The 58,077-nt window shown below is 39.2% G+C and overlaps 3 protein-coding genes, 1 long non-coding RNA gene and 2 pseudogenes across 9 annotated transcripts; 4 read left to right on the top strand and 2 right to left on the bottom strand.

The window, feature by feature from the left end:
* Positions 1-5,339: 5,339 nt before the first annotated feature.
* Positions 5,340-8,934, top strand: LOC6505091 (annotated as a pseudogene).
* Positions 8,935-9,032: 98 nt separating this feature from the next.
* Positions 9,033-9,914, bottom strand: LOC6505145 (annotated as a pseudogene).
* A 10,152-nt stretch (positions 9,915-20,066) lies between these two features.
* On the top strand, positions 20,067-23,794 carry LOC6505102 (facilitated trehalose transporter Tret1). Its single transcript, XM_001964758.3, has 7 exons — positions 20,067-20,160; positions 20,221-20,450; positions 20,509-20,639; positions 20,695-21,026; positions 21,082-21,470; positions 23,490-23,513; positions 23,573-23,794. Exons 1-7 carry the CDS (start codon positions 20,091-20,093, stop codon positions 23,771-23,773), a joined length of 1,377 nt encoding a protein of 458 aa, XP_001964794.2. The 5' UTR covers positions 20,067-20,090; the 3' UTR covers positions 23,774-23,794.
* An 11,033-nt stretch (positions 23,795-34,827) lies between these two features.
* Positions 34,828-40,456, top strand: LOC6505113 (proton channel OtopLc). 3 transcript variants are annotated; one of them, XM_001964757.4, is made up of 6 exons: positions 36,001-36,247; positions 37,023-37,463; positions 38,281-38,433; positions 38,490-38,707; positions 38,763-39,728; positions 39,786-40,456. In XM_001964757.4, exons 1-6 carry the CDS (start codon positions 36,138-36,140, stop codon positions 40,301-40,303), a joined length of 2,406 nt encoding a protein of 801 aa, XP_001964793.2. In that variant the 5' UTR covers positions 36,001-36,137; the 3' UTR covers positions 40,304-40,456. The 3 variants fall into 3 exon arrangements, with proteins under 3 accessions (XP_014760471.1, XP_001964793.2, XP_044572062.1); XM_014904985.3 differs by lacking the exons at positions 36,001-36,247; positions 37,023-37,463 and adding an exon at positions 34,828-35,040; XM_044716127.1 differs by lacking the exon at positions 37,023-37,463 and having other exon boundaries at positions 36,002-36,247.
* A 2,072-nt stretch (positions 40,457-42,528) lies between these two features.
* LOC123257330 lies at positions 42,529-43,502 on the top strand. The gene is made up of 3 exons (XR_006507372.1): positions 42,529-42,756; positions 42,857-43,304; positions 43,370-43,502. It is a non-coding gene; the product is annotated as an uncharacterized LOC123257330 (long non-coding RNA).
* A 3,268-nt stretch (positions 43,503-46,770) lies between these two features.
* On the bottom strand, positions 46,771-49,049 carry LOC6505135 (death-inducer obliterator 1). 4 transcript variants are annotated; one of them, XM_044716272.1, is made up of 4 exons: positions 48,837-48,965; positions 48,683-48,783; positions 47,976-48,636; positions 46,771-47,908 (listed from the first exon to the last, which is right to left on the bottom strand). In XM_044716272.1, exons 1-4 carry the CDS (start codon positions 48,888-48,890, stop codon positions 47,066-47,068), a joined length of 1,659 nt encoding a protein of 552 aa, XP_044572207.1. In that variant the 5' UTR covers positions 48,891-48,965; the 3' UTR covers positions 46,771-47,065. The 4 variants fall into 4 exon arrangements, with proteins under 4 accessions (XP_044572207.1, XP_032309207.2, XP_044572209.1 ...); XM_032453316.2 differs by having other exon boundaries at positions 46,773-47,908; positions 48,683-48,768; positions 48,837-49,049; XM_044716274.1 differs by having other exon boundaries at positions 46,776-47,908; positions 47,976-48,612; positions 48,837-48,963.
* Positions 49,050-58,077: the final 9,028 nt, after the last annotated feature.

Here is a 58,077-nt window from a genome sequence, read left to right as displayed (position 1 = left end):
AAAGAATTTAAATATCTAGGAGTCACTTATGACGAACAATTGAAATCGACTCAATAATTATTGAGTCGCCCCACCTCAAAAAAGAAAATCCAAAAAATGTTCACAATTTCAGCAAAATAATTCTTCAATATATAAATCCAATCCAACCGACATACAAATCACTAACAAATGCGATAAAAAACAATCAAATCACCCCCAGCTATTCGAAATATAACATGGGAAGGAGCAACTCACCTTAAATTTACCAATGCACATACAATTTTTTAATTTATTTAAAACAAAAACGAGCAACTGTTTTTTAAAAAATTTTTAATATAATTACTTACTATTCGACAAATTGCGTCTATTTTTAACCATTGCAATGGTGATGCAATGCATTGCATCGAAATCTCCTACTTCCCAAATGCATGGAAACGCGCAAAAATTATACCGATACTTAAGCCCAAGACCGACCAAACCTCCTTAAAAAGTTACAGGCGCGTGCTATACGCGCTATACACAATAGAAGACACAATAGCCTGCTCATTAGATTTTGAAAAAGCATTTGACACAGTTTGGACTTAAGGACTTAAGAATATAAAATACGCACAACCTTTAACTTTAACCCCCACATCTCTCGACTAATTATGAACTACTTAACATCCCGAACATTCCATGTATGTTCTCCTGACGAATCTTAGACATCAATTACACAGTGCAACAGTGATTCTGAACTTTTAAATAGTAGGAACATAGTAGGAATATATAAAAATTGTTGAAGTTATAACGCTTTTCCCAAAAAAAGTCAATTCAACCTTGCGAACACTATAAGAATAAGAGCATATTCCTTTCTTATCGGTTTAAAAAAACACGTTCAGGAATTTTTAAGCCCAAAAAAGTTCTAAAAACCGGTTTTTTTAACAATAAATCAAGATTTTTAGGGTGTTGCAAATATTTCATACAAGATTTTACATACAATACAATATTTCATACAAGCTACTATCTTTAGGGGTTGCATGGGTTTCCTGGGGCAAAAAACGACAATTTTTCAATAATTTTTTTGCACATAAAAAATTAAATATTTTAATGAAACTTTTTATTAATCTAGAGATACATATTTTATAAACATTTTGTGAATTTTGAAACAAAAAAAAAAAATAGCGGGCTATTACGACGCCATTTACGGCAGCCCCTCCGAGTTGTCAGCTGAACTTTTTTCATGATCATCAGAAATAAAAATAAAAAATACATGGTTTAGTAAAAACAATAAACAAGCTAAGAAACGAGGGAAAAAATGAAAATTGAATTTTTTTGCAGACGTTTTTATAAAAAAATTTACCGACTAGACAGTCGGTAAATAGTAAATTTTTTAATGATTTTTTGCAGTTATTGCTACGTCAATTTTAACAGTTACTGGCGAGAAGCTTTTGCATCGGTGAATATCGGGTGAGATATGAGGTGCATACGATTGCCGGTGGCTGGGTTCCCTTAATACTCTCTTCTGCCCCCAAAGCCCAAGCATATCCACCGTAGAATTAAAAATTAATCGAATGCTTGCCCAGCCTTTCGAAAGGCACGCCTAACCATTTTTCCTTGACTGCCCACATCGGCATTCTGGGAACGGAAGCCACTTGCTATTGCGGCGGCGAATTAAAGCGATATAAAAGCAAGCTTCATGTAGGCCATTCAGCCTTTCCTAACATCAGCTTAATACCCGATCCACCCTGTTGCTAAGCTGCCAACTCATGTTGCTTTTTCATATCGATATTTTTGCGGCGTTGCCACACTATCTCCACATTCGCATGCCTCTTCTACAAAATATCGAAAATATCACATTTAAGAAACTTGAACGTCTCCGATTGTGGAATTGCGAGAAAAGGGGATGAACGAGGAAAGGGCATTATCTAGCAATGAGACGAACGATATTGTTTTGTCCAAAATGACGTAGTTGGGTTTTATGGGCCGGCATTGGGTTGTTAGTTTAATTCCACGAATCACAGTGGACGCATATTAATTTTATAAAAAATACACACAAATTCGAAATGACTACACATAAATATACATTGAATATCTTGATATTCAATTTCTATTATTCGCTTAAGTTTGTTTAAGCAACAAATTTGTATTTTCGCGCAAAATTGTAACCGAAATATTCTGGTGCGAACTTCTTCATATAATCAGCTTATTGCAAACTGTTTAATGCTCAAATAAACCGTTAGAGCTTTTAAGTTTTGGTTTTTTTAGTTTGGTTGTGATCTAAAGATTCTGAACTTAAAAAAAAGAAAATTCATAACGTTACCAAAAAAATTAAAACCGTTATTAAGCCAGAAACTTGAGCTGCCACATCTTTGAGAAACGGATTTATTCACTTTTTTTTCGTTGCCACGTTGACAATTCCCTTTCCAGGTTTAAAATTTTTTTTACGTTGTTTTATGGCCGATAGGTTCATTTACCCTCAAATTCAATTGTGTTTGTTTCTGGCTTTTCTCGCAACTTAGGAAAAGTGGTTGATTTTATGAAAAATAAAAGGCTAACAGCGCCATCTATGCGCCGCAATATTTTTTTTAATACTTTTTCCGTGTGACCAGGTTTTTGAAGTCCCACTTGAGAAAATGAGACCATAAAATGTCGTTGCGCCCCCTGGTGGCGGGACAAGGCACGACATTGTTTTTACGTTCAATTACGGTCATACTAACAGATGTTTTGTCTTACACAGTCCAGAAAATCGTAACGAGAATTTTACGTGCTGCCATGTAGACATAATTTCCCATGTAGGACCGTGCAGAAAAGAAATGAAAAAAAAAATGGAAATTTAAAATTGAAATTATAAAGTAATTCAAACGATTTTCTGGCATATTTTAGGGAAAAATATTTTCCCTAAAAAAAATTACCAAAATAGTTTGAAAATCAAATAGTTTTCTGGATATTTATGTGAAAAACTACACTTGAATTAAAAAAAAAAGTTTTTTTGCAATTATAATAATGTATTTAATTCACATTTTGCTCTTACTAATTTAATAACAACATTTAAAATTACATTTTTGCTTGAAACATGATGTTGGGCTAAGCAGCCATCAGATAGGCTAATTAGAACTAATTGAAACAATACCTTTCGATTAATATATCATTCATTTAGATCGGTTGCCTACAGAAAATTTTTAATTCTTCGGCTATATATAGAGTTTCCTCGCGCACGCCTAGGCATGCAGGTCGTCACCTCGTGGACTTCCGTCCACAGTGATATTACTAATTTGTTTATCTGCAGCGGCATTAAATCTTCTCTTTTGTCTCCCAGATTCGCATGCACTTTGTGGTCATTTTGTAGCGCATGCGCTTTTGGGAGCTTTGGAAGAGCTTCTGCGCCAAAGCGGTTCTTCTTCTTGTTGTATTTTGGGAGTTGTTATTGACGGGCCGCTTTTTGTTTTATTGTGCGGAATTAGGTCAATAAATTGAATATAAACAATTAAATCTCGTCTTTAATTCGGTCGCTATCAAAACGCTGATCGCTCAACACATGAATTAGAATATTAGTTATTCCGGCCGACAGTTGTCATTGACGGCCGTCGCGGTTGCGAAAAGCGCAGCTTCTTCAAAGGATGGGCGAAACAAACTTCATTTATTAATTGGTGCCATTGGCTCATAGCTCAGTTTCCAGAGCAGATGTTGAACCCCACTCCGCCAGGGAACGGAATCCAGCTATGTGATTTTCACCCTAGAAAGAAAAGTTGGATTCATGCTCCAATCACATCCGAGAAGTAAGTCTGCCAGATGTCAAAGGGATTGTCCTTGGGATGGGTTTCGTTAGACCAAATTCCCTCAAAAACAAACTGAAATTAAAAAAGGTCAAACGAATTGTGGGGAATCGTCCCAGAAATCGTTTAAGTACTCCGGTTTCCAGTGAGAATGAAGGGTGTTCCATCGACTACGCCACTGAGGATGCTGCATGTTGCAGCTGGATCGCTGGTACTGGGACTGGGGCTGGACTGGCCAAAGCACGGCGCGTCGGCCTGACCCGTTTCGATGTTTCACACGGACACCTCGTTATTGGACTGCGAGGCGGATATGAGATACGATGCCACTTTACGGATCCAGGAGTCTGCCGGGTGTTTCATCTCGGCAATGGGTAGCCGGAAGCGTAGATTCCAGCAAATGTGCTTTCCAACGCTTGTTCCTGTGCCCAGCCACGAGCCAGTGGGGTCGGCACAGATGGTTGTGATCACGCCGCGCCTTACTTCATTCTGTAGCCGCCAGTCCCTGTGCTGAATTCGCATTTCGCAGGCCACAATTCCACCATATAGAGTGTCGTAGGGCGTTGACACTTTGAGTGGCCTGGTCGTAGGCCAGCATGTCCACCGGCCACCATCTTAGTGTACGCTAAAATTATAGTTTTTTTAAAGTTTTTGATTCAAATGATTGGATAATAACTTACTTCTGATCGAGAGCCCTCTGCAGGGTCATCTTGGTGTAGTTTCTGTCAATCCGCATCATCTGCATACTTCCATCCTTCCCTCCCACCGCTACAGAACATCCCATAGATACACATCATTTTACAAATAGCATTTTAAATTTTAATTAATAATAGTGTTTTAAAAAATTTACATTGCTCTCAAGAATCAAGAATTTTTACATTATATTTTAAATCTGTTTTTTTAAGTTATCACATTACATTAACTTATTACATCACTAAAAGCTTATTTATCATTGGGGTAATCTGTTGAGAAAAAATTTCATATTAATATAAATTTAATTATTTATATGTGTTGGGACTTGTGCCAGCATCAAAAATCATAATTATTTCTATTTCTATTCTCTCAGTGTAACTAGCCGCAGCGGTCCACTAATTGCCCGTTATCAGCTGCTCCATATTCTTTGTTTCTCCCAGATTCGCATGCGCTTTGTTGTTCTTTTGTAGCGCATGCAGTTTGGGAGCTTTGGTGGAGCTTCTGCGCAAGCTCTTAGGTTTTATGACTTGTAATTCGGCATTGTTTTGGATCGGCCGCTGCGGTTGTTTTTGGGGTTAAATAGACCCAATAAAAATATTGAAATCGAATTGTGGATCGTGTATTAATTCGGTTGCTATCAAAAATCTGATAGCTCAACAATATGTTTTTCTAACTTATCTAAGAAATATAGTCGAGGATCTGCTCCGAAACTTGAGAGCAATCTGTTGTATCCTCCGCATTTTCTCTTTCCTCCTTGGTAGCTTCCCTTCGTGGATTTTTTAGTTGGCTATAACGCTGCCGTAGCTCCAGCATCTCTCCTGCTGGCTCGTATAGAACACCAGTCATCCCCTTGCACTTAAATTTTCGGTGTTGTCCAAAATTTGGAAGCATTTTCGTGAAGGGACAATTGGGACAACTATGGGTTTTAGGAGTCTCTACACACTTGGCGAAGTGTGCAGAATACTGCCGTTGCGACACGCGTGACAAAAGCTGAGTGGGCACTGTAATGCCTCGTTTACCCACTTCTTGCCGTTTGCATCGAAGTGGGTAACCTCCATCCATTTATGCTCGTATTGTAAGCGGTAAGCGCGTTTGGCTATTTTTGAAGGTGGCTCCGGCGCTGCCACCACCGGCCGCCTTTGAGGTGCGGCCACAAATCGCCGCCTTTGAGGGGCTGCGCGCTTGAATATTGTTTTTTTTATTATTAATCATTTTTACTTTAGAATTAGAACTTTAGAATTTAGTATTTAAACGAGAATGATGGTACTTTCGACGGAGTCCATTTTGGGCGATTTTCCGAATTTCATAAGGATCGGTCGACTATATCTTATAGCTGAACGATCGATAATGGCACAACATGCTATTTTTAAAGATATATTGGCTGTGTCCAATAATTTTATTCGAATTTTATTTTATGGTAAAATTCTAATAAGGATGGGACATCTATGTATATACGACCCGATATATATAATAATAATAACTTTCTACTTACACAATTTGTTATTTTTCCATAAAATTTCACCGTTTTGGACAATTGGAAACTTCGAAACAATTGGACTTCTTCGTCAGAAACGTCACAGTTGCACTGCTCAGAGAAGGATACGATCGAATCCGAAGCAGGACCCTCGAAAAGAGCCAAAAAGGATTAGTCTTTATTTATAGTCTAACTTTATTAAGTTTTTAAGAGGGCAGGATGGTTTCAGAGGCTGAAAAAAAGCAGATTTTTGCGATTTTTTTTTTTATGTCTGATTCACTCAATATCAATTCAATATCAATTCAATTTTTTTACACGATTAATGGCTATATTTGGAGAGTATCTAGGAATTTTTATTTTTAAGAAATAATTATTATTTATCCCGTGACGGGCAGTCGGCCGGAGTCGCTTCCAAAAATTGGTCTCTTGCGGTGCGTAAAGTCTGGCCTTACAGTGTTATCGAAAATAAAAAAATTGAATTGATTTACTTAAAATATTAGTTTCTTGTGCGGATGAACGAAATCATTCTGAAAAATATACGTTGTAAAGTCGGAGGTACCATTTTTTCATAAAAATCAACCCATTATTGCCCGTAAAAATGGTAAAAAAAAAAAATTAAAAAAAGAAAAACGTTGGTTCATCCGCAAGTATTTGTTGTATTAAAGATGTGTGCAAAATTTTATTTAGATCCGAGCATTACTTTTTGAGTTAAGTTACGCACCGACATGAAAAAGTTGTTTTGAGAAAAACGCGTCTAAAGTTTTAAAAGCAATTGAAAGTATATGGAGAGAAAGTAACTAGAAAATCGGTATCTCAGCGAGCTTTAGTCCGATCGACATGAAACTTTCACAGGATGTTCCTTAGATAATGTTCTATTATATAAAAAATTTTTTGAAGTCTTAAACCATCCTGCCCCCTTAAGCGCCACAAAAAAAAAGTAAAAAATATTGTATTCCAGCCATTACAGTTTTAGAGCCACAGCCCATAAGAAAATAAATGCGTATTTAACGATGCCGTCGCAAACCTACTCCATTTTGCGTCGCGAATTCCACGCAATTCCACGTATTCGTTTACTTAGAAATGGCTTTAAGCTTCAAAGTTTAGAGCATTAAAATTCGATTTATAATGGCATGCACCTATACAATTATAAATATACATATAACTAAACCAGTTGCTAATTTTTCCACCCAACCCCCTTTGTGATTCACCTTTGAGATTAAAATAAAACCAATTGATAACCAAACTTCATGACTCACAAATGTTTATCTATTTTCTTTTGGGCTTCCCTTTTCAGATACCGATAATGATGAAATTGAGATTGACAACCAGAATGACTACGACATTTTCCTGGCCAAGTGCGAGCAGAGTATGCATGTTCAGGTAGCTCCCCTCACTCCCACGGTGATGGAAACTGATGCCATCAAGAAGGAAGCTTCCGCCGCCGGTGCTTCAGTTCCCTCGGCCGATGATCCAAGCAATTTCACCATCCACGATCATGTTGAGTGTGACGGCTGTGGTCTGTCGCCGATTGTTGGGTTCCGGTACAAGTGCGTCCAGTGCAGCTATTTCGATCTCTGCCAGAAATGTGAAGCGGTCCACAAGCATCCGGAGCATTTGATGATTCGCATGCCCACCAATGATGGGCCCAGCTTGATAGAGACCTATATTACAGGATCGAATCCACATGGCCGCCGTTGCAACCGTCGTTCCAGGGGCCACTGCCCGTTTGCAGAGGCTGCCCAGGCCTCTTTGCCTCTAACGAGCCAATAGTGTCTTCAACTGCTGCTACAGCAACTGATCAACCGAAGCCCCAGGCAACGGCTGCACCGGCCGAGTCTGCAACAGCTCCAGCTGCAGAGCCGGTTCCTTTGAAGCCAGAGGACAATGCGAACGCTCAAAAGGAGGCCAAACCATCTGAGGAGAAGAAGAACTCCACGGCTTCAACTGAAGGGCCTACCATGAACAAGGAACCAGAGGCTACCCCGGCTCAGGACACACCAACTCAAGGCAGTAATCCCACAACTCCAGTCATAAATCTTGAGAATCTCTCCCAAATGGTACCACCCGAGTATATGCGTGCTGGTATTGAAATCTTAAACAATTTCAGTGAGATGTTTGCCGAGATGATTGATCCCGCTGAGTCTGCTGCTTCGGGCAGCTTTGCTCCATCGACGACCTCTGGATCCGAGGTCCCCAAGCCTACCCCAAATGCACAGTCCGCTGCTTCTTCAGTGAATCCATCTGGCCCAACCTCTATTTCAAGCTCCTTTGCTGAGGCTCCCCTTGATACAGAGCCATTGCTGCCAATGGAAACAGCGTCACCTTAGGCCACCAACGAGCAGGAGCCGGAGAGGCGCCGTTCGGAGAGTTTGGACCATGACTGGCAAATGATCGACGGTAATGTCTCGGCTTCAAGTTCCAAAATGGCCAGCACTGATGCCTTGATTAGCATTGATTCTACCGGTCCCCCGGCTGCTCCTCAGCAGCAGGTGCGTGACTTTGGACAACTGGGCGAAATGCTCCGCCAACATATTAATGAGGAGGCCCGAATTGAACATGCCACAGCTAATACCCAGACCTCCCAAGTGGACACTGTGAGCACATCGACTTCAACCACATCTGTTTCGACCAACAGCGTCGGTACATCACCAGCAGCCCCATAGGAGAAGCGCAGTGTTCCCGTCTACCACACCAGAAAGTCCCTGACAAACTTAACCGACACCCTGAAAACGCATTGCTCATATTTATTCTATTATATTCGCAGATGAGGGCATTAATTCGGCCATTCACGCTATGATGGCCATGGGATTCAGCAACGTGGGGGCCTGGCTCACCCAACTGCTCGAGTCGGTGAATGGAAACATACCAGCTACTTTGGATGTCATGCATCACTCGCAAAATCGCAACTAAATCGGCGTTCTTAGTTTATATAAGCAATAAGCCCAATGAAATTATGGTATTTTTTTTATCAGTTTACTATGTACTAGTAGGTGCTTTTTCGCTTGGTGATTGATAAATCGCGCTACCAAAAAACAAAAAGTGAAATGTTTTTTATGTTTCAAATAATCGAAAATATGTTATCAATGTATTCAATATATAAATAAATGCATTAAAACTAAAAGAATGTCAATATGCTTCATGTTTTAAGTACGTTCGGAAAAGAAAGTTACTTTCTACCCAAGATAATAATAAAATTGACGTGGATTTCATTGAAAAGCGTTTGTGGACTAGATAAGACTGTGTTTTCTTGTTGAGTGCCTTCACCTATTCGTAAGCGACAAGTTTTTATTTGGTAATTGATAAACCTACAATACTTATTTGTGGAATATTAACATCCAATATTGAATATCGTTCTGATATTTTCCCAGAGTAACTTTACTCAATCAAAGAGTTTCTTTTACAGATCATCTCTTGTGATGACCGTCTCTGATCCAATCACATGGTTGGTTGCCACACCAATTAAATCTCTGGCGAATCGACGGAACTCGTAGTTGACCGTCAACACAGTGGCAATAAAGGTGAAGAACTTGAAAAGTTTCTGGTGCTGAGGCTTCCATTGCCCTCGCCCAAATCCAGCTTATAGCAAAACATTTGCGAAACCATCAGGGCGAGAAATCCGGCCAAACCGAAGAACCGATGGATCAGCTTTAAGGTGAAACCCGCATTGATGAAATACAACGGCAGCCCAGTGACTACGCTGCCCAGCAAAAGTCCGCAGCCGATTATTCCTGTTGGGGAAATTCGTAGGATTAAATTATTCTCTTATTACTAATAAGTTATTATAGAAAGGTATTATAGATAGACTCGTGGTTACTCCGGAAGTGCCTAACCGTAGCGTTTGGGTCTTCACGTTTACGTTCCAGCTTCTGCAGGGTCTTGATGACAATCCCTCCGACGCCGACGAAAAAGGCCAGCAGCCCGAAATCGGCGTGCAGGCGATTCAGATTTAGTGCCCCTAGCCACGATTCCAGATACTTGATGTTCCGGACCAAAAGAGCCTCTCCCATGAAGAACACAAACTTTGGATGAGAATTGGTATTAGGAAATAAGAGATTAGAAGAAAAGATAATTTCTGTTTATTGATTGATGAAAATTAAGAATTTGGAAACATTTTTTTTGGGGGGATCTCATCGCAGGACAATATGGCCCCCAGCGTTGTCCACATCTTGGTCAATTTTCATCTTATTCTTGAGCGGAATACCTTAATCGATATGTGTCTCGTCACCTCTTGGACTGCCGCTTGGATTTTAAATTTTCAGTTCTCAATTTTGTGGCAAATAAAGTTCCAAAAGTTATCAACCCTGAGTAATATTTGGCAGTCATATTCTGGCCTTAAAACGGCGTTACGCGCAGTCTGAGAAACAGGCATACATACACATACAAGTTGGAATTTTAGCTGACTTCCTGTCTCTGTGTCCTTTCTGCATCTTCGACACTTTAGGGCTTTGCTCCGAAATACATTGGCAAGCTTTTAGTGCCGCCTAAGAATCCGCTTATGGAGGCTGGGGAGGAGGCGGAAATTCCATTATTTTACCCGCAGTCATGTTGCAAATAGATAGAAAATGCGTTTATGAGCATTTTCCTCTGAGCTTTGAGCTCGGATTTGCGTTCCGAGTGTGCGGTAGAATCAATTACCGTTCTTTGCGTTGCCAAAGACTGAAATAAAATTATTTCATTATTTTTTTAAATTAATTTAATTATTGAATGAGTAACAACCTTTAACAGGATCCTTCATCTGCAGCCTGTATACCAGAATACTAGTTAAATTCGTTCATTCGTCAATTGGGAAGACCCTGCAGTGGCTTGAAAGCATATGTAGATCCGCAGCATCTGGTAAAATGTAAAATCCACTCACAAACTTTGATTTTATCCCCAATAACCATAATTGACAGAGAACTGCTTTTGGGTTAACGATTTAATAGTGTGGTTGGAAAATATTAGATATGGATACAAAAAGATTTCAGGTTAAACAGAACCAAAGGCTCTTTCTGTCCTGATGGTTGGAGTTCAGTTTGAGAGCTCTACGAATGATATCGCCCGACAACAAAGAAATACGGACATCATATAATTTTGCTGTGATTAAGCAACTGGAAATCGTGAAAAACAAATGCTTAAGCGCAGACAAACAAATTGGTTTATGTAACTTTATAAATGGTTTTACAAACTTGCCATGTTTTCAAATAAATCAAAACCAACACACATATCCAAGAAAAGTGCACGATACTTTACCGGGCAACACTTTTGCTTTAATGTTATTTATTTGTGGCTGCCTCAAGACGTTGCACGCCACGCCTCTGGCCACTGCTATTGCTGCCGCCCTTGCCACTGCAACCTTGGCAATTTATGTGCTGCACTTGTTACACATACGACATGTGGGACGTGTGCAGCAGCTAAGACAAATCGATGGCTGTTGCCGTTGCAGCAGCCACTTCTTTTGTGGCACAAAAAATAGAAAGGGTAAAATTTATTGAACACTTTGTTGCACTCGCCGTCACTTTTAAACTCCGACCTCTAGAGACCTTGAATTAAATATTTGCTTGAGCACCTTCGAGTTTTTGCGGTAATTAGTTTTAAAAAAAATTATTTGGGAACAATTTTTTGGGGTGTCAGACGGTTCTTTTAGTTTCTGAATCATCATTATGATAGATATTTTCCATTTTTCTGGGTAGCGCAGTTTCGTAATTTTATTATCATAGTTGGTTCTATTAGATTTGCACCCGGGGGGTTTAAATTTGGGTGGGCATGCCCCTGAGGAAATCTGAAGCTGGTCAGTAATAGCTTTTCAATGTATTTGCGCTATGTATTATCGGTGAGGTTGAATAGCTTCTGTCAAAATCTTGAAAGTAAATTGATCTCCGTCCCAGGCGGTCTAAGTCCCAGTGTGAGCGTAGTGGGTCAACACAAACAACATATAAATATATCGACGCCAAAGTATGTAAAATAAGAGAAAACAAAGAACGGAAAGCTAACTTCGGGCGGATCCAAAGTTGATATACCCTTGCAGTTGACTACCAGCTTATAATATTAGATATATATCGGAACGTATATAGTCCTTATAGTCCGATCCTTATGAGAATTTTACTATCAAATCAATTCTATAATTCTCTCAATTCTATTTTGGAAACTGTCCCAAGGTTGTGTTGTTTCCGATCGTTATGAAATTTCGCAGATCGTATTAGTTTGTCAAAAATAAAATCTCTATAAAGTCCCATCTTCTAGCCTAAAAAACAACGAAGTTATGCTAATTTCGATCAATCAATCAAATGACAGCTATAGGATATCGTCGGCCCATCCTTATAAAATTTTTTAGATCTAATTAGTTTTAAATATGGAATCCGTGAAAGTCAATTTTTTTTCTAATTTAAAAAATACTTAAGTTATGGCACTTCCGATCGATCAGTTATATGATAGCTAGACCTCGGAATTTGCATATTTTTAACGGTTTAAGTTATTTGAATTCTGAAAACACCAAAATTCATGTCAATGAATAGATAGTTAGAAACGATCGGCATATTTTTTTTTTGTGCATATTTGCATAAAATGCATATGCAAAAAATATACACAATATATGCAGAATATGCAAAATATATGAAAAATAAGCAAAATATGCTAAATACAAGCAAAGGATATAATGATAAAAAATGATTTGATTATTAAAATCAAAATATTTAATAAAAGCTATTTGTGGAGACGTAATAGATTAAAATTTGATTGATTATTATTAATAGTTATTTTTATTTATGGTAATTTGTGTTACAGTAGAAAATCATAATTTTTTCAAGGAAGCTACTTGTAAAGCCTTGGCGATTATCACCGCAATTCAATTGCTCTTGACAATGGAAGGCCCCTCGCTTCCAAGGAAGTTAATATTTCGGTAATTCTATTAAAATTCGATTTTATAAATTTAAAATCCCGATGTTTTTGAGGATTTCTCATCTGGTATTTGTTGCCCTGTGTATTTTTTTAAAAAATTGGATGAATGGATATTTGATGCTTTTGACCTGTTATGAAAAGCAGTAGCAATGTGCTGCTGCAATTATAAAAAATTAGAATGATACAAAACTTTAAAACTAAATATCACCTTTTTTCACAAATTTTACAAAATACACCATTTCCAATTACTTCGATACTATTCTCGGGAAGGCTGTTAAACCATTTTCCCATTCAATTTTTTTTGGGAAAATTTATTTTTGGCATGGTTTGTTACGTTACATAAATATCAGCTTGAACTCGTTTTTTAAAACCACAAGTTAACACGTAAATCACTTGGACCACAAAGATTGAAAATTTTATATATTTACGTTACGTGACCCACATGTTTTATTCCTGTTTAATTTATATTTAAAAAGTAGATCTAGTACCTTTTTTTACGAAACCTAATTGCATATTTTTTGAATAATTTGTGCATATTTATTGCATATATTTAGCATATTTTTAATATGTATTTAAAATTCTAATATTTGAAAAATGTAATGTCTAAATACAAAATTTGGCATCAAATGGATAAAAAATAAGAAAACATGCACATTCCGAGGTCTAATGATAGCTATAGGATATAGTCGTCAAATCCCGGCTGTTTCTGCCTGCGAATAAATGAAAGATGTGTGCAAAGCTTGAATTCGCTAGCTTTAAAACTGAGAGGCTAGTTTGCATAGAAACAGATGGTATATAGCATATTGCAGAGGGTATAATAATTTTAGAGTTTAATTTTAATTTTGGATCAGTGAAGGAGACATCTCCGATCCTATAAAGTATATATATTCCTGATCAGGATCACCTCCTGAGTCGATATGAGAATGTCCGTCTGTCTGTCTGTTTCTACATCTCTCAGTTTTAAAGCTATCGAGTTGAAACTTTGCACATATTCTTCTTTTGTTTAGGGAAGTGAGCTCTTCCGGTGCTCCGGCCCAACCGCACACAGCCAAACATCGCACTTCCGGATATGGATGTTTGGCTCGCTATTCAGTCGGATTGCTTGTGGCTTCCATTGCTTGTCCGGTGGCAGGTCTGTGATCTAAAACTGCACCTTGTTGCCTCCCAAAAACCGAATTCACATTCGAATCGTTTATTTATAATTAACGCGTCTAGTGCGCAACAGTTTTTAACGTTGACGTGAAAATCCCAGGTATTGAAAATAATTTTGAGCTTAACTTCCAACCGGTTTTTGGCAGCAACTGGACATTAAACATAATTCTATTTCGGTATTATGCTGGTTTATTTATATTTCTTTTTAAACAACTTTTCCAATGGTTGTCCCTTCTAGCAGAGATTCCCTAGTAAATATGGAAATCCTCAATCAGAGCACAGAAATATTTTGGTCCGCCTCTTGTTTACTCTGGACCATTGCGGCTGCCAAAAATTTCTATTTTGGTTAGACTTGCGGTATTCTAGGTTGACTGGCACATAAATATGCATGAAGGCGGCTGTCCCTAGGCGGATGCGCCTATCTTATTAGCATAATGGATATTTAATTGATTTGGGTCTGACACGAATCATTTGACGATCTAAAAGTACATAATGTAAAGAGTGGAAAAAGAGGTTAGAGCTGAGGTACCTTCTACTATGAGCATCGTTCCTTTGGGCATTTTCCTCCAAAATGGTCCAAAAATAAGTCTAATTTGATATAACTACATCTCAGAGCTGCATACTTAGTTTAGATTACTTTCTCTAAAAAGGGCAAAAAGGCCATAAACCTCTTTATGCCCGTTTTATGCCAGCCCAAGCTGCGAAATATCGCACAGCTGGACTCATAGGAGGCTGCTCTTTGGCTTTTTTGGCATTCACTTTTAATATGCGACTGGTTCAAGGTCTTTGAGGGATTTGGTCATGAGACAGTGGGCTGTGGGCTGGCGGTAGGGAGTGAGAATAAAACAGTTCTGTCCAAATGGCTGCAACCAAAAGAAAAATGCTTTGTAAAACTTTTGGCTAAAACTAAAGATGCATAAGAGAGTGGTTATCCTCCAAACGGCAAAGTTTTCCCAGCGGCTCTGGAAGCAGTCTGAATGTCTCCCAGCTTGTTTTTAAGCCATTTATAAATTCTTGAGTGTTTATATTTTCAATTGCATTGTTTCCTTGTTGTTGTTTTCTGGCGAACACCCTGGCAATTTTCCGTTTCAGGGAGCAGATGCTTTCGGTGCACTTCCAACCGCAGAACCCATCATTTAAATTAGAAAATTTCAACGACTCCCACATCAATCAACGGCCGCCCATCTGAAGTCTTAGACATTGGCAATGACCGACTAAACTTTTATAATTAGCTGACAGAGCAAGTGGAGAAAATTGTGAGTAAAAGACAATCTAATTAAAACCGGGGAGGTATTGGCCCGAATACATCTTCTAATGAAGCATATAAATTGGGGCTTTGCCCGCGCTTACCCGAGCTGTGTATCGCATTCAAAAACTCCTCTGGCTCTGCTGCTAAACTTTCCCCTGAAAGTGCTCAAAACTTCTCCAGGCTCCGGTCTGAGTCACAATTAGCTTTTCCTATGCTAATCAAGTCTTTGAAGTGGCTTTCTAAATGCCTTCAGCCATAAGAATGAGACCCTCATATGCCTCATGCATATTGAAATAAGTGGTTGGGTCGGGATCAAATTGTGTCCTGACCTACGAGTACGAGTATGTGATTACGAATTCAGTTCGAACCGTCGATGCTCATCATACATCCTTTTAGCGGACCAGAAACAGGAAATGCTTCCTTGACCAACGGCAATTAATTTTGTATTTTCGCTGCCATTCTCCCAGCCATCCAGGAAATTGCTCAACATTATTTCTATTAGTTGCGGCGACTCTTCTGTTCGCGGGTTTGGACTTAAGCAAATGATTATTCCTGGTTTTTAGTAAACGTACGTTCCGCAACAGCGAAAGTTAATTTCTTTTTAAGCCATAATTAAATGAAAATATATTCACAAAGCTTGAAAAGTGTTTGATAGACCAGATGCATGGAATTTCCCGCTTTCCTGCAAATATTTTCTGTTTTAATTTGGAACTGCTGAAACGAGAATATAAATCGCTATTATGTTGTGGCGTTGCAAAATTGCATTACGCAAAGTTTGGTGTTCTGGTTGGTATTAGGAAAACATGATTTGGTTGAGAAAAAGTAGAAACAAGAAAGGAAAGCTAACTTCGGGCGGAGCCGAAGTTGATATACCCTTGCAGAAAAGGTTGTTCCATTTCCGATCGTTCAGTTATATGGCGGCTATTGGATATAGTTGGCCGATCTCTATCAGATATTTGGCAAATCAGATAATTTTTCCCAAAATAGAATCTGTACCAAGTCCCATCTTTCTAACTTAAAAAACAACAAAGTTATGCCAATTCCGATGGTTCTATGACTGCTATAGGATATAGTCAGCCGATCCTTATGAAATTTTGTACACAAGATATTTTGGTCAAATATAACATGTATGGAAAGTCCCAACCTAACTTAAAAAAACACAAAAGTTATGGCATTTCCGATCAATCAGTTATATGGTAGCTATAGGATATAGTCGACCGATCCCGGCCGTTCCGACTTATGTACTACCTGCAAGAAAAAGAAGGATGTGTGCAAAGTTTCAACTCGATAGCTCTAAAACTGAGAGGCTAGTTTGCGTAGAAACCGACAGACAGACGGACAGACGGACATGCTTATATCGACTCAGGAAGTGATTCTGATCTAGAATATATATACTTTATAGGACCGGAGATGTCTCCTTCACTGCGTTGCACACTTTTGACCAAAATTATAATACCCTCTGCAAGGGTATAAAAATCGAGATTTTGCAAGGTGGTTCAAACTTTTACTCCAAAGTTGCATATTTTCGTCTTTAAATTAAATTTGTAAATCCATATTGGTCAGAAATGAAAATTAAATTGTCTCTGATGGTTAGACAACTTCCAAAACAACTTATTAGTGGACTGTATATGATTTCTGGTGAGTATTGATTGATGGTTAAGGAATAACTGAATAAATCTAAATGCGACGCAGCGCAAAGTTTCCCAAATGCATTCCGTTCCTCAACACATATTTATTTTTAAATTTATATCACTCTCCAATTTAGTGAACTCATAAACTGCTTATCTTTACATTACGATTTCCAAATTGTTGTGAGATCCAGAACACTTCATTGTATGTAAACAGCTCAAATGTCGTCAGTCGAACAAGTTTACTTTTATACAATAAAGGTCAAGCTTTTAATACCCTCGAAATGCCTAAAAGTAGGCAACTATACTTTACCCTGTTGAACTTTTTATATACTTACATCATATACCTTTTTATACCCTTGCAGAATGTATTATAACTTTGGTCAAAAGTGTGCAACGCTGTGAAGGAGGCATCTCCGTCCCTATAAAGTATATACATTCTTGTACAGGATCACCTCCGGAGTCGATATGAGCAGCTGTCTGTCTCTACGCAAACTAGTCTCTGAGTTTTAAAGCTATATATAAGTGGGAATGGCCGGGATCGGTCGACTACATCCTATAGATGCCATATAACTTTTGGTGTTTTTTAAGTAAGAGGGTTGGGACTTTCTACACATGTTATACATACATATGTGGCCAAAAGCTGTCATAGAACGATCGGAATTGGTATAACTTTGGGGGTTTTACAGCTAGAAAGATGGGACTTTCTACGGATTTCATTTTGGGCAACATAATCCAATCTGCCAAATTTCATAAGGATCGGCCGACTATATCATAAAGCTGTCATGTAACTGAACGATATAGCTGAAATGGCACAACCTTGCCATTTTTAAAGATGCTTAGATGCTGCTTCCAACATTTTCATTAGAAAATTGATTTGATTGTGAAATTCTCATAAGAGTCGGCCACTATATACGATCCGATATATATATAATATAAGCTACTACTTAAGCAAGGGTATATCATTTAGGATATATCGAAGTTAGCTTTCTTTTCTTGTTTTTTATTTGCAACTTTACAACTTTTTACATTTTGCACTTTATATTTACATGTTAGTTTTTAAAATCTTAAATTTTTTGACCGGATGCTAGTAGGAAGATACGCTGGATGCCACCTATTAAGTCCGGAGATGCTTAGCAGGTCCATTAGGGACCATTATTAATTATCGCTTACCTCGAATATTATTTGATAACGTGTTATTCATTTGATTTGTTCTTCATGTTCCTCATTTACCAATGCCTAACTCCCTGACACCTAACTAAAAATATTATTCCTAATGTCTCTGCAATATTAGGTGACCTTCTGTAAAACTGGGTTGTTTGGCTCTTGTGTTGATAATTATGTCATTGCCCTCGACATTTATTTTAACATTGCGGCAGTCAGCTTAGATGGAAATTATCAGTGCGAATTTTCAGGACTTTTTAATACTTAATGTACAAATATATAATTTTTTGTAATTTGTGATAACAGGCCAGATAACAGCATCATTCCCAAAGCTTGTCCAAACAAAAAAAAATGGTCTAGGTAGCTCTGACGCCCGCAAGTATTTCACAAGCAAAGCACTTTATTGAGAATGATATCACGTCGGCTAATCATAAAAAGGTTTCCTTACTGTCTAGCCTGTATAGAAGATACGAGCAATTAACTAAATTAAAGAGATAAGTTATAAGAATGAATAAAAAACTGTTGGTGATGGCGCTAAATCGCCCTAAAAATTTATTTATATAAAATTTCTTTAACTATTACATTTCTTATAAATATTTTAACTCTTCGAGAATAGAATTTTCTTCAGTTTTCAAGTAAACAAAAGTGACTAAACTAATTATGGTCGAGAACCACATGGTGGCGGAAATGGAAATAGCTTCAGAGTAACAAAGACAAGGATACTCATCCAAGCAACCGAAATAGATGTAGCTGCGGATCGAATCTAAAATATTTAGAAGAAAATATATTTATTTTTCATCAATGAATTACCTTTGCTGGATGAACTTCAACAATCATAAGAAAGAAGAGACCAATTAGACCCACATTAGCCACATAAATAATGAAACTCCTCAGCAATTTGTGCTAATAAAAATTGTGAAGATGGTAGAGTTCCCCGAAATATTTAAAGCATCCAAAGGCAATGCATCCAAATCCCACTCCCAGAGTGGAAATCAGCAACTTTCTTCCTACAAATATGTCGACAAATATGGTCGACAAGACAAGACCAATAATTATGGTACTGGTGTTGACCGATACCGATTTTTTAAGAACCAAGGAACCGACATACAGGAAGTACACCCAATAAAAAGACCAATAGCCAAATTGCCACACAAACTTTCTAGTCCCAGCATCGATCCCAGCCAGGATATTTCATTGATATTTACCTCAAAGACCAGCGGAGAGTTCGGTGTTTGGATTTTAGTCAAGGTCGGCGAAAGCCACCCTAATAATCCGATTCCATGAGCAAACGTAATGATATTCACTAAATGAAATGATCCTGTAATTGTTAAAAAGAAATGGATGAAGTTGTTTTTGTTCGCACCAATAATTGTGCCCAGAAACTGATATCGAGTTTCCCACTTCAGAAAGCGACTTTTTAAAAATTGTGAAAAAAAAAACAATTTTGATTCACTAAATTTAAGATTAATATCAATTTTGGTGTCAAAAAATGAAATATAGGTGTACAACATAGAACATTGAAAATATTCTCATCCGGCACGTGTAAGAAAAACATAAAAAACAAGAAAGGAAAACTAACTTCGGGCGGAGCCGAAGTTGATATACCCTTGCAGTTAAGGTTGTTCCATTTCCGATCGTTCAGTTATATGGCGGCTATTGGATATAGTTGGCCGATCCCTATGAAATTTGACAAATCAGATTATTTTGTCCAAAATAGAATCTACCTGCCTATATACCTATACCTATATACTACCTTCAAGAAAATGAAGGACGTGTGCAAAGTTTCAACTCGATTGCTTTAGAACTGAGAGACTAGTTTACGTAGAAACCGACCAAAATTATAATACCCTCTGCAAGGGTATAAAAACACAGACACCAGATATTATTTTATGTTTGTTTCTGTAAAGTAGCTACTTTAAAAAAAGCTTAGTAGTTCCCTTAACCTATTCCCCTTTAGTTCGATAAAAAAGATTCGTTATTAAATACACAAAGATTGAACCCTGAGAGAGCAAAATGAGATATTTGCTTTCTCCGTGAGCTTTTAAGATATCTTCACGTTATATATAAGGGGGTTGTGGTTGTGAGAAGTAGCTTTAACTTTTGTAATCTCCTTTGATTAACTACAAAAAATGCGACAATTTTTAAAAAGCCGCTTTCTTAAGCGGGAAACTCGTTATCAGTTTCTTGGCACAATTATTGGTGAGAACAAAAACAACTTCATCCATTTCATTTTAACAATTACAGGATCTTTTCATTTAGTGAATATCATTACGTTTGCTCATGGAATCGGATTAGGGTGGCTTTCGCCGACCTTGACTAAAATCCAAACACCGAACTCTCCGCTCGACTTTAAGGTAAATATCGATGAAATATCCTGGCTGGGATCGATGCTGGGACTAGGAAGTTTGTGTGGCAATTTGGCTATTGGTTTTTTACTGGAGCGCGCTGGTAGAAAGTTTTTTCTATATCTGTTAGCTGCACCATATGCGGTGAGTGATACTTCATCAATTACAAAAGCAAAAAGATGTAATATATTCGTCCCCAAAGTGCCTTTGGATTCTGATTTACTGTGCATCCAATGTGTACTTCCTGTATGCCGCTCGGTTCTTAAGTGGATTTATTGGAGGTGTGGCCTACGTAGTCTTACCCATTTTCATCAGTGAAATAGCCGATACAAGGTGAGTTCTTGCACTAAAACCAACAACCAGAAACGACTGATCAATTTTATCAAAGCATTCGAGGATCCCTGACGTCAATACTTATGCTATCGGTGAATCTTGGAGTATTAATTGGCTATATTGCTAGCTCCTACCTCGACTATCACGTTGTGCCCTTGGTGGCCATATTCCTGACAATTATCTACTTTCTAGCTAACCTAATGTTGCCCGAATCAGCCCCATATCTTTTAAAGAAAAACAAGCTCACTGCAGCTGAGAAGTCCTTCAGGTATTACAAAAATCAAAGAGGGGAGAATCAGGCTACAATGGAAATTTTTGAGGAATTGAAATTAGCAGTCCTCTTCCAGAAAATGAACGGCACTTCGGAAATCACATTTAAGGATTTAAGTAAGACTAAACAAAATGTTATAACTCAGAATCTGTTAATAATTTGGTATTTTAGTAACAAAACCAGCTCTTAAGGGCTTCGGAGCTGCTTTTGTCCTTTCTACTGGATTCGAATTCAGTAATGTGTTTAGCTTCATCAACTATATGTCGGACATATTAGCTAAATCCGGATCGTTTCTGGATGTCAACACCAGTACCATAATTATTGGTCTTGTCCAGGTAATTGGAGTTTACACTTCAACAATATTTGTCGACATTGTAGGAAGAAAGCTGCTGTTGCTGATTTCCACTCTGGGAGTGGGATTTGGATGCATTGCCTTTGGATGCTTTACATATTTCGTGGAACTCTACGACCTTCACGATTTTAGTTGGCTTCCATTTGTGCTGATGATTTTCATTATTTATGTGGCTAATGTGGGTCTAATTGGTCTCTTCTTTCTTGTGATTGTTGTGACGTCGGCGATAGTTCGAACGGGTTGGCAGCCTGGGGGGGTGCTGTGTTTCAGCCTTTCTGGCAGCCCGATCGCGTAATAGGACCCTATTCAGCGTTTCGTGGAGGATCTGATCGATCTGGTAACGCGCTCAAAGCTAAGGTTAGGAAACCGCGTGGGAGCGGCGTTCTTTTAGAATTTAACCACGAAACAAGCAAGTTCGTGCAAGCAAGGAGAGGCATCCGGAAATTTTCGAGCAACTGCAGCGTAGTTTTACCCGCTGAGGAACCATCGTGCTGGTGCAGGACCAGCAGGCATACAGAAAGAGGGCCACAAGCGGCAATTTGGCGGTGTACGTACTGCTCAGTCAAGGCAGGGCGCGATCGTAGAAGCTAGGTGAGTTGTAAGACTGGTCATGGTTATGCGAGCCTGACGTAGGTGTTTTCGTTTACCTAGATCAGGGGTACCAGCGTGCGAGCTAGACCCCTGGTGGCAGAGAGGCGTAGTGCGAGCAACGCTTGGCCAGAAGAAGAAGAGGAGAGCGGGTCACAGTTGCGGCGCGAAACTCTCAGTCAGGCCGCCCACGAGGCGGGGCTGAGGGGAGTCATCAAAACCAAGTAGGGGCTGGAAAATACAGTGAGCTCGACCTGAAGTGAAGCAATCGGAGCGTTCGCGACGCTTTAAGGGGCGCTCCGCCGGGGATTCGGATAGGGTTCGGCCCTAACCTCACAGGAGTCGCCGTAGAGTAGGCGCCATCCTGGAGCAGTGACGAAGGACGGAGTGCTGGCGGCGCTTTAAGCAGCACCCCGTCGATCACAGGAGCCGTCGTGTAGTAGGCGCCATCCTGGAGTAGTGAAGGAAGACAGAGTGCTGGCGGCGCTTTAAGCAGCTCCCCGCCGATCGCAGGAGCCGCCGTGCAGTAGGCGTCCTCCTGGAGGAGTAAAGACAAGGACGGAGTGCTGGCGGCGCTTTTAGGGAGCACGCCGTCGAACGGAGGAGTCGCCGCAAGATAGGCGAACTCCTATAGGAGCAGTAGCGGGAGCGGAGCGCTGGCTGCGCTTTAAAGGAGCGTTCCGTTATTCGGAGGAGCAGGCGTGGACTAACCTTCAAGCATAGGATAGGAAGCAGGGACAGGGCGCTTGCGGCGCTTTCAAGAAGCGCTTTGTCGATCAGGAGAGCGGAGAGACTCGACCGGCTGATGGCCTAACGGTGCCGGAAGCGGAGAAGAAGAAGTAGTGGGCGGAGATTTCGCGCCAAAGCTCTGCCCCTGGCTGTATGTTTTGTTGTTGGCATTGTTGACGGGTTAGGCAAAGGCCCTCCCGAATTGCATATTATCTTTTCCAGCCTCGAGTAGTGGAAGCGCTTCAACAACTCGTCGCGGATGTATTGAGTGAGTAATCCTAAATCTATGCCAAGCCAGCAGAAGTGATACGGAATTCTCCGATCAATATCTTTCCTCGTTTTCCGAGTTCCAGCCCAAGAGGCTTCACCGGTTATACAGTCAACCCCACGCGTGGCCTTTGTAGTAGCGCTCTCTTGGTAACTAAAATCCGATGTCATGATGTTGACCGCGAGTCCGCAAATCCTGTCAAATCAAATATACATTTAAGTTCACAAATCTTTAGCAATAAGATACTATTAAGCGTTGTCAGAGAGATCATATATTGAAGTATTGGAATAGTCAGGAAGCTAGGATAGGGATGTCATCTAGAATTTTAAGGTCTTTTGTTAAGGAATAAAATAATGAAGTTTATAATGGAGTAAGAAAACATATTTCGCCTCGTTTGGGTCGCCACCGCCCTGCCACCAACCTATGCCATGTGCCTTCTTGGGGGATCTCCGAAGGATCCTAATATACTCTGGTCTGAGGAGCTCAGGTTTGACCCACGCTGTTCGTGGGGTCGCGCACGCATCATCATGCGTGCGGGTGTTCCAGAACCCACCCACTAGCCGGCGAGATCTGGCCGGACACAGCGTGCAACTCCCTCCTCTCGTCCGATATATCCTGAGATGCCACCTCACTGTTCGTTACATTGTTGAAGTTCATCCAGCAAAGGTAATTCATTGACGAGTGGTTCAGATAACATTTAATAAATTTTCTTTTAAATATTTTAGATCCGATCCGTTGCTACATCTATTTCGGTTGCTTGGATGAGTATCCTTGTCTTTGTTACTCTGAAGCTATTTCCATTATTACTCCACTTTTGGGGCATTTCCGCCACCATGTGGTTTTCGGCCATGTTTAGTTTAGTCACTTTTGTTTATTTTATATTTTTCCTGCCCGAAACCAAAGAAAAGTCTATGGTCGAAGATTAAAAATGTTTTTAAGAAATGTAATAGTTGTAGAAATTTTATATGATAAAATGTTGAGGTTTACGCCCGAAGCAGTATTCAGATAAGTGTTCGTATCTTCTACATAAGTAGACTAGACAGTAAGGAACCCTTTTTATGATAAGCCGACAAGATGATATTATTCTCAATAAAGTGTTTTGCTTGTGAAATACTTGCAGGCGTCAGTGCTACCTAAACCATATATTTTTGTTTGTCACAAATTACAAAAAATTATACATTTGTACATGAAGTATTAAAAAGACTGAAAATAAGTCCTTAAAATTCGCAATGATAATTTCCATCTAAGCTGACTGCCTCAATGTTATAATAAACGTCGACGGTAATGACATAATTATCTACACAAGAGCCACACAATCTAGATTTACAGAACCCTCCAGAAGGTCACCTAATGTGACAGAGGCATTAAGAATAATATTTTTAGTTAGGCGTTAGGGCGTTCGTTCAAAAAATGTAAGAGTTTAAAAACGAACATGTATGTAAATATACTGGGCAGAATGTAAAAAGTTTTAAAATGTAAGTATGTCACACTAACCTAATAATTGTGTAAATTTTTCTTGTGGAAGAAAAATTTTATATTATTGTAATTTCGAATAATTATCTCAAGTAATCCTGCTGAGGCCTTATTATCGCTCGTGTGTACACCTTGCACACGAAGTCTACTTTTGGTCGCTGCAGGGCAGTGGCTACTTTTGGTCGCTGCAGGGCAGTGGCTATTTTCGTCGAGTAATTCAACAGCGATAAGTAAGACAATAAGAGTGTTGGTCTTACCCCTCGCTCTACACATTGCGTAAGCGGGAGGTCGTTTACAAATTATTCTGAAGACTTTTGGTTCTAAACTGAAAACTATTGATTTAATGGAAGAGTCATCTGCTCGCCCTCAGTCTAGCAGCAGGAGCGATAAATTTGATAAGATGAGACAAATAACTGGTGCAGACCCTGGAGAAATAAGATCCCAAATCCGCGACCGGCGCTCAGAGCTATCTGCCTACCTTACAGGTATGCCGGAACAAACACGGACCTCCAACTCAATGGTGACAATTAGCAGTAACACTACTACCAGTGTAACCTGCACTATTTCAAACGCCAATACATGTTTGGGCAATACTTCTACGTACACAGTGGCTGCAACTACATCCGGAAGCATTTGTTCAACTACGTCTCCGCTTGCAAATGTATTACCTTCGTTGGTGAATAAACCAAGCAATTCAAAATGTCTGTTTCAAGCTCCTGGACGAACTGGCAGCCGAAAACGCAAAGACGTGACTCAGTCCTCTTTACCTGCTCTCGCTCCACCCCCGATCCGCAAAGCTAAACTGCAGACCTCAACCCCGCTCAACAAGACGGCTGATTCTTTCTTTGCAAAGGCATTGGGTAACAATCGGTTCGCGATTCTGGCTGCTGAAGCAGATCAAATGGAACAGGATCTGGAGGATGTTGATTCTATCAATGGGGATACTGGTGCCCTTGGAGGAGATGATCATTCTGCAAAACCTAGCAAAACCCTGCTATCTGCGTTCCGAATGTAAGCGATCCGGTCTTATTGGAAAATGCTCTTGATCATAGCATTGGCTCCTCAAACTACTACATTCGTACTTCCAAATTTGGTGTTTCCAGAATATATGCAGCCAACTCTAACGCATTTCGAGCAGCTGTTAATGAACTGAAGTCGCTTAACTGCCAATTTTGGCACCATCAGCTAAAAGAAGACAAGCCATACAGAGTTGTGCTCAAAGGAATCCATTCTAACGTTCCAAAATCACAAATTGAACAGGGATTTACTGACAAGGGCTTTGAGGTCCTTAACATATACTGCCCCAAAAAGTCTGATTGGAAGAACATTCCGGTTAACGAAGACGATAACGAAGCTACAATAAATTTTAAAACTAGGCAAAGTTTATTTTTTGTCAATTTAAAGCAGAGTGCTAATGTAGCGGAGTCCCTAAAAATAACTCAACTTGGTAGATACAGAGTCACTGTTGAGCGTGCTTCTCGTAGAAAGGATCTACTTCAATGCCAAAGATGCCAAATTTTTGGGCACTCTAAAAACTATTGTGTCCTGGACCCTATTTGTGGTAAATGTAGTGGCCCTCATGCTACTGGATCTTTACTCTGTGTAAGCGATACATACTTGTGTATAAACTGTGGCGGTAACCATGTCTCAACAAATAATAGTTGCCCAGTCAGAATAGATAAAATTAAAAAACTAAAACCGAGGCCTAGACTCCCGATAACCAATCCACGACAAGTCTCTCGTGGATTCATCCCTGGTGAAGCCCTAAGAACGAATATATCGTATGCTGATATAGCTCGACCCAAGGATATGCAACCAAGGACTAGCTCAACCTTGCAGAGTGACGCAAGCTCTTCTTCTGACCCTAGGCTCAGCCATAAATTCTCAGTAATAGATAATGCCATCCGCGACATCAATTCCAAACTGGACACTCTATTTAAGCTGATGCAGGAAAATGCAGAGTCCAACAAATCTTTTAGAGAGCTGGTCCAGGTTCTCATTGCGCGTTTGCCGAAATGACTCAATTAACTATAAATATCGGATTGTGGAACGCTCGTGGATTAGTCAGAGTTTCTGAAGAGCTTCGATTATTCCTCAGCACTCATAACATAGATATATTGCTTGCCACAGAAACTCACATGCGTGCTGGTCAGCGCATCTACTTGCCAGGCTATCTCATCTACCATGCTTATCACCCCAGTGGCAACAATAGGGGTGGATCTGCAGTCATTATGAAGGATTCCCTAAGTCACTATCCCCTGCCCCCCACCTCTAGCAATGACAGACAGATAGCGAGAGTACAATTACAGACTTCGGATGGGAATGTCACAGTAGCGGCGATATACCTACCTCCAACGGAAACATGGATACAATCAGAATTTGAATCTTTGCTGACTGATTTTGGTGGCAAGTTCATTGCTGGCGGTGATTATAACGCCAAGCATGCATGGTGGGGAAACTCACGAGCCTGTAGAAGGGGTAAGCAGTTGCAAGAAGCCATTGCAAATGGACGTTACCAAGTACTTGCCACGGGTGAACCCACTTTTTACTCATATAACCCTCTTTTAACCCCGTCAGCGCTTGATTTCTTCATAATTAATGGATACTCTATGGACAGGCTACAAGTGTGAACACTCCATGAGCTCTCCTCGGACCACACTCCTATTCTAGCCACACTCCATTCTACGCCTGTGAAAAATCCGCAGCGCCCACGACTCCTTGCCAGAGGTGCTAACATAAACTCTTTCAAAAACCACCTAGAACAGCTGGGCGAGATTAACATTCAAATCCAGGAACCTTCTGACATTGACAATGCCATCAGTACTTTCATGCGCATTATAAACCAGGCTGCTGAGATAGCTGCACCCAGCAATCATCGAAGTACAGATACCTCTAGACATCCCCACCTACCACCAAGAATTGCTGCGCTCCTTAACCTAAAGAGAAGAGTCAGAAGAGAATTTACAAGAACGGGAGACATCCGAATCCATCAGATATATCATCGGCTGGCTAACTGTCTTAGCAAGGACACAGACGCTAGTTCTAACTATTCACTGTGGCGTATCACAAAACGGTACAAAACTCAGCCAACTCTAAAATCAGCCATTAGAAACCCACCAGGTGATTGGTGCCGTACGAGCCTAGAAAAGGCTGAAGTGTTGGCTAACAACCTAGAACAACGATTCAAGCCATTTGATTATTCGCCTGAAAGCATACGTCAACAAGTTGAGGAGTTTCTGGAATCTCCGTTTCAAATGAGCCTGCCTGCGAACCCTGTCTCACTGACAGAGATGAAAGATCTTGTTCGTAAACTTTCGCCAAAGAAAACCCCCGGTGAAGACCTTTTGGACAACAGGACGATTCGACTTTTACCGGATCAAGCCTTGCAATTTCTGGTGACGTTGTTCAACAGCGTACTTACTATTGGATATTTCCCGAAAGTTTGGAAATCGGCGAATATTCACATGATCCCAAAACCTGGAAAGTCGCTAACTGACGTTGACTCATACAGGCCCATTAGCCTGCTGCCATCTCTGGGAAAAATCATGGAAAGATTGATCCTGAATAGACTACTTTCTGACGAGAATGTCACCAGTGTGATTCCGGAATTCCAGTTCGGCTTTCGCCTTCAGCATGGAACTCCTGAGCAACTACACAGAGTTGTCAACTTTGGTTTAGAAGCATTAGAGAGGAAGGAGTACGCAGTTGCTGCCTTTCTGGATATTCAACAGGCTTTTGACAGAGTGTGGCACCCTGGGCTTCTGTATAAAGCCAAAAGTATATTTACACCGCAAATGTTCCAGCTTGTAAAAAGCTTTCTGGAAGATAGAACATTCCATGTATCTGTGGATGGATATATGTCGTCCATTAAACCGATTTCTGCTGGAGTTCCCCAAGGTAGCGTCCTTGGCCCTACTTTATACTCCATTTATACTTCGGATATGCCTACCCAAACTCCAATTACGGAAGTGAACGAAAATGATGTTTTACTTGCGACATATGCTGATGACACTGCTGTCCTAACTAAAAGTACCAGTATCTTGGCGGCTACTTTTGCTTTGCAAGAATATCTAGATGCGTTTCACCAATGGGCTATGAACTGGAACATCCGAATAAATGCGGACAAATGTGCTAATGTTACATTTACTAATCGAGGAAGTACCTACCCTGGAGTCAACCTTAACGGAAGTCCAATAAGAGCTTTTCCTGCATATAAATACCTTGGTGTCACCCTGGATAAAAAACTTACTTTTGGCAGACATATAACATGTATTCAAAATTCTTTTAAAAACAAAGTTGCTCGGATGGCTTGGTTACTTGCACCACGCAATAAGTTTACGCTAGGATGCAAGGTTCAAATTTACAAATCAATTTTAGCGCCAAGCCTTTTCTACGGGCTACAGGTTTATGGTATCGCTGCCAAAACCCATCTAAATAAAATCCGGGTTTTGCAAGCAAAAACCCTTAGAAGGATCTCTGGAGCTCCGTGGTTCATCCGAACAAGAGACATTGAACGCGATCTCAACGTGCCCAAAATCGGAGACAAGCTGCAAAAGCTTTCTCACAAATATATGCAACGATTGAATGATCACCCCAACAGCCTTGCCAATAGACTTGGCACCGCAGCTATTAACAATGCCGATCCACGAACTAGAGTCAGGAGAAGATTAAAAAGATTTCACCCTCAAGACCTACCAGACCGGATCTTGACATAAAATTTTCACCAAACACATTTTATTTCTTTCCTGTAATCATATCTTGCCCTAAGCACCGCTTAGACATAGTTTTGTTATTAATTTTGATAAGACGATTAGATTAAGCTGCCATTTGGGTAGCAGTGCGCTAATCATGAGAATAAAATTTCTACATATATAAAAGTAAAAAAAAATGTAAGTATATAGAAAATTCAACCAGGTACAGTGTAGTTGCATACTTTTAGGCATTTTGACGACCTTTCGTAGTAATACACGTTACATGTTTAAAAAACGGCATTTGAGCTTTTAACATAAAATGAAGAGTTCTGGCTCTCACAACAAATTTGAAAATCGGTTTGTAAGACAAGCAGTTACATTCTGGGTTATTGTTGAATTATATGGGTGCTACCAAAATACAAAATACCAAACTTGCATTATTTTTTTATGCATAACTGCGACAGATATTTTCATTTCTCGAAGAATAATTTTTACTTGTTCTAGTTTTAAAATAATTTTGTTTGCAATGTGCCATCATTTCGAAATTTTATTTTTGTTGGGTCTCGTTGTAAAGATTTATGACATACATGAAGGCGTCCTCGAGCAAACAAGGAGCATCATCAATTTTAATAAAATCTTCTTTTGTTTTTCGTCCATGTGTGCTTTTAAGTTTGAGAGTAAACTGGAAGAGCGGAAGAGTTTTTTTCTGCCATTTTGAATTTTACTTTATTGTGCCTAAATGTCACCTTGTCTAGAGGATTTTTGCCGTATTTCTAATTGTCTTTAAATTCGGCCAACAATAGTCGCCAATAATAACTGTATAGCTTTTGTATTTGATGGCCATCAAATGCAAGGGAATTTAGGAAAACTGAAACAAAGGCAATGACAGCTCCGAAACAATTGCGCAACTAATCAATGATGGGCATCAATGGCCACCGCGGAGGGAGTGCAATGTGCAGAGTGGAAAAAGAGTAACGAAAATACATTGGGGAAACAATTAAACTAATTGACGGCAATTTATACGCAGCAAAGACACAGACACTGGACGAAATTAGTCCAAGTAGGGAAGACCAAAAGGACGAGAGCAAGAAACAGGGAAACTTACACAAAAAACTAAAAGTTTTATGGGAGAAAATTGGAGCTAAAAAGTTTTTCCACACGGCATCGAAAAGTAAACCGCTGAAAACGAAGGCAACCGCCGAGCAGAGAGGCCCTGCCGGGAGACTCCATTAACTTGGCCGCTAATGAAACCACATTGAAAGAGTAACCGCCACGACCAACGGCATCCACCAACTAATTGACAAAGTCGGGTACAAAATAAGATATAGTCTATCGTGCACATTCTGATTATATCGCTCGTACGATCTGTGTGCTAGACTCATCCCGTTAATTTAAAAATGAAATGGTCAAGCTTTTACGGTCTACCTCAAAACAGGACTCTCATTATGTTTAAATTTTCTCATTTTTATACGGCGGCGGTAGTCTCGGTAGAGTCTATAAGCATTTCTAAACCAATTTCTGAGTCTGTCGAGTCTCTCAATTTTTCAATTAAAGTTATGGTATTCAAAAAAATTAATAAATCAAAACTTTCAGAGAAAATTTATTTTATTTATAACTAATATTTAATATGTTACAACAGATCCGGCACTCTTTATGCCATTTTTATACCCTTGCAGAGGATATTATATTTTTGGTCAAAAGTGTGCAACGCAGTGAAGGATTCTTGATTAATCGACCTCCTGAGTCTATATAAGCATGTCCATCTGTCCGTCTGTCTGCCCTATATCTGATTAATCGGAAATGCCATAACTTTGTTGTTTTTTAAGTTAGAAATATGACTATATCCTATAGCTTCCATATAACTGAACGATTGGAAATGGCACAACCTTTCTATTTTTAAAGATGCTAGGTGCTGTTTCCAACATTTTTATTATAAGGTTGGCCAACCAAAATTATGCGCTCTTTAAAATGTGGGACCAGATTTTAGGCATAACCAGAACAAACCTGGGGGATAAGATGCTATCATTGAGGAAAAATGAAAGCCAAGTGTCTTATCCGCTTAACCTGATATAGAATATCTTGGCATCTGGGGCGATTTATCCACTTAGAGCCGGTACCTTCATTTCCCGGCCTTCGGGGCGTATGTGGACTCTCAGCCCTCCTGCTGTTTGCTTTATGGCCCCTAACCCAAAGTCGCACACGTCCATACGTCTATTAGCATATTTCCAGCCTCTCCCCCGTCGCCTAATGATGCAGAAATGTAAAACAACTGCGTGTCTCCGCCAATCCCTTGAAGATGGAAAGACGCGTTCCAACCCATTTCTCCAGCTCCTCCATTTGGATTGTGGATTGTCATTGGCATTTTCGCTGCGGCATACTGATTTTGTTATTCTGCGAACTGGCTCGGCATGACGTATGCGCTTTTATTTCTCAAACGTGAATGGAAACAAAATCAAAAAATAAGCATGTAAAAAAAACTATTACCGCAGAACGGAGTATCAGTGACATAAAGTTAAGTCCATGGTTGGAAGTCTTTAACTTACGATGTTGTACTCACAAGTACAAGTACTCACCATTCTATATTATCACATACATATGTAAATTCAAATGAACTTATTAAATGGCATGAAATAGAAAATGTACAGTATTTAAAACAAAATATTCATTATTTTTTAGGGAAATAATTAAAGTCAGGAATACTACTTTTCTACGGAGGAACGTACCGTACCGTAATTTCTATTCACTGCATTAATTTGTATCTGGATACTTGGACTAACGGTATACATATGCAATCAAATATCCAGAAAAGTTACAAATAGCATTCTTGAATTAAGTGATATTTCTGAGCGAAACATTTATCTTAAAAACCATTTCACAAACTATTTTATTGATCACTGAAGGTAGCTAAGAATTCCTCCAGTTAACTCAAAGCATTTAAGATTGGTTTTTGAAATTTGCCTAAGTTGTTTTTGCACCTCGTGGCGGATGCATACGTTGCTCGTCTTGAAACTTCTGTTTTCGTCCGCTGTCAAAACCCAAAGAGCCCTGCCAGGACTTATTCCAACGAGGAAGGCCTTAGCTTGAGAATGCAGCTGAGTGCCAAAACTTTTGGCTCTTTCGACGGACGGCGAAGTGGCGAAACTTCTTTGCGAAGAAAACAGCAGGAAGCCTTGGGTCTGGCGTTAAATTGTTTGACAAGACGATGCTAAAGTATTTTTCAGGCCAATAAATACCTGTTCAAATGAGTCTAGGGCCAAGCGGAAATTTAAACTTTGTTACCGAATAGGTAAAATGTAATTCATCAGAAATATCTTTTCAATACACTAAATATTCCGATTTCCCTTTCAAATTCCCCGATGGCTATTAAAGCTCGAAATGCAGCTTTGTTGAGTGGAAATACAAGCATTAACTTTCTCACCTGCTGGGAAAATATAATTATGTTTCTGAAATAGGCTTATTTTGGCAAACATATTCAGAAGGTAAATTAAATTTTCCGAAAATTTATTTACCAAAAAGTACAAAGAGCTGAGGAGGCCAATATGTCAACTAAAAGAAGCTAACGGGGCAGAGATAAATGTAATGTGATTATACTACAAAGCCGATTGTTGCAAGGCTGGTGTGGGCCTTCTCATTGGAAGTACGAATTTCATGAATTAAAGGACTGTCATATTTGCCTCTTTTGTAACCTTTGCAGGGTTAAAAAAACGAGGCAAAATAAATCAATTTTTTTGCATAGAATTTCCCGCCACTTTAGTCGCTGTCTTATTAGTTTCAGCTGTAAGCCTACTCCCGAAACGCATGAATGCCCGCTAAGTGGAATCGAAATAGATTTTGGTTGAATTGTGGATTTTGGAGTGAAAGGTAAACGCTTGAACAGTTGGCTGATTTAATAAGTGGCTGTAACGTTCATCGAAAGGGCCAGAGCTTGAATTAATAAGACCTTTTTAGGCCAACGTTAATATGAGTCCGAAAAGAAAATACAAAATAAAAATTTCTTACTTAAGGTTTCCTCCAAATATTACATAATCACGTTTTTGACCCCCTCCCCCAAATTTAATTAATATTTAAAGAAACAAAATGTATTGATACGAAACAAATAAATTCCCCAACCCAGCCCCAGTACCTCCTGGGTGATAAAGTAATTTTTGTACACCCCCTAATAAGGCTTCCTGTGCCATACGTTTTGTGATCACTTCGCACATCTTATAATGCTCATACACAGTGTTGGCTGACAAGTAGGGCGAATTTTCCTCATACCACCATGTGGCACATGGATGACACCTTCATTAGCGAGCTTGCACCAATTTCATCTGGAATTCAACGTCGCCAGACACCGAAGCACGTTCGGAAAGTTTACCCCACTTTACAGAATATGTCATACCGCGTAATTTTCCAAGCAATGAAAGACAAATAAAATCTTAATTAACTGAATGCAAATCCATTTAGTTTCTCACCGCCATCATTACCATTTCTGAATCTTCTGGCCCCGGTTTAATGATGAAAGCCATCTAAAGTTTGTCAGGGAAAAAAACCCTCATGGTTGGACTGCCAGATATATCTGTCTCCACGCTCTCCATATCCAAGCAAGCACAAGCATAAGTTAAAAACTTTCCAGCAACAGTTCCATGCCAGACCATTCATTAGCATGCAAATTTGAAAATTTATCAGCTGATGGAGTTGGTACTTGCACTCGAAAAAAAGTTCTAAAAAAACGTTTGTGAAATTAATGGACGAGAGCTAAACTGAGCTAATATATAAAGTTTCTTACATTTACAATAATTTGTCTTTGTCCTTAAAAATATATCAAAATATGTTTAAGCTTTTTTTTTTTGCCAAGTTTTTTTTTGCGCCTGCAGAGCTGGCTCATGGTTTTCATCCTGGTCCTGCTCCAATGAGCAGAACTTTGTCGCACTTCTGGCCCTTTTTTGGCGCGAGGACCGCAGATGGCTCGGTGGAAGCTCCACTAACTGCATCAGCTCGCATGACAAACTTTGGAGCACAAATTATACATGGAAGAGTACAGTAGTTGAGGCCGGTTGGTGGAAAGTAGAGTCGCCGGACGTTTTGAAACAATATGGTATGGCGTGGTCGGTTGGTTTACCAATGCTGTAGCGTATGCTCCGGGATGTGAGTATTTATCGACATGACCTCGGTTGAATTTCGGGTAGAATGTTGATATTGTCTTTTGTGCGAAAAATGTGGAAAGTTCAAAGGGGCCTATGGCACATCATGCTAAGTGATTTTGTATTTTTTGGATTGATGGAAAAAGTAATACTAAAGTATGAACAACAATCTTCAATGAAAAGCATTTATATTTTAGGCAACGTTACGCACTATAAACTCACCATTATATGACCAAAGCACTTTTTTTAATATTAAAATTGTTGCTTTTTCTTATCGTACTGGAAAATATTAGTTAGGATCGATAAAACAAGAATGCGTATGTATATGGACAAATATTGACACAAGTAATTGATTACAAACGTAAACAAAAGCGGCGTCTGATATTTTTAAACAGATTTTAAAGAACTGATAGTGATTTATAATTTGCTAGAGTCCATACCATATTAAAGGCAAGGTTTTTCTTTGGTTGGGTGGCAAGCAAGCAGGGTCGGAATTGCGACCCCCAAAAAGATAGGCCCAGTCTATGTATTTGCCTTTGGTCCGCTACTGAGTTCCTCTGCGTAACGGAACCCTTCGTAATATCTTGGAATTAACTAATAACGATTTTAGGTTTGCCATATCATTCCTGTATATGTTGGCATTTAAAACTGGCGGATGACTCGGAAGATAAGAATCGAGTTTTAGTTTGTCGTTCAGTATTCGGGGAACTGCGTTACCATCTGCATCAAAAAGGAATAGAGAGTGATTTAACATTACAATATATTTCAATATTTTCGGAAACATGGAAAATTAAAAAAAATATAAAAAAGAGTGATAATCGTTTTTGGCTTTAAATTAGTACAGTAACCCATGGTGGAACGAAATAGTGAAGTTCAATACGAAAGAATGCCGTCGGTTACTTTCAGGTAAAGTGTCTTGTTTAAAATATTCAAATTTTGGGAAATAATATTAAGTACTTAAGTTACTCAATTATAAAAAAATTTTAATCAAAAATCGTAAACAAAAATTAGAATAATGTGAGTTGTTTAAATTTTTATTGAAATATTTTTTATTTTTAATGAAAATTTATTATTGCTTGTCGAAAACCTAATATTATTTGTTTTTCACACTTTAATCTATCAATGGGACTCGATAATTTAACACTGAAGAACAAGTAGTTGTCAGTCACCTCGTGTTTCATAATTATTTGGAAAATAATTGACACATTGCCCACGTAACTTTCACTGCAGAAATCAGTTTCTTCAGCTTATGAGTCAGCGGATTACTCTGAGGTTTTTCTATTATTTTCGAAAAACTGAAACATATATATAACAAAGTAAATACACCGATGACGTCACATCGCGAGCGTTTATTTTTACAATTAGCGTGGGTCTTTAAATTTATTTTGGATATCGTATAACTTGAGTCATGTGTAAATGTTGTAAATATTGGATATTCTTGAGATCGGCAAACATTGTTGACCCAGTAAACAAGCCAAGAACACTGAAATCTAGACTGGAATAATAGCAGAGATAAGGCGGAATACCGTTTGGGAAGTCAGAGGCGTTTACAGCAATTCGTTCACCATAATCAACAACATTGACAAGTCGTTTAGTGATGACGCGCCTCACTCATGGAATCTTGGAGATCTCAATACATAGACTCTATATACAGGGAATCGCAGGCGCTATGTGTACTAATAGCATTCATAATGAAGTGCAAATAGCCTAATAAATTAAGGCAATAGTAGGACTGCAATAGATTTATTTACCCACACGGATCACACTCTCATACCCGCACTGCAAAAATAGCAGGCTAATAACAACGCTAATCAGTTAGTCAAATATCGTCTGGCCGATAGCTCCGGCAATTGGAGTAACTGGTTCAAAAACACCTCAGTCTTCCCACTGACACGGGTCTGTAAGGGCCGGAAAGCTTGCGAATTAAGTCTACTCGGTTATCTCGCACTGGACGCAGGTCCAGATCGGATCAGGTTTTCTCAAAACTGCGCATTGCCCTGACAATGTCCCTAGCCAACCTGAAATCGAGTGACCTGTACGATGAGCCCATAAATCTGTGGAAAACCAAACAGCGGGTCCATTACCACCACGATGTGGTATCCAGAGAAAATAAGTGTGTGTTCGGTCTAACATTTTCAAGACAGTGGCACAGCATGTGAAAATTTTTAATTGGGTATCTGCAGACAAATAAAAAGAATAAAACTAAAGTTATATATCATATAAAGAGTAGCTCGAAACAAAAAAAATTGTATATGTGTCTTATAAATTATTTGAAATATTCAGTCAGTATTATTGATTAATATGCATATATTTTTATATTTTTCTTTTATTTGTTAAAGAATTCTATCTAATCGGACGATTAACTCAATATTATAAAAATACAATAACAATAGCTAAAAATGATTTTTTTTGTAAATTTTTGACTGTTTTTTCCTCCATTTTTTTAACATAACAAAGCCCCAGCTCAAATTCCAGACACCGATTGAGGGGCACAAAAGAAAACGTGATCACTTAATGTTAATGCAAACAGTAGAAACCGGGCACCCAGTTATCTGTCCATTGATTGATGAGACAACCGCTCGACTTTTATCAACTCACTTATACACAAATTAAAAGTATTTCCTTCAGAACACGCGCTGTGATTTTACTGATATTATCACGGTGATGGGCAGAAATCGATCAAAAAGCGATCAAAGCTGCTGAATTCTGCAAAAGTGTGCGATTCCTCCAGGGTCAACGTAGGAAATCACCTTTTGTTCGCTATCGGGTGCGGTTTATAAAGTCAGTTGATCGGAAAACATTGGACCCGTCGAACTATATGCGTGCCACTGCCATAAAACCGGGTAGTCCTTCGAGATAGTCTAATATTAGTTCTGATCCCTCAACAGTAACCGAGCATCCTCTGATGGCTGTGAATATATCACCCTAAGTGTGCCAAAGAAAGCCTCGTTTTCGCGCTCCCCCCCGAACTCGCTGCCTCCGTCTATTCCGGGGACCCCTCCTCACCTAGGGGGTGCCACTTCCAGTCAGGTGGTCCGTTACGCCAGGACTTCGTGCGATCACTGCGGACACCATCAAATCCCTGTCATGTCGCCGCACCCCATTTCCCCACTGGCGAAGTCCCAGACGAATCTAGACCTCGTGGAGCACTCCAGTCAGCGCCAGGCCCTGCTCCCTCTGCCTACGATCGGAGTCCATCGGGAGGACTCCGCCTGCACCCTCCAGGTGTCCCGGAGACCATCGCTACTCCTCCAGGAGATCCTTACACAGCGACCGCCAATCTACGGCCGGAAGGATGCCTTTCTCTCACCACGGCCAGCTAGAAATGGGTATTTTCCATGAAAAATGTTCTAAACTATACCAGCAATTTTAACTTTGGCGAGAACAGTGCAACGCAGTAAAAGCGGGATCTCCGTCTCTATTAAAAGTATATATTCGTGATCAGGACCACCTACCGAGTCGAGACTCTTAGTTTGAAAGAAACTTAAATGATACTTTAATGTATCTTATTGGGGCCTCATAAGTTATTTATATGTATGCCTTATAACGAACCTAACATTTTCGAGCGTATATTTGGAATGGCTGAGTAAACTATCTTCTATAGGTTTATCTTAAAAAGTTGGTTAGGATACCTTCCTATAATTATGTCAAACATGCTTTCAAATTATTGGTTTAGAAGAAAATAAAAATACATAAGCTCTAAATCCTCGTAGGAATTATTAAGTAGGGGAACTCGAAATGTTAGCGGGAGTTTCCAAAAAACCATTAATGGAAGGTTTTGCTTAGTATAGGTTTTTTAAGCTCACATTGCTTAAATTCCTTCTAGCTTTACCATATTTAGAAACTATTTATGGTTTTGTGTTTTCAGAAAAGCTAAAAAAAGAATAAAAGTGTTTAAAAAATAAACAGACCCCTAATTTTCATTTTAAAACTTTAAAATTAATTAAGTTACTTTACGATCCGAAAAGTCATCACATTCGTGACTTTACAGCATATTATAATAAAATGGTTAGATACTGAAATTCTCCTTGTCTGAGCGAACTAGTCCCACAGTTTTAATACAACCGACTCCAAACTACGGGCAAGCCCTTCTTTCCTTTAATGAATATATGACTACAAGTTTAAAAGTGATTTATATTTTCTCAGAAATCTGCAAGGAACCGCCAGTGGCAGTACCGCGACCATTAACTTACAAAGTGGAACGGCGAGTGCCAGAAATGGATCCACGGCCTTCTTTGACAATGGAGCCAAGAGCTTTCAGGCTAAGCAACAAAAAGAAAAGAACCGGCGAACCGGCAAGTGAGTCAAGTCAAAATATCCCAAAACTAATTGATAATTATCTCTAACTTAATCAGCGACGCTATAAGCTCGGCTTTATCGGCCACCTATTGCAAACTTTTGGTTCTGCTCGGCGTGTGTCTGCCAATCACGGAAGTGATATCGGATCAGATACCGACCTACGTTTACCAGGGATTCTACGTGTACCTCTACTGCGGCAGCATACTGTTTGTGGTGTTTCTCTATATTAGTGCTTTTCGCCATAGATCTCTCTTCAATGCCCTAAAAGAGTATCGTAAGAACCACTAATTCTATCTACAAAGTACAATATTAACGTTTCAAAATTTTAGATGAGAAGAACAGCAATGTGCATTTGAAGCACAAAGTGACCCACTTCGGTAGCTTCTACTTAAGAGTTGGAGCCATAGCCTTTGCCATTGGCACAATGGTATATTCCGGCCTAGAGTTCGGTCAGTTCTTTGAATTGAACGGCCATCCTGGATGCCGAGACGTCTTCGTGGCCATCACGCCCATTTGCCGCATGGTTCTGTGCATCGCCCAGGTACAGTTCATCTTTCTGAACACAACGTACATGGACATGGCTCGGCACAAGGTCACCTCGCGGTTTGGATTGATGCACATGGTGGCTACTAACTTGTGCGAATGGCTGTACGTTCTGGTGGAGGAAACCAAGCATGAGATTTTCCACATCGGCCAGCACGAAGTGGATCCGGCCCACGATCTTGTAGCCCACAATCACAATAGAACCGACTGGGCGGCGGTCAATGAGTCTTTACACTTGCACCACCACAGCCACTCCCACTTGACGGTCAAGGATCCGCTGAACAACACCGTCCTGGCCACTAATGTCAGCTCTATTATAGCGAATATGACTATCACAGCCTCCCCCACAGCAGCCACTGTCTTCAATGGCTGTTCCCGCACCACGATTATGGGCTCCTTGGTCCAGCAGCTCTCCCCCTTCCTATTTCCCTGCACCATCGAGTACTCGCTAATATGCGCCGTTATTCTCTTCGAAATGTGGAAAACTGTGAAGTCAATTCCAGACATCGACAAGTCCCGCAAGAACTCCGTTAAGCCGGTTACCCAGAAGCCGGCGCATCACTTCTCGGTGGACTGTTCGCAGTCGCACAAGGGCCTCTTCTTCGGTATCCTGATCATTGTGATGACCATCATATCTATGATCATGTACTTTGTCCTCTACACTCAGCCTGGCTACGAGCTTATTGCCACCCAAGAGGTCACTCTTTGGGAAACCTTCATGTACTTCATGTGTGCCTCGGCTGTGATAACGGGTGAGTGAATCCCTACAGACTTGGATTTAAAACACTTTATGTAAAATCTTAACCTAGGCATGATCCTGATGCGGGACCTGCGCTACATCAAGGATACCAGCGACGAGCATCACTCGATGGACCTTGATAACCTTCTCTTGATTGTGGCCCAGACTGGGGTGTACCTGTATGGCATGTTCAGCATTCTGGGCAGCTACTTTGCCAAGTGGGACACTGTCCCCGACCGGGTGGAAGGTATTATAGCCGAGGTGTTCGGTGTGGTACAGACATCTCTGCAGACGATGTTCATCCTCCACTCGAGCCACCGTCGGTGCAAGGGCGCCAAGCAGGTGCGGAAAAAGCCGGGCAGGGAGATTATCACCTTCCTACTGGTGGCCAACATTGCCATATGGTTTGTAAACACGCTCATCAAGGGACGGGCTGTGTTCCGGGAGAGCCACCTAGAATTCTTCGGTGTATGGGGGTGGACGATCATCACCCACATTTCCATGCCTCTGGCGATATTCTATCGATTCCATTCCACGATCTGCCTGTTCGAAGTCTGGAAGATCACCTACAAGGCCAAGGCTCATTAGCTACCGAAAAAGCTTGTCACTAAGTTTTCTCTAACTTTTTTGCCTCACTTTTACGCAAATTTTCGAAAAAATAGTCAATATATTAATAAGAGCGAAACGGTTGAAATTTCTGAAATGTAAAATAAAAACTAATTTATTAACTTAAAAGAAAAATTAGTTTTTTTAATTTGCACTCAGTGGAAGTAATAAAAGCTAAGGTTAATGGAAATTTAATAAAAAGATACACCCTATTAGTTGATACCCCAAAATGGCTTTACATTTAATTATATCCGGCACTAAACTTGTAATTCAGCAATGTAGAACTTGTTTGAAAATACTTCCGGTTATCACATAATCGGAAAACTCAACTATACCTGTTTTTTTAATTAGCCAATTAAATTAATTAAAGTATACTGAAACAGAATTTCAATTTAAAGATTAAAGTATATTTTAAAGTTAAATGTACATTACATACATACAACTTAAGGTTTGATCGAAAAATGATATTGTGAAATTTGTTAATATGAGCAGCAAATCTGATCTATTTGAAATGTTTTTTATACCTTTGCAGAGAGTATTATAATTTAAGTCACAAGTGTGCAACGCAGTGAAGGAACATCTCCGACCCTATAAAGTATATATATTCTTGATCACCTCCTAAGTTGATATGAGCATGTCCGACTGTCTGTCAGTTTCTACACAAACTAGACTCTCAGTTTTGAAGCTATCAAGTTGAAACTTTGCTCACATCCTTCTTTTAGTTGCAGGCAGAATATAAGTCGGAACGGCCAGGATCGGCCGACTATATCCTATAGCTGCCATATAACTGATTGATCGGAAATGCCATGACTTTGGTGTTTTTTAAGTGAGATTTTATGTGTGTATATACACAGATATTAAGTTAATAGTGTGTAAAACTTTAAATAAAACGGATATGGCCCTTATATTACTCGAATTGTCAGGCTGAGGGTTGGGACTTTCCTCACATGTTATAGTTGGCCTAAACATCTTATCTACAAAATTTCATAAGGATCGGCCGACTATATCCTATAGCTGTCATAGACCGATCGGAACTGGTATAACTTATAATAAAAGTTTTTTAAGTTAGTGAGATAGGACTTTGAACAGATTCCGTTCTGGGCAAAGTTATACGATTTGCCAATTTTCATAAGAAACGGCCGACTATATCCTATACCTGCCATATAACTCAACGAAATGGCACAACCTTGCTATTTTTAACGATGCTTGGGACTGTTTGCTATATACGACTATATACGATCCGATATATATAATAATATAATTTGCTACCTAACTGGTATCAACTTCGGCTCCGCCGGAAGTTAGCTTTCCTTTCTTGTTAATTGTCTTTTCTGTTAGCGACTGAAGTGCCAATTGATTATACAACTATTTTGATTACCTCATTACCTCATTTTGATTTACCTCACTTGAAACATTACATTGGCAACAATTTTCGAATGCTTTTAAAGTTTTAGCCACGTGGTTTTTGGGACAGAATCAGTTTAAGAACTCGCTTCACCTGGTTTTATATCTGTTTACAAATTGCCTAGATCCGTAAACAGGCCATAAAAATAGCTTACCCCAAAAGCCAAATCAGGTATTTGGATATCAAATTTATCGTGGCAGACATAAATCTTGAGCCGACAGAGGCTGAGGCGAACAACTGACAAATCGTCGTTTCCAGTTCCTGTTGCGTGTCTCGATGAGAAATGACAATTTGCGGAGGCGGAGAGCGGATTGACATCGAAAGGATGTTATTGAAGGGATGGACGGGCACCTGGGAGCCATAGAGGCGTACATTTGATATTCCCGAAATATGGGATGTTCTCTGGTAGGTAAGGAGCTGGCAGGTCCTAACAGAAACATCAAGGTAAATAAAAAGGCATTGAACCATGAGGTTGATGAATCGGCGCATTTAAATTATTTATTTATGGGAAGGAGCCCCAAGGACTAGGTCATTGGTATGCAGGTGGCGTACATTACTTTAATAAACGGGCAATTTGGGGTTAACAATTCGACTGATGTATGGTTTATCATATCCATCCGATAAGTGCGTGCAGGGAATGCACAATGCTGTTTAACTCTTGCTTGTAATGATACTTTTGCTTGAAAGTTGCAATTGAAATTATCAAATCGAATTCTGTTCACGTTCCGCGAAAATAAACTCCATCTTTCATTCATTGCATACATTATGTGAATAAAAATTGTGTTTTTCGAAGAATTATTTTTTTAAAACAACATTTAAGTTGGTTGTGTAGGGAATGTCAGATTCATGTAAACTATAAATACAAGCTAAGTCGACTATTTTTTGTGGACATTTTCATAGTTGCGACTGCATAAATTGAATAATAATAATTGAAGTGTCAGTTCTTTTTAAAAATGTGTACATAGGCAAGCCAAAAAATTATATCATGAGACATACGAAGCCATTATTGATGTGAAAACTTATTAGAAATGTAAGCAAACCATTTAACACTTCGCCTTCCTCGACATTGTAATGAATTCTTGGAATGGATTGCCAACAAACTGTCTCTATTGTCTACATTAATAAATCAGTTGGGAAAAAAAGTGCAGTCGATTGCGTTTTTTATGATGCCATCAGGCCACCGCGCCGAGTTGGCCAGATGTCAACTTTAGCCCGCAGCCGGAAAATAGAATCAGAAAATGGGGGAAATGGAACAGGAAAAGAGAAGCGTGGAGCAGATGTACTCTTAGATGGAAATGACGCGGAAGCGCCAAGGACAATGACGGACGTCGGCGATGACGGTGACGATGACGAGTTTTGAGGTTCAGGATGAAGTTGACGGAGTGATGTTTGCTTTGGTCTTTTAGGCGCCTTTCCGCCAAGAAAATGACATCGTCATTGAGGGGTGACACAGGCCACCGACTAACGGAATCTGCCAAGGGAAGCGGAAATTTAAAGACCGGGAAAATGGCGAGCAAAACGGGCCAACAACTTATGAATGCTAATCAAAGCAGGAAATGGCCAAAGGACAGTGGACTGGTAAGGTTGGGGCAGGAAACAATATCTTTGGTTCTAAATTAACTTTACTTCATTTTGATTAAAAGTAGGACTTCTCGCGCCACAATTGTACATACATCCTTTTACATATATATTACAGCCAAGGCCTATATGTACCACACCGGGTAGTGAGATGTGCGAATTTTTTTTTACCAAAATAGAACAGTTGAAAAAGTTTTTTTTGACATAATGAAATAAGTTTTTTAATTATTTTAAAATAATAAATCATATTACAACAAAATTATTATACATCATTAAAGGGTAAGAGTATTTTGACAAAACAGAATTTTTTTTGAAAAAGGAAAATTAATACAAATTGCCCAACCTTTAAAAAGAACATAAAGGAAAAAAATTGATTGGTTATATCGACATTGCTCGGAACCAAATCACCGATCCCGTTACAGCAAACACTCCCCCAAAATAAAACACTGCCGTCACCATATGGGATACGTTCAGATATGGGTGTAGTTATACCCTTGTAGAGGGTATCATAATTTTGGTCAAAAGAGGGCAACGCAGTGGGGGAGACATCTCCAATCCTATAAAATGTATACATTCTTGAGGAAGTATGATTCACATTCCGAGTCCAACAATTTTTTAGACGTGTTTATATTGTTTTATGTTATTGTCCCACGTGCTAAATAAGAATAGTTTTTATGTGTAATAGCATTTTTTCGTCACCAAAATTGATATAAGATACTTTGGGCGTGCAAGAAGTTTTTTATTGGGTATACCATCATAAAGAGTCGTTTGATTACATAAAAATCATTATCACATGCAACTTAATCAGCTTATGAGTGATTAATTGCATTAATATTAGAAGCTGCGAATTGCGTGACAATTTTTTTTTCGGAGTGCGGTGGCGGACAGTGGCGAAGCGCCACCACAAGTGAAAATAAGAAACTAAAAATTGTTTTCTGAGTACATTTTTCGATTGCGGTCGCGGCCAGTGGCCAGTTCTTAACAAACAACATCTTAGTTAAATAAAATAAATTAAATTAATTTGTTCGCAAACTGCAAAAAGGTAATCCGCAACCGAATAAGTTTATGTAATTTCTCTTCAGTGTATTTTTTTTTTCTTACGATTTAGATATTTTATCTTGAAGAAAGTGAAAAAGATCTAGCAGGTGCATTGGTTGTAAAGTCACGCGTTTTTTAAACTTAAGAGTAATCTTAATTTTTTAAGGCAACATCAAGTAATTTAAAAAATCGTAGATCAAACGTTTAGTTACAAACGTTCTCAAATTTTTTCAACATTTGAAAAGCAAAAATAAGGCGGACGGTACTTTTTTCAGAGAAAAACTTGACAAACTTTTTTATTTGGAAAATTCTTTAAAAATCGTTTTTCCTGAACAAATTTTGAAAGAAATGTCAAATCGTGTTAAGAGGAGCCCCTTAAATAATGGTGTTACTCCAACTTCCGTTTCAAACGGAAACTGTTTTTATTTCATTACACTTCTCTTACAAGAAAGATACATGAAAACCTTAAATCTATTTAAAACTACTTATCAACGGACTGCACGCTGACATGCTATTTTATCCTTTCTCAAGTGCTTCAAGTACACCACATACATATTTGTTGCGGTACACATATTTTATCATAAATTTAAATGCATCTTAAAAAGTGGCAAGTGACTTTCGCGGAAATCGGTCACAGAAAATTACAGATTTTTCAAAAGCTCTAATGTGCTTAAAGATTCGACAAGTCACATATTTTTAGTCAAGCCACGACCTGATATGCAAAAAATCTTTGTCAAGATATTATTTCATTTATAAAAGTTTTTAAAACAAAGCACAATTGTATCAATATGAAATCCAACTTTGTTGGAGCTGAAAGACAATAATGTGTTGCAGTAAACATCTTGCTCTAAAAGCATTTTGCCCTGCAACGTCAAGTAAATGGAAATAAAGCCATTTAATCCCCATTAGTTGAAACCGAAGAGGGATGAGTATCACGTAGATCGAAAGCATTTTTCCTTTCTTGAGAAGAGAAACTGAAACAAAACGTGTTTCTGGTGGCAAATCCTTTTGGAGACCCCCTCTGCCTCCGTTTAGGACCAGGGTCTAGGGTCCTGTCTGCCTTGGCATCCCAAACACGTAAGTCACGCACATAGATGGCTAAAGACATTAGAATGACACAATTAACCTTTTTAAAGAGGGACGTCAAAAGTTGGTGGTGGCTTGTGGGTTTTAGCTGAAAGGAAAATCAAAAAAATTCGCTTCAGTTTTCTCTAAAATGTAGGTGTAAAATAAAATGAAGCATACAAAGTGTGGTAGTAAAATAATAAAATTTACATAAGAAAGTTAAACAATAATAAAAAAACTTTCATTGCTCAGCTTGCGAAATACAAAAAAATATTTGTAACAAACAAAAATTTGTTTTATTCACTGCTTGACAACACAAATTGGTTTTTTTATACCACATTTTTTGATACATATGAAAATTTTATTTTAAAACACAAGACCGAGTAATTTTAATTTTTTTTCAAAAGCGAGCTCTTCCATATTTTCAATGCAGAAGGCAAGAAAAGTGTTTTGTCAAAAAGAAACAAGTTCTTAGGGGAAAAGTAGTATTTTCTGTAGAGGCGAGATCACCTTGGTAACGAGATATTGCAAAGCATAAGCGTTAGTATGCTACTCAATTTTACCAATCGGCTTAAAAGTTAGGGAAACGAAAAGAGATTCATAAAGCTTTTATATAGTGGAGCGTAGTCATCAAGGATTAATGAACAGAGCAAACGTTTCTGTAATTGGGAATAAAACTGGCCCAGAATCGTGTGTTCTGTTCGTAAGGACTGCAGTGGCAATTTGTAGTTGTCGACATTGAACTACAGTATAAGCTTTAGGGGCAATATCTAGTTATTGCCGTGATTTTTATATCTATATTTTACGACACTTTTGATGGAAACCGGTTCCATCTCCTGGGAGTCTTAAAAAATATTCAATTGCGGATGGTGGAGTGCGCAAAACTGTCAATCATTGTCACGACTCTTTGTTTTATTATTTTTTTTATCCGTTGGCCGTAACACATGGCGGATGAGTGATTGGCGGATCCGGCAAGCTAGGTATATTTTATAATGAAACTAAATCAAATTCTCCAAATCCTCCAAAGTTCCTGGCTTTCAGAATTACAGAAACACACAAAGAAAGACAACAAATGATGAAAAATATCAGTTATACTCTACAAAAGCTCATTCGCATTTAAGTTTACGCTATCAAAAAAGAATGGGACCCAAATGGCTCTCTGAGAAAGAACGAAATACGACAACTCTAAAAACAAATAAAATCGCAGTGCAGGTACCGAGTTTTGAAAAGCCAAACCGAATAATTCATTTTTCTACAGAGTGTTTCTATTTTTCTTTTCGTGGACTCATGCAAGTTGAATATGCGAGGACAATAATGAAATATTTATGTATAAAATTTCACAGACCCTGAAATAGCAAATGCCGAATAGAGACACAAATAAACATTTTAGTTTCAGCTTAGGGTGGGGTTTAGTTTTTATCTCTTTGGGCCGTTGTTCCAAACCATTGACTGATTGACATTTGATGGAAGGCTCGCATCACGTATACTCTCCAGTGGACGTGCGAGAATTGAAAGTTTCCACAGACCCTTTGACAGGTCAACAAATGTGACAGTTTGCGAGATTGATTCGGTAAATGGTCGTTAGTTTTTACTCAGCTTTAGTTGAAATGGGAAGTTTTATTTTTATTAGCTATATACAGTAAAAGTGTTGTTAAGCTTTAATCCTTCAGCTTGCTTGCCTTGGGGGCTCGTTGCACCTTGATAGGCATCTTTGAAGAGACTCGTCTTTGGTCTTCCAAGGCTTTTCTCCTCCTTGCCAGGTAGTCTTTCTGCTCAGGCAACAGCTTGGATACAATCTGGCTTAAAGCCTTTAGTTTTTGGCAGCTGCTCTCATTTGGGCGACATAGTATCGGCTCCTTAATGAGTCCTTTGTCGAAGCACACATTGGACCGCTCTATGTAGATTCTCTTGTTTTGAGTATCGTATTGTGATTTAATATTGGTTTGATTCACTATTTTGGACAAGGCTTTAGTGTCGGGAGTACCAAGTGTTTTCGGTTCTGCACGAGTTTTTGACTCAATGATGTTTTCCGACTCGCGTCGGGGTGTATTTACGGCTTTTAGGTTTTTAGACGATGAACAAGGAGTCTTAAAATATTTATCCATAATCTGAGTTTTTGTCAGAGATGAAACCTTTCTTGGTGTGTGCTGTGTGGACGGTGCCTTATCTTTTCCACTTTTCTCAATTATAGAGAGGGTTCTAGAGCTAGATCTAGAGTGACGGTCTTTTTCGAACGAATTTTGTTTGATGTTATGGGAATTGGAAGCCTGATTTTCCCGGTTACATTTAGTGGGTGTTTCTGGTACATTCGCTCTTTTGGGTGGATTTTGATTTTTAGATTTTATGGATGGTGTTTCTGGCACCTTTCCAGCATCTTTAATAGCTGGCCCATTACCGATTTGCTTTTCCAACGCAGCTGGCTTTGAACTTTTTTCTGACACTGTCCCAATTTCAGATTCGGTTTCCAGCACCAATTTGGGCTGGGTTTTAGTTAGGGCCTGCTGTTTATTTGTTGAAATTTTAAATAAAATATATGCATGGCGAGAAAAAGAGAATCAGAGAGCCTACCATCATATCATCGGCCTTGGCCTCGTCGCAGTTCAGTCCCCAGGTCGGAAGCAGACGTGGCATCACCGCGAAAATCCTGGTCAATGTGGTAACACTGCCGCACTCATCCGAGCAGTACCTAGAGTCTGGGCGAGCCGTCTCATCGCAGCTGCAAGTGCAACAAATGCGCCGCTTTAATCCTCGAATATTCGCAGACGGTCCCTTATTGGCGGAGGTTCTTTCCTCTGAATTAGTGCCCAAATTGCACTGAGATGCTTTCGATTCGAGCGACTTAACGGGTGCTGCCTCATCGGCACTCCTAGTTCTAGGTGGCTTCTGGGGCTCCCGCTTACGGTCTTCCCCCAACATCTCGTTCACTGCCACCAACGCACTAAACGATTTTCTGCGAGTCACCAGGGATGTCGGTTTCGAGGCAACAGGCGGGACCGCTCTGGTAGAATCTAGCTCCGGTTCGGGCGCCCTCTTGGCGACCACAGGCCGGACGATGGGGACGGTGGGCTGTGTCTTGTAGGTGCACTTTAGTCGCGGATTCTTCAGTCGGCACTTGTCGCAAAAGTAGACATCGTACTGCAGACCAACATCCTCGTCCAGGCCAATACATTCGCCGTGAAACCACTCATTGCACTTGTCACAACAGCTGGATGGGAAAAATAACCTGTCACTGCGACGCTTAAGCCCGCCAGGAAACTTGCCATAGAAATACCTACATCATAAAGCCATCCGCTCGACTACTCCGGCAAATGCAATAGCGCTCCGGAGAGGCTGCCACTGGATCCTGCTGTTTGGGCATGCCCTTGGAACGAAAGGTCTCATTTAGTAGTTCTGGTTATTGTAGCCTGGAGCTGTAAACATTATACTCACAACCGCAATAATTCGCCTGTGCACCACTGGCATTTCCGGCTTCCCAAATGTCATCGGTTTACTAAGGAAATATTTTTTTCCATTCCAGGGATCCCCATTTCTGATTTTTACGTCCAGCCTGCTTTGTCTCTGCTTAGCTGCCAATGTATTCCGAATTGCCAATAGCATTTTTCTTTGCATTTTGCTTCAGAAATTGATACTCCATATTCGTTCCTTCTGGTCATGATTTATTTTTTTATGACTTCGCATACATACGTACATAGATGGTTTATTTTCTGAAGCGATATCAATGTCATATGGTAAATTTTAAATTTCCATAATGTTATTTTGTATCGGTTATCGGTCATGAATAAATAATTTTAGTGGCCAACAGAACCGAACTAGAATTTTAAAATAATAAGGCATAACTTAATCGTAATTTGGTTTAAATGCATTAAATGAAAAGAGGATTTTAAGACCTTTCAGAGAAAAATGTTTTATCTCTCAAATTCACTACAAGCTCCACTTACTTTTTCTTACTCAATTTAATTATTTTACGACACTAGCTCTTATCACATTTGGTACTTGTGCCACTAATTAACTTTCTTGTTTACCCGCATGGCCAACAAATTTTCGAGAGCCCTCCATCTAATGCCGTTTTTATGCTCAACCCTGTGCCACTCGCAACTATTTCCTCCATCCGACCAGTTTACATCTATCTCTGCATCCCTGTGGTGCCATTAACGTTTTTCCCGTTCTGGGCCAGGTTTTGCAATTTAGAGAGTTGAACACTTGTTCCATTTGGGGCAGAAAATTTTAGAAGAATTCATAGAATAGGCGTTAATAGAATTTAAAAAGAGTAAATTAAATTAGTAATATTACTTAAAGTAAACCAAATTAAACTTCGATTAAAAGGCCTTACTACTTTAACCGAGGGACTTTAGTAAATATTTCCGTATCATTTTAAGGATCTTGGACACCTGTCACCTCAATAAGTGTCCTCCGTATAAAATTAAGTTGTTTCCCTAGTCGCCGTTGCCGCAATTGAACATCACGTCCCCAGAATATATCGCAAATAGCAGTCCTCACACACTTTTTATGTCGCAACTGAAGCCTGCCAGATTTTTGCGGCGCCACCAAGCTTGAGTGGGCGTGGCATTTACATTGCACAAAATTTACATAGGGCATACACACTTATCAACATTATGTTCGGTGACGCCTGTTTGTGGTCATGTGCCACACACTCGGGTTAACATTGCCTATGAATAATTGAATATTTCTGGTTTTTGTTCTGCGTTCTGTCCCTTGTTTGATTAATTGTGTACACACGGCGTGCTCGCGTAAAAAACGACATGTCACGCAGCCTCTTGAAGCTCCGGAGTCCGGGCAGCAGATGAATTCAATTGCAGCTTGATCGCAGGACGACAAGCAACTGACCTAAAAACACATGAATTTCAGACAGGTGGCCCAAAATAACGTCTACGTACAAAAAACCGGAAAATGCTGTGAAAACATGGCTTTCTCACAGCCACAAATGGAACAGATTTACGTTAAAAAAGAGTTCGTTTCAAGTATATGCTAGTATGTACAATTCCAAAATGGTTAAACATCGAAGCGAATATATAATAAATTATTATTAAAAAAAAGATTATTTATTAATGATTAATATAATTAGTATATAAATTAAAGTTATTGAATTTGGATTAAACATTTTCAGTTAGTGTGTTTAAATTTAATTCTTAGGATACCTCTTGTCCCAACTTCTATTTGAATTTTTTCCAACAATTTGGGTAGAGGAAAGTTTCAGTATGGCAGTGAATGGGGAATGCAATCGACAGGAGTTTTGAAAAGCAAGAAACTGCCTTTATGCGAAACCAAAAGGCAGCAATAAAATAAGTTGCATCACACAGAGCGCATGAAAATCGAATCGAATTCGAGCAAAGGATACAAAATTTGCTTACACATGTGTATACAATCTGCTGAAAGAAAATGTGGAATAGTCCTGATTAAAGAATTTACTACAATTTGCATTTACTGGCCAATAAGCACTGTTTAAAATTTTAGAAATTTCTAGCTTGCTCTTTGACTTTTAGAATTTTGGTGATTTGTGTTTGGTTGAATTCTTGTTTTCTGCTTCGTTAAATAAAATATGAGGACTGAAAAAAAACGATTGCAGAACAAGGCTTCGATCCTCGGACCTCTCGGACGCTTCCACTGCGCCACTCTTCTTACGTTTATTGACCAAAAATAATGGTAATATTAATTTTCTTGGATCGCAAATTATATACTATATAAATAAGTTAACTAAAATAGAAAGACATATTCCAACTAGAACGAATGGAGCCAGATCAAAATACTCCAAGCAATGTAGATCCAGATGATTGATTTTTATTTTTACCATTTAGTTCTTAGTTTTTTGCTTGTTGAGTTTGTTTGGGCAAAGAAATTAATGAATATTTATAATATAAATAATTTAATAGACAAGATTAGAAACAATAAACCACACTTAAATATTTTGTTGAAATAAGAGATTGACGAAACCTTTTCAATAAAAACATAAACCGGAAACCATAAAGCTTAGCTATTTTATTCTGATTGCCATGCATTTGGTAAATTAAATCATAAAACTTCGAATTAATGCTGCCGAAGCGATAAATTTTTAATGGAGGTTTGCAACAGAAAATGGCCGGAAATAAAATCTAAGGGATATTTGAATAATCTATTTCCCATAAAGTGAATATAAAGGAATTTAAAAAAGGAGAATAGATTAAGTGTTTAGCGCCATTTGCTTAACTTCATTGAATTCGCTAGCAGCAGCATTGAATTCGCTAGGAGTTTTCACTTCAATTTTATTCTATTTTTATGTCAGGCTGTCCAAAGTATGTTTTGACTTTTATTAAAATAGTTACAAAATGCGTCTGCGTCATAAACGAACTTATTGACTTTGTCCTTGGGGTTATTTGGTCATTATTCTCAATTATAAACTTACTAAATTCGGATATAGAATAAATTTATACAGTCAGTTATATGTTATTCGAACTGAATGCGGTTTAACCATTTACTTTATATATTCGTTACTTTGGGCTCTACAGGCGCAGTCAGAAGAAAGTCTAGGACACCTGTAGATACTATTAAATATAGTTAGATGTAGGACATACATTCATAGTTGTAAGACACATTGTAAATTCTTTTACTGATGAGCACTCATTCATTAATAATTTGAGCACAATGTATCGATACAAGCTTATCGTCAGAGCATAGAAAGCTTCCCATCGCCAAGAAAAGAAAATAAAGATCAATTCTGCTCCTAGCACGCGCTAAAAGGCATAAAATTATTAACTAAGAACAATAATAAATTATTTGGAATAGTGTTTTAATTTCAGCCACAGGTTGCCATTATATGTTCCACACTTAGAAAGTGGATCTGTAACAAGTTCCACCCAAAGTGTAAGCAAACAAGCAAAATATGGACTTGCAACATGTTGCAGCTAACATGTTCCATGATTGGGAGAGGCTTTTACAAATTTCCCAAAAAATGTCCCTTTTTTTAAACTACTGTTGCTCAACAGCGTGGTGTTATGTTATTGTTTAAGTTACTGTGGTCTGTCGTCCATTTAGACACTTTAAATTATAAAACATTTTTATACACTTATAACACTTGTATTATAATTTTGGTCAAAAGTGTGCAGTGTCGTGAACCTCGTACCTATAAAGTATATATTTCTCTTGAGAGGATCACCTCCTGTATCTCAGTCTGTCTGTTTCTAGGCGAACTAGGCTCTCAGTTTTAAAGCTATCGTCAGCAAACTTTTCACACATCGGTCGACAATATCCTATAGCTGCTAACTGATAGATCGGAAATGACATAATTAGAATTTTTTAAGATAGCAGTTTAGAACCTTTCCCAAAATTTCCCAAAGCTGCGTTCCATTGGCAGCATATCTCCGAGTAGGATAACCAGAATTGAAAAAAAAACAAGACTTTTTGTTTCGTATCGTAGAATAGTATTGTTCGTGGAATAGTTTGGATTTAAAACTTTTCCACAAGATTCAAACCTGATCTGCGTGGGGAAAATTGTTTTTCAAAAATACAAGAAAAAAAATATAAATTAGTTACAGAAATAGTTTGGCATCAAAATAGTTTGCTACAAAATAATCATTTTTTTGGTGGCGGTAGGTGGAGTTGCAAAAAATTGCAACAAACTTGATCTGTGTAGGTATTATAGGAGTCCACATGCAATCTTAAACTCTATCTCTAATAGTCTGTGGAATCCACGCGTTCATATAGAGTCTATATTATAGTCAGACGCATATGGCTATATCCGACTCGGCTGTTGATGATGTTCAAGAATAAATATACTTCATGGGGTCGAATATGATTCGAAACGGGAGACCTTATTACATACCCTTGTACTAGTACCTAGTTAATTCCTTAAACCCGAAACAACTTTAAATACCCAAAAAACCCGTCTATATATTAAAGATATTCGAGATATATCTGGAAGGCCTGAAATTTTATCAATATCGCTTGATATACCGAAATTGGTATACCGTCGCAGTTGAGTAGCAGATTATATTGTTAGATATAAATCGGATCGTATATAGTTGGCAGATTAAAAAACAACAAAGTTATATCCTTTCATTCATTCCGTTATATGACAGGTATATAGACAGGATATAGTCGACCGATCCCGGCCGTACCGTACCGACTTGTATACTGCGTGCAAAGGAAAGCAAGATATGTGTAAAGTTTAATGACGAAACCCTATAAACTGATTTCGCTTAGAAACAGAAAGACGGACATGCTTATACGACTCAGGAGGTGATCCAGATCAAGAATATAAGAGACATCACTGTGGACGGAAGTCCACGAGGTGACGACCTGCATGCCTTGGCGTGCGCGAGGAAACTCTATATGTATAGCCGAAGAATTAAAAGTTTTCTGTAGGCAACCGATCTAAATGAATTATATACCAATCGAAAGGTATTGTTTCAATTAGATAATTTTTGTCGAAACATATTTCGAATATGAATAAAAAAAGGCGATTGTTAATCTTCGCAGAAATTTCATTTAGCACTTGCATAAATTTCTATAAAACATCAAGACTATTTGGAAGTATCCCGATATGACTATAAAAAAGAAAGGCATTTTCTCAGAGAAAGCATCGAATCGTTGCATGGCGATTCCATCCGATTATATTTTACAATAAAATGCCACGAGAATCGAATTGCAAATTGATACGGGCAAAAGCAAAATCTACAACATAATAAAAACGCAAATTGATGTAAAATCCAGCCAATAAAATTGCAACAGTGGCGAGGCAAAGTGAAAGCAAACAAGTTGCCTGCACACCGATAAAATCGGAACGGAAAGGAAAAAATTCAAAACAAATACGCGATTGAATACAATTGCACAAAGTCAAAGTGTGGTGGAGGAGGAAGGCCTTGGCTGGAAAAGCATGCCAAAAAACAATGAGAAAACGAAAGCTCAAATATAAAATCTAAAATTGACCATAAACCCGACGGTGCCCGGGAAATGAAGATAAGCGACGAACGCAAAGGAAAACACCAAATTGATATACGCGTTCTTTTGTTTTTTCTCCTTGGCCGCTCTTGGTCGCGAGGATGCTTTCAATTTCCCGCTCAAGGACGAGTCCTAATTTGTCGGGTTGACTCTTGGGGTGTTGACAACAGGGGCGGCGGCAATGCCATCATAATAATTTAAAGTGGAGCTGATAATCTTTGACAGGCTAAAGTGTCCTGGCTGGCAGAAAAGCACGAAAAGGTGGCTGCCGACTTTGGGGGCAAAAGTGCTTAAATAAAGCTGTTTTTGTTTCTGTATTTGCCTTGTCGGTATCTCACGGGTCTTTTGTTTGTCAACACTTGCCGGAGTCGAAATTCCTGTCATTTGGAGCTGATGCTCAAGCTGTTGGCCTTCCAAACAACATTTTTTCCAAACAAACAACACAACAACCAAACAAGTTTTTTTTATTATCAGTTTTATGCTAATCAATTCAAAGACACTTGCAGCAGCTGCCTCAGTAGTTTATGTTTAAAAGTCCCAAAAGTAATGTTGTTTACAAAGGCAAAGTTCTCCTATTTTGAAGAATGCAAATTTTAAGTAGAGTAATTTCATCATTAAGCTGAAACAATAAAAGCTTTGGTAACCTATTGACTATTCAAACTCGAATAGAGAGAGGATGAATTGAATTGGAATGTGCGCAGCATACACTCCGATGGCAAAGACAACATATCCCATTATTCTAGACCTGGATCCTAGAGCTATTAGTTTAAAAAAGAAAAATGATTCATTTGCCAGAAAAATAAGACAAAATATCAGTGAGAAATTTCGTACACCAGTTTCCAACAATTATTGCCCAAAGGCTGCCAGTGTGTTCTGGTAATCCAGTTTATAGTTTGGATTGCAGAGAATGATTGCAAAAAATGATTTTGCAGCTACATGTGTGTGCGGTGAGTTAAATGGATATTATCAGGGCAATCAAACTTTCATGGAATAGATTATGTGGAATTTCCAAAACAAAAGAATTTTTTCCATGGGAGAAACACTTTAATCTATCTAATTGTCTGTATTGTTAAGTCATTAGTAATTTGGAGAAACGTACCACTATTCAAAGGATTTCTCTTAAATTCTAAGAGTAAGGGCCGTCAAAAACGTTAAAAATCGGAACAGTCAGCGTAGTTTAGAAGCCTTTTTATTAAGCCTAATATGCAAATGACATTGCCAAATGTGCTCGATTCAAGTAGGAACATATTCGAGTTCCGTCCAGTTCTTTGCCACGTTTTTGTTTTGACTGACAAATCAGATTATGTTATTCAGATTAGCCACAAAAGCCAGTCGTCAGTTGGCAGTATCCTTTTTGGCGCTGTCTCCTTTCTACATGAGGTAATAATAAATTATTGCACAACATGCTGTTAAAGGATTTTTCAACGCACTGGGAGTGACCCAAATTCGGTAAACTTCAGTAAGCTTTTTCGGCTGTCAGAGCCAATGAGCGTTGAGCAGATCAAAAGGGGAATGTCAGCAATTGATGCTCACCTGCTTGCTTCTGCCAGGGGCGTTGATTGCGAATCTTCAAGTGAGTTTGACAGCCCCCCTGCTCTCAAAGAGTAAAAACTGACATGACATGAGCAGCCGCCCAAGAAGGACCAGTTGTGAAAAAATCGGAGGGAAGCCAAAAGACGCCATGCAAACACGCAAGGAGCCAGCAGAAAATTGGATTTTATGCTTATTTACATTTGTTGGCTGCCGGTTGATGTTGCCAACCGGCAGGTGGTGGGACCTTCCCGAAAAATAGGTTACACGGTGGATATGGCTGATAACCATCCTGTCCTGCCATTCCCTCCGTATAGCATGCATATTTTATACGCACAAGACTCAACTTGACTTGAAAAAAGTGAGCGATAAAAAGTAGGCAACTTTCTGCTGCGGATCGGATCCATTAAAGCCAACTGTTGCTGGCCGTATTCTGCGAAATTTATTCGCGTTTGCATATCGATTAAATTTTCATCGGATGTTGGCTTTTTTCAATGATTTTTAAATAGCAAGCTGTTGTCGGTTTTGCCAGCTTCCATTAAGGGATAAAATATTTCGATAGTGTCTTAAACGGAATATTAAATGGCTCTCCATTTTCATTTAAAGAAAATGAACCCGTGACTTATTTTAAGCGGCATATTAAAGTGGGAACTGTAAATAAAGCCTGTATTTGTTAGTGTAGACTAATCCTTGTACCGATGTTAAAATACAAAATTGATAACAAAATGAAAATTGTAAAGAGAATACTTTTTCTTAATAGTTTTGCTAATTTAATTTTTTATTTTAATTAAAGAGACAAAACCGCGCCTAAAATGTAAATAATATTCGATAAGCAATGCAAAGGACCCTTGGCAGACCTCAAAGTCGCGTTTTTCTTTATCTCAGATTATAAATTCACCATGGGTGAGTCCAAGTGGTCCCCAAGGGACAATAATAATGATAGCAGGCGGTCCCTTGAGTGGGGCGTATGAGTAATTTATTATAAGCAATTGACTTGTTGACATGACCATGCGCTTATTCGTACTTTTTTCAACAAATCTTTTGTATTACTTCCCCCTGAAGATTATAGATAGTCTCAAAGCACTCATAATCTCGGCTCAAAAAAACGCCGAACAAAAGAGCCTTAAATCCTTGGTAATCTTCAGCGTAATTGACATCTGATTGGAACAGCATCTGGCAGGGTGCCAGAGCCTCCGCTACGTGCCACCTGACTAATAACAGTGACACGTGAGGGGGGCTGGACAGGGTGACATGTGATGAGCCCGCTGCGGCATGGCGAGGTAACTAAAACCCACGCGAAAGCCAACACCTTGTCACCGGGAGGAGCCACTCCCCCTTTTCGCACACACTCACCTAGGCGAACGCCCATACATCCAGGACATCCAGGGCATTCAGCCAGCCAGGACATGCAGGACGTGACATGTGCTTATGTAACTTTTGACGAACCGAATATCAGTCTTCGTGGCTGGAAAAGCAACGCGGTCAGTGGGATCACACGAATCCAGCGGGAAAACAGACGACATGACGGATGATGTACTAAGAGATTTTTTCATTTATTCAGTATTGCATTTAGCAAGAGCTATAGTTTGATCCGGTGTTCAAGTTTGAATTCATTCACATAATCAGTAAATTTTAATATTGGCTTCTAGAGAGAGATCTAGAGAGAGCAAATTTTCCAAATTCTTTAAAAATTATATTCGAGTTTATTTTCAGAACATTCTCGTTTAATACGCAATAATTTGATTTCTCCTTTATATTTCTCACAGTGTGCGCAAATAGTTAATTTTGGCAGGTAAGGCCAAAGGAAAGAACCACTCACCGCTGGTCAGCCCTAACCTCCCCATAAACTTTTAAGGATGCTCAAAGCTGTGGTAAACATTTACCAGGCCCCTACTATTGATTAACCCTGAGTTTCCCTGGCCAGGAACAAAACAAATCGCACGTTCTCCAAGTGCCTGGCCAACAATGCCGGCCAAATACACGAATAACAAACCAATCACAGGGGTCAGGGGTCTGTGGGAAGCTGTTCCTGTTGCTGTTGCTTTGATGGAAGAGGCAGTGAATGTGGCAGTGGCTCTGTTTGTATTGTCCTTGCGTTCCGGCCGGAAGAAGCTCGGGGCATTCTCAGCCATTGACCACATCGCCATGCCCCGTGTTGCAACCAGCGCCCGCATATGAAATACCCCCAGCTCCTGTTCCTCACCTGGCA

Source organism: Drosophila ananassae, chromosome 3R, assembly GCF_017639315.1.
Source record: "Drosophila ananassae strain 14024-0371.13 chromosome 3R, ASM1763931v2, whole genome shotgun sequence".
In the NCBI taxonomy this organism is placed as follows: Eukaryota; Metazoa; Arthropoda; class Insecta; order Diptera; family Drosophilidae; genus Drosophila; species Drosophila ananassae.
The sequence above is the reverse complement of the archived record's forward strand: the minus strand, read 5'-3'. Positions and strand labels throughout refer to the sequence as shown.

Bases quoted from the DNA above. Each gene is read 5' to 3' on its own strand.
- LOC6505102 (XM_001964758.3), top strand. From the start codon at position 20,091: ATGCGACAATTTTTAAAAAGCCGCTTTCTTAAGCGGGAAACTCGTTAT. The intron at 20,451-20,508 runs GTGAGTGATACT...TCGTCCCCAAAG, and splicing joins TGTTAGCTGCACCATATGCG to TGCCTTTGGATTCTGATTTA. The intron at 21,027-21,081 runs GTAAGACTAAAC...TTGGTATTTTAG, and splicing joins AATCACATTTAAGGATTTAA to TAACAAAACCAGCTCTTAAG.
- LOC6505113 (XM_001964757.4), top strand. From the start codon at position 36,138: ATGTCCCTAGCCAACCTGAAATCGAGTGACCTGTACGATGAGCCCATA. The intron at 38,434-38,489 runs GTGAGTCAAGTC...TAACTTAATCAG, and splicing joins AAGAACCGGCGAACCGGCAA to CGACGCTATAAGCTCGGCTT. The intron at 38,708-38,762 runs GTAAGAACCACT...TCAAAATTTTAG, and splicing joins CAATGCCCTAAAAGAGTATC to ATGAGAAGAACAGCAATGTG.
- LOC6505135 (XM_032453316.2), bottom strand. From the start codon at position 49,016: ATGCAAAGAAAAATGCTATTGGCAATTCGGAATACATTGGCAGCTAAG. The intron at 48,769-48,836 runs GTGAGTATAATG...TTTCGTTCCAAG, and splicing joins ACAGGCGAATTATTGCGGTT to GGCATGCCCAAACAGCAGGA. The intron at 48,637-48,682 runs GTAGGTATTTCT...TAAGCGTCGCAG, and splicing joins CGAGCGGATGGCTTTATGAT to TGACAGGTTATTTTTCCCAT.